General features: G+C 45.3%; 3 protein-coding genes across 7 annotated transcripts in view; 1 reads left to right on the forward strand and 2 right to left on the reverse strand.

Moving 5' to 3' along the window:
- Positions 1–57, forward strand: part of galnt17 (polypeptide N-acetylgalactosaminyltransferase 17) — a 63,928-nt gene extending 63,871 nt beyond the window's left edge. For both annotated transcript variants that reach the window (XM_007908466.2, XM_042338805.1), the window contains one exon: positions 1–57. This exon is cut by the window's left edge and continues 1,013 nt beyond it. The gene's annotated coding sequence lies outside the window, so the exon portion shown is untranslated.
- Positions 58–10,452: 10,395 nt separating this feature from the next.
- Positions 10,453–42,571, reverse strand: LOC103188452 (calcium-binding protein 8). The gene is made up of 5 exons (XM_042338547.1): positions 42,562–42,571; positions 38,192–38,335; positions 34,655–34,767; positions 13,568–13,721; positions 10,453–10,890 (listed from the first exon to the last, which is right to left on the reverse strand). Exons 1-5 carry the CDS (start codon positions 42,569–42,571, stop codon positions 10,763–10,765), a joined length of 549 nt encoding a protein of 182 aa, XP_042194481.1. The 3' UTR covers positions 10,453–10,762.
- Positions 42,572–48,681: 6,110 nt separating this feature from the next.
- tyw1 (tRNA-yW synthesizing protein 1 homolog (S. cerevisiae)) overlaps positions 48,682–72,089 on the reverse strand; it is a 45,815-nt gene continuing 22,407 nt past the window's right edge. For 2 of the 4 annotated variants that reach the window (XM_042338643.1, XM_042338642.1), the window contains exons 11-16: positions 68,054–68,163; positions 67,345–67,522; positions 65,950–66,085; positions 55,403–55,513; positions 52,391–52,558; positions 48,682–49,937 (exon numbers count right to left, since the gene is read on the reverse strand). In XM_042338643.1, coding sequence (XP_042194577.1) covers positions 49,719–49,937; positions 52,391–52,558; positions 55,403–55,513; positions 65,950–66,085; positions 67,345–67,522; positions 68,054–68,163 — 922 coding nt within the window. In that variant the 3' untranslated portion in view covers positions 48,682–49,718. The remainder of the gene's footprint in view (positions 49,938–52,390; positions 52,559–55,402; positions 55,514–65,949; positions 66,086–67,344; positions 67,523–68,053; positions 68,164–72,089) is intronic. The other 2 variants (XR_006085325.1, XR_006085324.1) reach the window with 2 other exon arrangements.

Below are 72,089 nucleotides of genomic sequence, written 5' to 3' on the forward strand. Positions count from 1 at the left end.
ACTGTATATTGTGAATGTAAAATAAAAACGTGGCAGACACATTACAATGCTACCAAACCGCTGGATAGTACTGACTGATTAACTCATTGACAGGCAAAAGCACTTTGATGCCAATGTTCTAGAAGTGTGTGCCTAATTGAGGACAGTTGAACCTGACGTGGTTGAACTCAGAAGATATTCCTTTTTTTGTCATTGAACCAACTGATGACCAGCATTCCAAACTCACTAATGAGGACAAAGTAGGCCAGTCTTTCGTTTGTTCAGTGAGTTCAACTGGTTTTATTCAAATAATTATTCACATTGCTGTGGAAAATTGGCTGCCTCGTTTGCCTACAAATAATTAGGCACTAAACTTTATATAGGAGCTTTGAGACATCCTTCCAATGTGAAAGGCGCTATTCCAAATGAAATGATTATTATTATTATGCGTAAACAGATATGACAGTAATTCATGGGTTTTTTTTTAGCACTGAGCACAAGCAAGACCAGGAAGGGAGAAAATTGAGAGTGGGAGTTGGGGGGTGACAACCATATGCAATATTTTCCACGAATTCTTTATATTTTAAAAAAACAGAACAGAGAAAAGAATCAATTTAAATCAAGTCGTTGAACTAGTAATTCCTACAATCAGGTGTATTGTGCAGCGATCACAAAACCATTTGTTGTGTTAACAGCAATTGCTGATTTGTTCTCGCTACGTTTACACTGCATAAGATTAATCAGTCTCCTGCCAACCATCAAATTCATAGTGCCTTATCATGTCATAGAGACATCTCAAACCACTTTACAGAATATACTGAAAGTGAATTGACTGTATATTTTGTGGGTGAAACGCGGAGACCAATTGCACACAGCAGCGTCCCGCAAACAGTCATGGATTGAGTGACCAAATTATTATTTTTTGAAGGGATTATTACCCCCGGAAAAGTAATCTGCCAATCGAATAACAAGTTCCTACTTACTGCTGGATAAACTGAGGTGGTGGAGTATGGAAACTTGCCCAATGTTTCACCCCACCCAGGAATTGAACCTAAGTCCTCTTGCTTGTGAGGCGAGTTCTCCAGATACCATGGATGCTTGATAGTTACTTCACTATTGGTGTACATGCAGGAGACCCTCTCTAGCTTTTCAGAATAATTGTTTTTTGTGGAGATGTTGAAATTAATTTTGAAACAATCAATGTTCCTGATGATGAACCTGGTTTTGATCTATCCTCTGGGATGATATTAACATTTCAGTGATTTATTTCATGACTCACAGAACGGGTAATCAACATGTTACATCTCAATTACAATGAAGCAGCCAGGCAGAAAGTGCCATCAGGATCATCTTGATCCTGATCCTTAATCATCAGTGGCAGCCTGTGACACACACACACAGGTGCAGCACATCTGCACCATGACCCGCTCTGCCTTCCCCCACCTCCGCAACATAGCCCGACTTCGCCACTGCCTCACACCTCAGGCCGTCGAAACCCTCTCCCACGCATTCTTCACATCTAGGCTTGACTACGCCAACTCTCTTGTCGGCCTTTCCAACTCTTCCTTCCATAAGCTGCAGATCATCCAGAACTCTGCAGCTTGTGTCCTCTCCCGCACCAGTCTCCGTGATCCTAACACCCCCACCCTCGCTCGGCTCCACTGGCTCCCCATCCCCCAGAGGATAGAGTTCAAAATCCTCATCCTCGTCTTCACGGCCCTCCACGGCCTCGCCCCTCCCTGCCTCTGCAACCTGTTGACCCCATATCAAACTGTCCGCATTCTCCGCTCGGCTGGGTCTGGTCTGCTCCACATCCCATGCCCAGCCCACCCCTACCATCAGCAACCAGGCTTTCAGGTTTTCTGCCCCACCCTATAGAAAACCATCCCACGTCCTTCACCTTGCTCCCTCACCTCTTTCAAAGCGTGTCTTAAAACACTCCTCTTCAACCATGCCTTTGTCCACCCTCATCCCATGACTTCATGTCTGCGGATGATGTCGCCAAGAGGGAACATGTACAGGTTGAAGACGAGAGGACCAAGGACAGAGCCCTGAGGAGCATCGCACACGAGGATGCGGGGGCTGGAGGAGAAGCTGCTTGTCGAGACAATGGAGACGGTGTAAGAGATAGGATCTGATCCATTGAAGGACAGAACCATGAAGGTTGAGGTGAGAGGAGAGGCGGTGGAGGAGGATAGAGTGGTCGACAGTATTAAAGGCAGCAGAGAGGTCAAGGAGGACGAGGAGACATCTGGTCACAGATGGACAGAATGTCATTTGTCACTTTGACAATGTGCAATGGACAGCACAGAAACTTGATTGGGGGGGGTTTGTATAGAGAGTGGTGGGAGAAGAAGGAGCGAAGATGGGAAGCAAAGACACATTCAAGGATCTTGGAATGGAAAGAGAGGTTGGAGACGCGGCGGTAATTTGAGAGCAGGGATGGATCCAGGGAAGGTTTTTTGAGGATAGGGTCATTTCAAACAGCTGTTTTTAAAGGTTGGGAACGGTGCTATTGGACAAGAAGAGGTTGATGAGATTTGTGAGTAGAGGGGTGAAGAGGTGGAGCTGGGAGTAAGAGGAGCGATAGGGATGCTCGAGAGAGAGCAGGTGGTAGGTTTCTTTTGCGTTATAATGATGGTGACAGAGGAGGGGGAAACAAGTTCAAAGGTGTGGAGGGAGGGATGTGCAGGGCCTGGAGTGTGACGGGCAGATGGGGAGGGGTAGTGGTTGGGAGGGCAGAGGCGGCTGAGCGGATCCCCTCGATTTTGGACTCAAGGAAGTCCAGTGTCTCCTCGTAGTTGGAGGAAAGGATGGGCAAGGTGTGATAGCCAGTTGATGGTGGAGAAGAGGAGCCTGGGGTTGTCCTTGGCCTCCAAGATTCTCTTGGAGTAGAAGGACGATTTAGCAGAGGCAAAGGCGTAAGTTTTGATGTGGTCAAGCCAGGTCTGCCAGTGGACCGTTAAATTAGATTTGAGCCAGTGGCATTTGTGTCTTGAGGGAGCTGAGGTGGCTGGTGTTCCAACAATAACAATAACAACAAAATTACATTTGTAAATCGGGAGGACATCCCAAGGCGCTGAACAGTCAGGGATCAGGACCCGAGCATGGGGACAGGGTTGGGATGAGGGAGGTCAAAGGGTTAAGAGGACGGCTGAAGGCAGCAGTCAAAAAGAAGGGTCTTGAGTCGTGCCTTGAAAGAGGCAAGAGAGGGAGCAAGGCAAAGGGATTGTGAGATGGAGTTCCAAAGGGTGGGGACAGAGAGGCTGAAAGCCTGGCCACTGATGGCAGAGCGGGTCTAGCGGGAGACCTGGAGCAGGCCACAGGCTGCTGAACAGAGGGATAGGTTGATAGGGGGTCAGTAAATCAGAGATGTAGGAGGGATCAAGGCCATGGAGGGCCTTGAAAGTGAGGATGAAGATTTTGAATTCTATCTTCTGAGGGATGGGGAGCCAGTGGTTCCAGGCGAGGGTGGGGTAATGGGATCATGGAGCCTGGTATGCGAGAGAACACGAGCTGCAGAGTTCTGGATGATCTGCAGCTTGTGGAGGGAAGAGTTGGGGAGGCCGACAAGGAGGGAGTTTCTGTAGTCGAGCCTTAAGGTGACAAATGCATGTATGAGGGGTTCAGCAGCCTGAGGGGTGAGGCAGTGGCGGAGGCGGGTAATGTTGCAGAGGTGGGGGAAGGCAGAGTAGGAAGTGGCATGGATATGGGGGAGAAAGAACAGTTGAGAGTTGACCAAGACGCCCAGATTCCTGACTGGCTTGGTGAGGTGGATGGCGATGCTGCCAGTGCCTGAGGTGCGGAGGCTCTGTTGCGAGCCAATAAGGACAGCCTCAGTCTTGCTGACATTCAGTTGTAGAAAGTTGGCTCTCATCCAGGATTTGATGTCTGACACAGTCTATCAGGACATCAGTTGTTCTGGAATTGAGGGCAGAGGCAGAGAAGTAGAGTTCGGTAGAAGAGGATAGAGTGTTTGACAGTGTCAAAGGCAGCAAAGAGCTTGAAGAGGACAAGGATAGAATGTCATTAGTGACTTTGACCAGGGCTGTTCCCTGCTGTGGGCAGCACGGAAACCCGATTAGAAGGGTTCAGAGAGAGAATGGAGGGAGAGGAACGAATGCAGCTGGGACTCGACGACTCATTTCAGGGCCTTGGAGAGGAATGGGAGGTTGGAGAAGGGTGACAGCTGGAAAGTAGTGATGGGTTCATGGAAGGTTTTTTGAGGATGAGGGTGATGACGTTGTTGGAAGTGCGTCATTCAGATGAAAGATTAAACTATGTCTGAGTTTCTCTCTCCCAGTGCCCTGGCCAACAATCCCTTGGATAAAATTGCTCATTCACTCCATGGGTGTTTGTGGGACTATCAAAGGCTCCATTAAATTTGAAACGAAAAGTGCTTTTTCCACTTCCTCTATCGGTGAAACTATCAAACCATGTCTGATATGATGTGCAACTGCCCACTTTGACTTTGTTCAAAGGTGAAAGAACATTTGGATTTGTTTGGAAGCTTCTGGATTGTACACTGCTGTGGGTTGCACTCCCTTTGAAAGTGAGAGACCTGAGCTCAATTCCAGGCAGAGGGCGAAACCTTGGGCAAGTTTCCTCACTCCATACACCTAATAATAATCCCTCCAAAACCAAAAACAATAATTAAATTGGTCATTTTCAATCTACGACTGTTTGTGGGACATTGCTGTGCGCAATTGGCTGCCGCATTCGCCCACAAATATACAGTCAATTCGATTTACAGTGTGTTCTGTGAAGCGCTTTGGGACGTCCTCCCGACGTGAAAAGCGCTATATCAAATGCAAGGATTATTATTATTATTATTATTATGACAGCTGTTTTTAGAGGGCTTCAGCTTCATTAGCAAAGTACACCCCTGAACAATTATCACCTGAACAATTGGATACTTTACTCATTAAACTTAGTGTAGTTATTGGGATATGGATTGCCCATCAAGCAAGGTGCTAAGCAGAGTCCATTTGCGATTTCAAGAGAGAAAGTAGATGGTTTATGAAAGTTAGAGGTTTGAAATGTGGATAGGCCAGAGCAGTGGGATTGAAAATACCGTTTGCTCTGAAAGCCAGTGCAGATTCAATGGGTTGAATGGCCTCCTTCTGCACTCTACCTTTCTGTGATTCTATTATATCATTTTGGGAACATTGCAGAGTTGGAGAGTTCAGAAAAGAGCAACAAGGATAGACGTAGACTGCAGGATGCTGCTGCTTGCTGATGCCCTGCTTGCTAGAGCATTCAGTCATTTGTTACTGAATTGGGAAGGAAATGGTATTTTGCTGGTTTTGTTTATTGACGATTGTCCATTCAGCAGAATGTCACAACCCCCGTCTGTCTCCTGCTCATGGCAGCCGTGCAAATAACTGAACTTGTCCCCTGTGTTTGGCTTTATTACTCACTCATATTCCTATCTGGTAAATTAGTTGTCACTAGGAATAAGCAATCCATTAACCCTGGAGCAAGATGCTGAAATTTAACCGAGAATATCTTTAACTCTTATCAAATAAATATGTACAGCCACTTAGTTATTATTTCAGGCACCATAAATTTGTGCCAGCAGTCTTGGAGGTGAGCGTGCAGTATTATTCCAAAGTGCTGCATTGTGTCCACCCCTAATTAAAGTTAGTATTGTGTAATGTTATTAGCATGGGAACATAGGTCTTAATCATATTGGCCACTGCAAGGGAAAGCGTTAAAAACTTGGTTTAGTGAAAGACTAGAATAGCTACAGGCTACTAGAATATCTATGACGTCTGTTGTGTAAGTTCTCTTCCTGCTGCCACTGTTATATGTACTTCTCCACCTGACCTTTCTCACCTCCTCTGCTGAACGCACTGACTCACGCCTCTGATACTTACCCAAGTGTAACGATCCTGGATGTGTTGGTCAAGAAAGATTGTTTAAAATGGGTGTGAGGTGTGAGATAAATCACAGCCAAGTCCAACCATGACCTCGCCAGATGTCCACACAATCTGATACATAGGAGAGACTGATTGAGTAAATGATAATTACATACCAGACCCGGCTGCTCAACCTAACAATACACTTCATTTGGACACCAGTTCTTCTTAAAAACTGCAGAAAACCGGTTTCCAATTTAACACTAAATGCAAGAATTTTCTACAACCTTAAATTTTAAGATAAAGGGTCTCACCATCTAAGACTAATATCATTTGGGGCTTCGGGTACCTAATCTGATGCTAGTATTTATTGGAAAAATAAAATAATGTTACACTTGGGTTGTAACTTCATGTAAACATTGTGTCTTCTACACGCACCGACTAAAATTCACAGCAGCGGCTACAGAGGGTGCTACAAGCCTTCAGCCATTTCTCTTGCTCCACAAAAGGATACTGAATTATTTTTTTATGAGATAAAATATACCTCAATCTAATCCTGTTATAGGTGAATCATTTAACTCAAAGCTACAATATTAACTGATTAATAATTCGGTCACTCATTCCACGACTGTTTGTGGGACGTCCCCTGTGCACAATTGACTGCGACGTTTCTCCCACAAAACGCACAGTCACTACACTTTACAGTATATTCTGTGAAGTGCTTTGAGACGTCTCGAAGTCGTGCTAAGGCACTATATCAAATGCTAGGATTATTATTATTATTATTATTATTATGTTACAGGGCTTTAGAGTTTAAACAAATTAGTGTTTCAAAATGTATTCTGTTCAAACAGGAAATACCGTTTCTGATTTTTTTAAAATTAAGAAACATTATTCACTGCAGGAAAAAAAACACCGAAACTGAGCAGGTTTGTGACGGACTTGTCCTGTGCCACTGCTGGTGTTGGTGGAGATTTCCTGTGGACATTGAAACTTCTGCCGACATCAACCGCAGACATTTAACTTCATTGTTTTGTGTTGTTTCAATGACCGGCTCTATCTCCCGTGTTTAATGCGTGTCATTTTATTGCCTAATTTACAAAGAATTCCAAATTAAGAATCAAAAATAAAGTTGTTATGTGTAATGAATTATCAAACAATATGCTTCATCGGACAATAACACCTGAGATTGAATGGAAAATTAACTCTATAACTAAATATTGCAATTTTCTGCAGATAACAACTGTAATCCTCACTCCCCCTCAACCCCTCTCTTCCTATTCTCAGGTCTCTGCTGAAGACCTTTCTCTTCGACCGCACCTTTGGTCACTTTCCTCCCCCCCTCTCCCCCCCCTCCCCCGCAGCTCCTCCCCCTCCCCTCCCGGCTCCTCCCTCTCCCCCTCCCCTCCCCCGCGCTCCTCCCCCCCCCTCCCGCTCCTCCCCTCCCCCTCCCCACCAGCTCCTCCCCCTCCCCCAGCTCCTCCCCATCCCCCCAGCTCCGCCCCCTCCCACCAGCTCCTCCCCCTACCCCAGCTCCTCCCCCTCCCCCCATTTCCTCCCCCTCACACCAGTTCCTCCCCATCCCCCCAGCTCCTCCCCCTCCACCAGCTCCTCCCTCTCCCCCCAGCTCCTCCCCCTCCCACCAGCTCCTCCCCCTCCTCCGGCTCCTCCCCCTCCCTCCCAGCTCCTCCCCATCCCCCCCCAGCTCCTCCCCCTCCCCCCAGCTCCTCCCCCTCTCCTGGCTCCTCCCCCTCCTCCCAGCTTCTCCTCCCCTTCCCCAGCTCCTCCCCCTCCCCGGCTCCTCCCCTCCCCCGGCTCGGCCCCGGGATCCGTTACTGTAAAGCGCTCTGAGACGCCGTCCGGCGTGGAGGGCGCTATATAAATCCAAGTTGTTGTTGTTGTAAGTGGATGAAATATGCTGCTCTGAAATGTGTATTGACATAACTGTTTACCTCGGTGCTCCCTGACCTGACTCCTGCTGAACGATCATCTTCCATAATTCTCAACAACATCTTCCATTCTCTTATTTCCTGCTTTGAGAGAACTATCACTCTGGTTGTTAAGTGCTTTGAGATATTTTATTTATTTTATAAATGCTGTAGTTGTTGAATATTAATAGTCACACTGAAAACGTGTCTGGTGTATGCTGCTAAGACAGCCACAGTCTGACATAAGTGAGGTCTAATTTTTAAAGATCACCGCTTTGCGATTGGAATAAAAGTACCAGCCGTCTGGGAGGATAAAGAATGTGGCTGCTAATTTGTGAGCACAAGTTCCTCAATACCGAGACTCTACTTGTTAGAGATATCAACTAACTGTACACAAGTTTGGCTTTATTTTATTCAGTTCAGGCAAACTTAAAATGGAAATTCTGAATTTCCAATTAAGCAATACAGAATGAACTATGAACTTATAGTGGATTTTATCAACACCTTTCTTTCAACAGAGGTGGTCACTGAAATCTACGTATTGCATCTCCTTTAGCCACTCGACCCCATCTCACAATATCTCCTATTGACTCTAATCCTTCCTTTTCCATGCAGTGACTCTCTCCTTTTTATGTACACACAAGATTATCCTTTAATTATTACCTGCCTCTGCTTATTACCAAGGAACGAGTTGCAAATTAGCAAGCATTGAATGAAAGGTACCTTTAAAGATTATCGTGTCTCCTAATCTCTTAACTCTGATACTAATCCTGGACAGAAAATGTCACACCACAAGCTTCCAAACCACAAAGAAAACAGCGGAACTATTTGTGTGTATGAAAAAAGGTTTAATAATTTCAAACAATCTTGATCTCAAATTAAGCTTCTGGACCTTTTATTATAACTGAAATGATTTGATAAAAACCCTGAGAAATATTAAAAATAATAAAAAGGTTTCAAACAAATGACAAACGCATAACCAAGCCGGCTTTACAGATGTGTACAATGTAAGTTTCTGTATTCACAGCAGCACACACACTCCAGACAAGACTTGGGACCATTATTTGCTCAGTAACATCGGTTTCTGGGAACAGTGACATAGAAAACAGTGTCTCCTGAAGACGAGCCAGTGAATGGGTAAATGCTCTAAATGGCCTTGGTTTGGCATTTGTTTTGTGCCTTCATCACCTGCTTTCAGGTTTTTAGTTTATTTTTGTTAAACAGGCTGGAGATCATGCTAGATTATTGTGTTTGTTATAAAGGACTCATCTGCCCCATTCACATGACAGTCCCTGATCAGGGTTAGAAATGGGATATGTATCTAATCAGCCACAACAGGAATCTGTACCTGTTGTGCGGTTGTGTGCTGAATGCTGGAGGGTGGTTGGGTGGGGGAGGGGTATGAATCCTCAATAATTCTGCAGTTGCAATACTCAGTATTTATTGTTGACCATTAATTGCAAGCTGAAGATCTTAGTTGCATTGTGAGCATCACTCCTAGCCTCGGGCAGCAGTCCCAGATGGGCTGAAAGGTCATTCTCACTGATAATTTGTTAGAGCGTTAACAGGGGTGGCCTGGTTGTGGCATTACAATTCCCTCTTCCATTATCTTACACCGGCCGTACATCACAGCTTGTCAAAACCCTCAGCAGTGCCAAGTTATGTTCCACGTGACACAGTGTCTGATGTTAGCATCCAAACCAACACTTTGGAGCAGATGATGATTGACAAAGTGGCCTTTTGACCATATGAGTTTGGGACAATTTGAATTATCAATTTGGAGTTGAGGTACAGATCAGCCATGATCCAGTAGAATAGTGGAACAGGCTCGAGGGGCTGAATGGTGTCCTCCTATTCCTATGGGAGAGTAAGGGCCATCAACAGTGAATGAAGTCAGCAACTTGTGTGATAATATGTGACTGTGGCCTGATTTAAAACTATAGAAAAATAATTTAATTCTACATTAGATTTGATCAGTGTATAAAGACTGTGGCTTACCATGGAGCGGGGGGGGGGGCAGAGAGGAATGGGAGGGGGTCAATTACTTTTGTTGTGGAGGAGCATTAATGCACACAACACAGCAACATGTGAATAGCAGAAAACTTTGGTAACTGAGAATGTGAATATATATTATATATAATCTATCTATACATATAAATCATATAAGTTAGAATGGATAAATATTTTCTCATTTTCATTTATTAAAGCATGCCCCAATGTTCTATATTTATTATTCACAGTATTTACATTAGTCTGTCTTGCGATTACCTTTTGTACTCACAGGACTTGGAGAGACACTGAAGCTCTGAATTACAGCCTGATGGAAATCACCTGTTCGGGGGTTTATGGTCCGCAGCGGGTCTGAGTGATGAAGGAATATTGATTTTGCTAAAGATTTTGTGTCACCACAAAGGTTTACAGCCCCTGGTCCCCTCCCCACATCTAACTACAGTTCTCTGTTGCTGATTTTCACCAGTCCAAGTCAGACAGATGCCTTTTCTATCCCAAATGAACCATAGCCTGAATTTGTATAGCACTCTTCACGCAGGATAGCGTCTTAGAGCGCTAGGAACCAGGGATTTACACATACACCTTCCCTATAAGGTGCAAGTGATTTACAGACAGCTGCAAGGAGGGGAAAGTGAGCAGGAAGTGCTTTTGGCACTGGCTCAGATATAAGCGTTGTTAACCTGGACCTCTTCACTGTAAAAATACTCATTTCCCTTTTTACATGTTGCTTCTTACAACCACCTTACGGCTGTAATTCAGAACTTCCACACATTATTGCATTATAAAAGCAGCTTTTTTTTAAAAGTCACAGCCCTTTACTGCAGAATACTTGTCTGCAGGATGTAGATGTAAAACCCAAACTACATCACCTCCATGCTGGGCTCCAGGTCCCGGTAGAAATTGCATCTGCACATATTTACACCCAGTGTTGCCGAGTCCAGGTGCACACCATGGCCGCCCAGTGAGGGAAGGGGAATGGGCTCTCTACTCCATGCCATTCCTGAGGATTTGATTGGCTGCAATCAACATGACGCTGATGATGAACGCCACCCCAAACGCACAGATCAAACTCTTCCTCACACACGTCTGTCGGTTCTGCTTCTGAGAGTGAACTGCAGAGAGGACAGGGGAGAGGACAGGGCAGAGGACGGGAGAGGACGGGAGAGGACAGGGGAGAGGACGGGAGAGGACGGGAGAGGACGGGAGAGGACAGGGGAGAGGACGGGAGAGGACGGGAGAGGACAGGGGAGAGGACGGGAGAGGACGGGAGAGGACAGGAGAGGACAGGGAAGAGGACAGGGGAGAGGATGGAAGAGGACAGGGCAGAGGACGGGAGAGGACAGGGAAGAGGATGAGAGAGGACGGGGAGAGGATGGGGAAGAGGACAGGGGAGAGGACGGGAGAGGACAGGGGAGAGGATGGGAGGGGACAGGGGAGAGGACGGGAGAGGACAGGGGAGAGGACGGGAGAGGACAGGGGAGAGGATGGGAGGGGACAGGGGAGAGGATGGGAGAGGACAGGGGAGAGGATGGGAGAGGACAGGGAAGAGGATGGGAGGGGACAGGGGAGAGGATGGGAGAGGACAGGGGAGAGGATGGGAGAGGACAGGGAAGAGGATGGGAGGGGACAGGGGAGAGGATGGGAGGGGACAGGGGAGAGGACGGGAGAGGACAGGGGAGAGGATGGGGAAGAGGACAGGGGAGAGGACGGGAGAGGACAGGGGAGAGGATGGGAGAGGACAGGGGAGAGGATGGGAGAGGACAGGGAAGAGGATGGGAGGGGACAGGGGAGAGGATGAGAGGGGACAGGGGAGAAGACAGGGGAGAGGATGAGAGGGGACAGGAGGACAGGGGAGAGGATGGGGAAGAGGACAAGGGAGAGGATGAGAGGGGACAGGGGAGAGAACAGGGGAGAGGATGGGGAAGAGGACAAGGGAGAGGATGGGAGAGGACAGGGGAGAGGATGAGAGGGGACAGGGGAGAGGACAGGCATCTGTAGGTCAGTTAGTGCGCTGCACGTGCTCAGCATGCAAACCCCCAGCTGAGCAGATCTACAGCGTGCAGCTAAAGCATCAATACTGCATCAACCCTTCACAGGTATTAAACTAAGAACTTTCATTTTTGCAGCAGCTTATGTCGAAACGTCTCAAAGTATTTCACACATGACTGTTGTCAGGTTTAGGCAAAAGTGGCAACCACAGTTAGGAGACGCAAATAGCCATAAAGTGAATGACTGGGGGATTGCTGGACAGAACATCAAGAGAAACTCCCTTCTTTTCTAACAATGTGGCAGAATCTTTAACATCCACTTGGTTAGACATTTTTTAAAAATCTCTCATCAATACTGTCAGAAACAGTGTCTGGATATCCTCTGGCGTTTAGAATCATAGAATCTTACAGCACAGCAGTGCCTGTGCCGGCTCTTTGAAAGAGCCACTGACTAGTCCCACTCCCCCGCTCTCACCCCATAGCCTAGTATTCCTGTAGCTAACATCTTCTAATAATTTTAATACAAACAAAGAGAAAAGAGAGTAGCATCTTCTCCTGAAAGTTTGTAATGCCGTGTTTTGCCCAGAACTGCTGATTGATGAGAGCAATGAAGGGAGAGTGGGGCGGCATCTGGCGAAGGCTGTACTCTCAGTGCCGGAGCGAGCAGGACAGTCTGATGTGGGAAAGGCTTGTGGCCAGAAAATGAAGTCAATTGTAACACCAGCTGCTCAACAACAGCAAGACAGCACAGAGCAGGCAGGGGCTGAACCGTGGATTTATTTAGTTTTGTTAAATCAAGACCAAACGAGAGCAGTGAAGGCTTTGATCTGAAATCAGAACCGATTCTTTTTGAGAAGAGTAACTGTGTCTCTACATCTGGTACTTTATCACAAAAAGATGGCTCCAGTGAATACAAATAACATTCTATTTCACTCCGACAGGAATTTCAATTCAGTCAGCCCATTAATATTAAAAAANGAATAGCCTTTCCCTCCCCTCTCCCCACCCCCCATTTTAAAATACAAACTTCAAAACTCAAAGAGACGGGTTTTATTTAGAGATTTGGAACATTTCCCACCTTTCGGGATGTATTAACAGCAGCGAGCAGTGGGGACGAGCTTCAGTTGGGTTCCCCCGTCTGGTGCAACAAATTTCTCATCATTAGTGTTCATTCATACTCACAGGAGCTGCATTATTCAAGCTCCTTTCACAGGGATGTTAAGCTTTAAACGCTTCCTGCGAAGATTTAGTTGAACAATGTTTCTTTTTGTGGGGAGGGAGGGGGGAGGTTAACATTGACTGGCGAGTGTCAGTCTGACCTGTGACTGCAATGAGCTGCAGTCTGTGTCGCTATGGAAACAGGTGATGGTTGAGCCCTGGTTAACCAGCTCCGTGAGGAGGTTATCTCAGTATTTCATGGACCTCGTTCCCCGCACAGACCTAACCCACAGCTGAGTCAGATTCAGCCTCTGCAGATGTGGTAATTGCAGAGAGACAAGGTTCACTACTGCCCTAATGCTACAGTTGGTTATTTATGTAAATTTATTATTGCACATACAATAAATCACTATCAGCCTATTCTGTGTACATCTGTAAGTAACGTGTTCATATAACTTGCTGAATGTTGACGCTTGTACAGACTATGGAACAACATAGAGTCAGGCTCTCACTGACTGTGTCCAGGGAACAAGACTTTATACAAAGTTCATTGAACTCTTCAGAATCAGATTGTTTGACATTGGTTTCTTACCAGACTGGCTTTTCGGGAGAAACAAACAGATCGACTGCTCAGCGCTCTCACCTTCAAACTCTGTCTGACAGCTGTTTGAGTTTTCATTCAGACTCTCCTCCTCATTTATAATAATATTCTCAATATCTTTCATCGTCAAGTGGTCCCGAAATGCGTGAAATAAGATGTGCTTCAGTTCCTCCAGTGTAATCCTCTGCATGTCAAACTGAGGAGAGATGAGAGGAAACCCATGACTGGAGCATAAAACCTTCTGTTATTTAATGGAGGATAAAGAGCAACCTTCCATCATCACACGTCCAAATTCTAGGGTCTAATTTGCAGTATTTGTTAACAGATTTCTTAACAACAAACGTGTAATTATCGAACTCCTAAATCTTCTGAATGTTTCTAAAAAAAACTGAATGTGCTGAAGAAAGTATTTAGTAAAGTGTTAGATGATAATAATCCTTGCATTTGATATAGCGCCTTATCACGTCTTCAAGATGTCTCAAAACACTTCACAGAATATACTGTAAAGTGAATTAACTGTATATCTTGTGTGTGAAACAAAATATACATAGAAATAATTATTTATCTAAGTACATTATCTATTAATTATCTCTCTCTCTCTTAAACATGTCAAATGATTCTACATCCATGGCCTGTTGGGGCAGTCATCTCCTCGCTGCCCTTTGTGTGAAAAAATGTTTGCCAGTCTCACTTCTAACATTTCAAATGATTTTAAGAATGATATTCCCCTGAGTTCAGGATGTGTGATTACTTTTGTAAATCTGGCTTCCTATTTTCTCACTCCCAGATCACATTGTTTAGTTCATTCAATGACAGGCTTTGCTTCACACCTACATCGTTCAGCTATATTACTTTCTCAAAAAAGCAATTGATATTTACAGTTACAATCCCCAGGTACTTTCAAACTTCACAAACCACACAGGGCAGAACTTGGAGGCTGCAATGTGTTAGGGTGTATATCAGTGGAAAAGTGAAATTAAAACCAGTTACAAGCACCGGCTGAAAGGACAAGCGTTCCCAGCAAAGTGAAGAACATGGTGGGAAAGAAAATACCATAAAAGGAGGCAGTAAACCTCATGTCATTGAATGTGCCCTGCAAGTCATTAGCATTTGGCTTGTCTTTCTGCGATGAAAACCAAGCTTGTTATAAAGAAATAACTTATAAAGAAAGATTATAATGGATCTATATTTATAGAGGATGTCTGCCCCCCTCCCCCTCAGCCCCACCATCAGCCACTTCTCCCCAAACCTCTGGAACTCTGTCTCAATCCTCTGCCTTGCCCCTCCTTGCCATCTTTAGATTGCAGCCGAAGACTTTCCTCTGCAACCATGTAATCTCTCCCCAGCTCAGCGTCAATCTAGAAATTCTACACCTTGCTCAGAGCGCCGAGGTTCTTCACCCGGCTATACAAATATAAGTTAGATGCTGTTCTCATGAGGGCAATCAACCCTAACGGCAGCTCACAAACAAACACACGTATTGAAATACTCTGAGAACTTAAGTTGATTGATAATGTGTGACACAACCTTCAGAAAGACCTTTACAAGATCCCACACTGGCAAATGTGAAAGCTTATGGTATCCAGAAATACAAATTGGATAGAAATTTGGTGGGAGTGCAGGAAATAGCAATACTTTCTAATTAGTAGCTTTGACAAGCTAGAGGGCAGTCCTACAGCCTTGCTGCTCACATCACTTGTTAATGACCTTGATGAAATTACAAGTAAAATCTAACTTTAGTGTTTATACCGAGTTGTGTAGAATGTCCCATAGCGAGCAAATACCAGTCAACAACACTCAAATTCTTATGTTATTATCTGGGGATACAGTATATAGCTCGGGACACGACATGTCAAGCGACTGCCAGGATGGTGTAACGTGAACTGGCCAGACCTTGGTCCTCTTTCTCCAAGCAAATGGTTATGTTCTCCAATGCTGCAGCTTATACAACTTTGGTCAATCGGTTACAATGCATCAGAATCACTGCTCTGATACACACCTGAAACATCATTACCAAAAAAAAAGCAGAGACAAGCTACTTCTACACACAGTTAGATCAAGAGCCAGGTAGGTTCTGGTAAAATGGTCTGAACAACCTCTAATTGCTGTAAAATTCCACGTGTGTGAAGTGTAAACATTGATAGCTTAGCTCCACCACATTCCTTTGTGCCCACATAAGAGGCAGCGGCTTGTGGAGAGAGGACAGAAAACAGGCATGTGGTGCGTTCCTGTCATCCTCATTCTGCAAACGTTGGCACCAACATAATAGGTATACAGCATTATACAAAGGGCATGTGTGGACAGTAACCTATATTCGGTGCGAGCCTGGCTCTGATCACTCGTGTAAACGTGTCGAACAGCAGGTTGCAGAATAAGTTCTCAGTAAGTAGGTCAGTAACAAGGGAGCATTTATCTTGGGCAAGTTTTCTTACTCCACACAGAGCCTAATAATAGTCCCTCCAAAAAGCAAAACAATAATAAATTGGTCATTTTCAATCTACGACTGTTTGTGGGACATTGCTGTGCGCAATTGGCTGCCGCGTTCGCCCACAAATATACAGTCAATTCACTTTATAGTATATTCTGTGACGCGCTTTGAGACATCTAGAAGACGTGAAAAGCGCTATATCAAATGCAAGGATTATTATTATTATTATTATCTTCCAGTTTTCTTCCTAGTCCTGAGGTTCTATCCCTGGCTGCATTAGAATAAAATAACAATCCTTGCGTTTGATACAGTGCCTTTTCCCGTTGGTGAGACCTTCCCAAAGCACTTCACAGGACACACTGTGGAGTGTAGTGACTAGGCATTTTGTGGGTGAAAGCAGCCAGCAATTTGCACACAATGACATCCCACGAACAGTCATGGAGTGAGCATCCAATTTTACTTGGGGAATTGATAGCCAGGACACCAGGAGAAACTCCCTTCTCTAAGTATGCAAAGAGGAGTGCTTAACACTAGAAATGTAGCAGAAAACTGGAGCCTGGAGCTTTTTTTTACTAGTTACAGTTCCAATAACTCACAGAGCTGAGTGTAAAGTGGTGTGGCTGCTCGTCTGCTCTCCTCTAATGTCTAATCCAAACTCCACTTCAAGGAGATGCAGGAAGTTGGCGAAACCCCTCTGGACGGAGATCAAAGGCACAAAGTAATGAGACGTATTAAAGCGCTCTGTTTATACTGTAATTTCTAAAAATATACACAAAATAACAAGCAACATTTTCTACCAGAACTGACATTAAGCTGATGGCTTTCCTCAGCGTTTTTTTTCCCTTTTGTTCAGATTTCTGGCAATCGTTTTGCAGGAAGCTTAGCAAATAGTGCTTTAGCTAGTTAACAGTGTTAGCTAGATAACGGCAGCAGTTACCCCCAAACGCACACTCTGGGGTCCCTGAGCCTTCTAGCCTGAACTGCTGAGATCAGTAACTGAGCTGGGAGAGGGGTGGACAGTGGTGTGTTGAGGTGATGTGTCTGCCACATTAATGTCTGAGCTAATGCACATTATTACCAAAAGCAAATTATTTGTGAAAAAAATCTTTCACAAATAATTGACGGTGTTATACAGGACATTTCCACTCTAGTGGTTAGTGAATTATGAGGCATTAAAATGAGCCTTTCAGCTGAAGAGAAGCATGATGACATTTGCCAATATGAAAATGGGGTCATTACCTGCTTCAAAACTATAAAAAGTACCTAAAATGGCCGAACTATTAAATACAACAGGAACCCGAGAAACATTGGGGTGAGACTCTTTTAGAACATTGATCCCTTTATCGGGTGTTTCTCAAACAGTCTCAGTAAAGCCCGCAAAGCAGAATTTGAGGGCAAGAAAGTAAAAGGCTTTGGAAAAAGAGCAGGGAATTGGGATTACAGTAACTCCAGTGGGAGATTAGTTATTGAGACTTTCACCGAGTTTGTTCTCCCTTTATCATGAAACTCACTCGCTGCTGCATCCGGTTACAACGTAACTTCACTTAATTATTATTAATATCATCCTGTTCCGCACTTTGAGATGTTTCTTTTATGCAAAAAGCAATGCAGATTCTTGCCTTTGCCGGTTACCCAGTTTCACCTCTCAAATGTGTGACAGGATAACGGGCTGATCAATAACCACAATCATTGCGTCTATTAATTTGCTCTGGTAAATTATTCCAAACATTCTTCCAATAAAAAAGTTCCCCCCCACATTGCTGGTCTATACCATAAATCTACTTTCCACTTTCATCTCACCCCATGCATTGCTCACACTCGTCTCACTGTCTTTTTTGAACCCGTTTTTGCTTCAAGGGCTTTTCTGGCTAATTAATTCTCCAAATATGTTAATTTTGTAAAGTAACAATTTGCTCTTTGACCGAATGTGTTTGGAGTATTTTTGATGGTGATGCGACTGTATTACTCAGAGGTCAATTGTTTTACAGTTATCTCCTTTAATACTCACGTTGATTTGAGCAGCTACTTCATCACTTTTAAGAGCGTTTAATCCTTTTATAATCACGGCATTCTCTGGCTCTTGCCTTTTTTGCTTTTCCTGGAACTTTGAGTTTAGACCATAAGAAATGTTGGCACAGAAAAACAACATTAACCTAACTATCCCTCCATCCCTCAGTCTATCTTTCAGCTCCCCACTTCCTCATTTTCAAAACAAACAAACAAACATTTTTTTAAATTACTCAGAGCCTTTCACTTTGGAAAGCAAGGTGCCAAGGCGTTGGACAGTAAATGCTTTGCTCCTGAGCTGGGGGTTGGAATATGAGGGGTGGGGATAGGGAGTAGCCAAAGGCACGGTCAAAGAGGAAGGTCTTGAGAGGAGCATTGAAGGAGGCAAGGGCGAGGCAGAGGGGCTCTGGGTTGGAATTCCAGAGGGTGGGGGCTGAAGGCCCAACCGCCAATGATAGGGTGGGCAGGGCGGGGGTCATGGAGCAGGCCCACCAAGCAGAGGGAATCCATATGGTGTTAAGAGGTCGCAGAGGTAGGAAGGAGCACAGCCGTGAAGGGCTTTAAATGTGAGGGATGGGGAGTCAGTGGAGTTGGGCAAGGATGGGGGTGATCGGTTCACAGAGAGAGAGAACATTGGCATATTCCTAAAAAATCACAAGCTTATAATAAAGAGTGTCTGTCATCTGCTTCCAAACATTCGACTCGGAACTGTCTAAACAAATAGGTCTGTGGCTCACTCGTCTGGTACATGTACTTCTCAATACAGGAAACCAGCAAAGTGAGTATGAGGTTTACATAAACTCCAGAATCTCAGAATAAAGTCATGTAAAACTTACTGTTTGATTTAAAATCATGTCATTCGTAAATCTCAGCCAATTATTTTATATGCAACAGTAACAGATTTCTCCAAGGTATGATCTGGAGTTATGTGGAGATGAAAATACAGATGCAATTATGCTTCCTCTGACCTTTCCAACACCGGAATGCAAATACCTGAGATTCCCGTTGGATACAGAGCTTCAGCAATCAGAATACAGAGCAGAGTGTGAGTTCGGGGGTAATGGCAGTGAGAGCGGTCTTTCTCACGCACACATACACAGACAGACTCTCCCCTCCCAGCCCCCCACACAGAAATCACAGCATCTTCAGAGGCAAAAATATTTCTCAGTGAGCAACTCTGAATTACGCTGTGATGTTTTCATAGAATCATAAAATTATACAGCACAGAAGGAGGCCATTCGGCCCATCATATCTGTGCCGGAACTTTGAAAAGAACTATCCAAATCAATCCCACTCCCCCGCTCTCTCCCCATAGCCCTGCAAACTTGTCCTCCCCAAATAATTACCTACTACTTTTGCCTGCACGGGTTTGATCAATTGCTCAGGGCCTCTTCTCCACTGCAACAATCTGTTTTATTTAATGTGCCACACAGTACATGCTGGCAAATGAAGCATGTAAGTTCAGAGAATCATGATTAATAACATGTTCGTGTTTATTCTCAAAGAGCCAATGGACCAAAAACTAAACTGCAAAATAAAGGCCCATTTTATTCTCCTTTTTTTTAAGATCTCAAACGTTGCAGAAGGCAAGACAGCGGGAGAAATTCCCTTCAGTTTTTCAAATAATAATAATAATAATAATCCTTGCATTTGATATAGCGCTTTTCACGTCGGGAGGACGTCCCAAAGCGCTTCACAGAACAGAAATAGCGCCATGGGATCTTTAACGTTCGCAAAAAAAGCACACAGTCACTACAATTTACAGTAAATCATGTGAAACATTTTGAGAGGTCCTCCCAACATGCAAGAGGTTGTACTTAACGTAAGAATTATTATTACACTCTGAACAGGCAGATGGGATTTTGGTTTAATGTCCAATCCTAATGAATGGCACTCTGACAATGCGGGTCTGGAGGTCCTGATAAACTCTCAATCTGATCAAGTCCAGCGCAATTATCTCCCCAATGAGACAGCTCCCTGATTATTGTTGTTGTTGTTATACATCAACAAGGATGTTATTGGTGCCCAACAGCAGTGAACTCCCAGCCACAGCTCATTCCAAGTTCCTGCTTCACAATCAACGTGGAGTCCTGTAGCTCAGTGGTTAGAGCATTTTCCTCGTAAGGTTCGATTCCCGGCAGGGCGAAATTTGGGCAAGTTTCCTACTCCACAAGCCTGACAATAATCCCTCAAGAAAAATAAATAAATAAATTGGTCACTTCAATCCACGGTTGTTTGTGGGACGCTGTTGTGCACAATTGGCTGCCGCATTTCGCCCACAAATATACAGTCAATTCACTTTACAGTCTATTCTGTGAAGCGCTTGAGACGTCGAGAAGACGTGAAAAGCTCTATATCAAATGCAAAGATTATTATTATATCATTTGTACTGTTAACGGAAAGAGTCACAGATTATTTCAACACACTGACATTTATTAAATTCTGTGCATCAAACGAAGCATTTAGAAATTCACGAGTGTCCAGCCCTGAAACAGGCCATTCGGTCAACTCGTCCGATTTGAACAATTACACAAAGTGAAAGACTACAAGGTAAACACGATGGGTTTGACAATATAACGGTAACTGATGGGAAACAGGCAATTAATGCAGAATGTTGTGTTACAATATTTGGAAACGCCTGGAAACCGATCGGTTTATTTAAAAACGCCTGTTAAATTAAATCCATTCAATTCTGCATTAATTGACAACTGTCCTACAATTAGCAGCTAAATAACACCAAGCTGATTGCAACAGCTCAGATTTCCTCATTGATTGTATATCCTGCTCATCCTGCCCCACAATGAAACGGTTCCACATCTCATACTTTGCTCTCTCGCTCTCTCTCTCTCACTCTCTCTCTCTCTCTCTCAGCTTGGTCCTTATTGCCTATAACACTCGCTCCATTGACCCTTGCGGAAACCTAGAGTTTCCTTTCTTGTTCCAGCCTGAAATCCCCATCTCTGCTGCACACCTGCTCTCGGGTGATGTAGCACAACAACAACAACAAATTATATTTATAAAGAGTCACACACTGCTGATCCCACAGAAGATTTGGGGCTTACAGAATAAAGGAGCAATTTCTAAAGGCACCAAAATACATCACAGCCTCAAAGGTGCAGCTGCCATTTGGAGCTGTTGCACAATCATCCTTCCTATCGAAGCAGTCATTTTAAGAATACTGTTGGTGCATTGTAATGGCCTGAACCGGTTCCTGTGGTTCAACACAACATGTTACAACCCCCAAAATAATCTGCTTCAACCATGCTCTGGTCTCCCTCATCCTGTCTAAATACTGAGCAGTCTGAGTGCACATTTGGCCCTGACTGTGACACTCTGAGGCTGATAGATTGCTGTGAGTATTACCTATCAGTGCTGTAAAGTGTAAGTTTCTTGGCCTGGATCTTACCAAACTGTGGAGCTTTGGGGACAGTGACTCTCAGCCCTGCTCCCTCTCCGTATCCTCCCTGAAGAGGGAAACCATGAGAGCATCCAAATGTTTCAAATAGCACCAACGAGTCCTTTAACCTCCACCTGAACAGACATTTGGGACCTTGGTTTAATCTCGTAGCCAGACACGTTTCTGTTTTATACCCCAACAAGATCTACTTCATAAACTAAGATGACATAAGAACATAAGAAATGCTGGACGAGAAAAGACCAAGGTCCATCTGGTCCATCTTCCACCTCCCTGGCGGTCGTATGCACATATGTCCCAAAACTACCTATTACTATATCCCATAATGTTATTTCCTGGAAGAAAAGTATCTAATCTATGTTTGAAAGAATCAACACTTCCTGCTTCAACCGTCTCCCTCGGGAGCCTGTTCCACAGGTTCACTATTCGCTCACTGAAATAGGTGTTTGCATAGATTCATTCTGAATTTCCCCCTTCAATTGCAGGCCATGTCCTATGGTTTTACTATTCTGGACAAGTTGAAGCAGTCTGACATGATCGATATTGTTTAGAATCTTTAGAATCTTAAAGACAACAATTATGTTGTCAATCTTCTCTTTTCCAGCATGAACATGCCCAATTTACTGAGTCGCTCCTCACAGCCCAGTCCCTCCATTCCCTCAATCATTTTGGTTGCCCTCCTCTGTATCTTCTCAATTTCTCCAATATCCTTTTTGTACTGTGGCGACAAGAACTGTACACAGTCTCTATGTATGGTCTCGGATTACCCCACTATTTTGGCTGCTGTTGATATTTTGATACATCCCAACATCTGGTTTGCTTTACTCACTGCCAAAGAGCATTGCCGGGAGAACTTAAATTTATTTTCAATCAGGACCCCTGAGTCCTTTTCATTTTCCATACATATTATTTTCCTTCCATTCAAATAATAGTCCCTTCCAGGATTTTTTGTTCCCATGTGAAGTACTTTACATTTCTCCACATTTAATTTCATCTGCCACCAATCTGCCCAATTCCCAAGTATGTTCAAATCCTCCTGTAACCCATCTTGTTCAGCTTCGCAATCTACCACCTTCATCAGCTTGGTGTCATCTGCAAACTTAGCCACTGTGCTTGCACCTCCTAGTTCCAGATCATTTATAAAAATATTAAACAAAAGAGGTCCCAAAACAGACCCTTGTGGACTTCCACTGGTAACATTTTCCCAGTCTGATGACATTCCCTGTACCACCATCCTCTGGGTTCTTATGGTCAATCAATTGTGTATCCATTGTAAATATACCTCCACTGATTCCCACTTACTTTATTTTCAGGACCAGCCTCTCAAGAGGAACTGTATCAAAGGCTTTACTGGAATCCAGATATACAACATCCACAGCCTTACCCTTATCAAGTTCCCTTGTCACACTGTCAAAGAAAACCAGTAATTTAGGTTGGCAAGACCTTCCCTTCATAAACTCATATTGCCTATCATTGATGATTTTATTTCTGTCCAGCTGCTCCATGATTTTATCACTAATAAGAGTCTCCAATAATTTTACCCACAATCAACATCAAACTTACTGGTCTGTAGTTTCCTGGGTCACTTTTGTTACCTTTCTTAAAAATAGGAGCAAGATCTGCCTTTCTCCAGTCCCCCGGTACCTCTCCAGTATTCAGTGATTTTTGAAAGATTTGTGTCAGCGTTTCTGTGACTTCCTCCCTTAGTTCCTTATGGATCCTCAGATGCAAATTATCCGGCCCCTGAGGTTTATTTACCTTAAGTTTATACAGCTGTTTGACAACCGTGCTAGAAGTGATATGAATAGTCTCGCAACTTTTCTCTGCGATATCCTTGAGTTCTCGTTCCAGATCAGATAGGTTACCCGTCTCCTCCTTGGTAAAGACTGATGCAAAAAACATATTTAGCACTATTGCAGCTGTGCAGCATTATCTGTAATGTTTTCTCCCAAACCCACCTTCAGTGGCCCTATTCCATTGCTTGCTTTCCTTCTACTCTTAATGTAACTAAAAAACTTTTGGTTATTATCCTTCACATTTCTTGCCATGTTCAATTCAAAGTTTTTCTTTGCTATTCTGATGCCTTTTTTGCAGTCCTGACATGCCTTCTGGTATTGAATCTGATTTATTTGCGTGCCATTTTCTTTCATTGCCTTAATTTCTTTTTTTTCTCCTCTTTATGATTTGCTTTGTAGCCCCATCCAACCAGGCTGGAGTGCCTTTAAACTTTGGTACCTTTGCTTTGCCATGGGTACACATTGTTCCATTGCTATATTTAAGCCTGACAGGCCCACTCCGACTAGACTTCTCAAGCGCACAAAGTCAGTTTGTGAAATTTGGCAGTTTTTGGTTTTTTTTTAAGACCTCACCAACTCTTGCGATGTCAAATGTGACTGCATTGTGATCGCTGTTGCTTAATGCTTCTCCTACATTTATGTTGGAGATTTGATCGTCCCTGTTGCTCATTAACAATTCCAAGAAGTTATCTCCTCTTGTTGGCTCTTTTACAAACTGAGTCATAAAACAGACTTCCTTAACTCTAGAACCCCCTTCCCTATCTCATCAGTAGACACATTATTATCTCAATCAATTTCAGCTCAGTTAAAATCTCCAACTACTATGGTTGGTCCCTTACTAGTGATATGAATGGCCTTCCTTACCTCTTCCACAAGTTCTAGATTAAGGCTTTCAACCTGGCTTGGGGGTCTGTAGCAGACCCCCAGTAATAGCTTACCTCTGTTACCATCTTTTAATTCTACCCAAAGTGATTTTGTGTCTTCCCTTTCCTTTTTTATATCCTCTCTCACTTGTGCCTCAATAATGGAGCTTATATATAGTGTCACACCACTTCCTCTTCTCCGGATACATTCCCTTCTAAACCTTCCAGATGCATATGCCATTAATTGGATTCATTCCACAATGTCTCTGTTATGCTAATGATGTTCAATCTATCAACCCCTACAAGACCTTCCAGATCACGTATCTTGTTTAGCAGACTTCTTGCATTAATGCAAGTTCAGCTCCATTGTTTTTGCCTTTCCTGTTTACTTTATAAGCATTTTTAGTTTCTTTTTCACCAACCTTTGGAGTTAGACCCGTTTCACTGGTGCTCCTTAAGGTTTTCCCTAATCGGTTCTGGTGCTCTCTTACACCTACCGCAACCACCCCTGTGCCTAGTTTAAACACTCCCTAACTAAACTATCTATCCTTCCTACCAACACCTCCACCCCCCTTTTGTTTAGGTGGAGTCCATCCGCTCTATATAGATGCCCCTATTCCAAAAGATGCCCCATTGTTTGAGGAACCGAAAGCCTGACTCCCTACACCAATGCTCAGCCATGCATTGATCTGCCTAATTACCCTCTTTCTTTCCTCACTAGGATGTGGTATGCGTAGTATTCTTCCTTCCTAATGCTCTAAATTTAGCATGAAGGACCTCTTTGGTCCTCTTCTATCTATGTTTGCTGAAGACTATTCTTTTCAACCGCGCCTTTGGTCACCTTCCTCCCCCTCCTCCCTGGCTTGGCCCCAGGATCCGTTACTGTGAAGCGCTCTGAGACGCCGTCCGGGGCGCTAAATAAATCCAAGTAGTTGTTGTTGTTGTATGTATGTTTTTTCCCCACAAGAACAACTACAATTGGTTCCTCACCTGCTCCCTGTGGCATTTGGTCAACCCGAGACATCAGATCTTCAACCCGTTTACTCGGGTGGCAACTTACCATTCTATTTTCTGGGTCTGGTTTGCACAGAATGTGATCTGTGAACCAAATAATTGAATCCTCTAATATCACAACTTGTCTGCTACTTTTTCTCTTCTTCCCTCCTTCCCTGGCAGGCTTCTGGATTGCCTCGGTGCAGGGCATTCCCTTGCCTGACTCAGCCATCACTTGGGTTTCCATATCATCTCTCTTTAGAGGAGAGAAACTGTTGGAGAGCATCAGAGATGCCCGCTCCTGCTCCATTAGCCGACTACAACTTCAGGCCCCTTTTCTAACAGACCCAATCCCCTCCTCAAGGTACCGGGGACTCCTCTCCTACTGTGTCCCCCAAGCAAGATCTCCTCTAATATGTCATTTATAAACCTCTCTCCCTCCCTAATACTTTGGTGCGTGGCCAGTCGCTCGCTAAGGCTGATTACTTCAGCCTTGAGTGAATCTACCAGCTTGGGGTGGACACGACACGTCCTGCTGGAGTTTGGAGAGGATAGAGGACAGGGCCCAGGGGGAGTCGGAACAGAGTGGCCCCTGGTGGGAGAGTGTGGGTTTGGGTGCCCATGGGGAGGGCTGGATACGGAACTGTTCTCGCCCTGTGCTCTGAAAGCGAGTGTATCACTGACTGTCAGACTGTGAGCTACAGGACTGTCAGGAAACCCAGGTACATCACTCCCCCTGGCACAGAGCAGAGAAACAAGATGGTGAACAAGCCAAGTTTACATTTCTCAAGAAGTTGAAGGTTTTAAATTTACAATTCCTTGAGTTTAAAATTTAACAAATCTGCTGCATTGGATGTGGTTGCCAGGTAACGGACGTCACTTCCTGCTGATTAGACAACTGAAGATTCATGTTGAGAAAGTTACACTTTGTTTAGACACAGGAATCAGCTCAACAGTCACCTGGACATGGACGGGTCATTTAAGCTGCTCTGCAACGTGTAACGTGAACTGACACACATGCACCCATTTACACATACATGTGTGACAGGCATATGCGCATGCATTCATGTGTTTACACGCACAAACACATCAGAACCTGCCTGTCAGCGTGTGCAGACACAAGTTAGTTTCAGTAGATCTGACCCAGCAGCGAGGAGGTGCTCGACCTCCTGAATAATGTATTTTCTCAAACGTCTCCCGAGCTTTCTGCTCTGAGATTCGAGGCCGGGTTCCCACACTCCAGCAGCAATTTATACAAGTTACTGTATCATCTATACATTTATACAGGACCTCCAGAACTTCACAATAGATTTGTTCTTATTTGTGCTTCAGAAGCTTTAAATCCTAAAGGAATTCAGGCCCAAAAGAGGCTCCACATCCACAGTCGTAGACCAGCAATAGCGTTCCTACAGCGTTCCTATGATATAAGATCAGCCATGATCTTATAGAATGGCGGAACAGCTTGAGGGGCTCAAGGGTCTAGTCCTCTTCCTAATTTCCCCAAAAGTCTCCCGTTATTGTGCCTTATTGACTGCATCCTGTAACCGCAAACTGGACTTTACTGATGTACAAAGTCAGTGCCTGTGGGTTCTGGTTCCATTACCCATAGTGTTGTGCTCCTGAGCAGCCTGACCAGAGAGTGGGAAGCTGGGATCAGAACTCAGAGTCAATGATGCAGTGCAGTGTCTCTCCCGGTCTCACAGCGACTATAATAATAATAATCCTTGCATTTGATACAGTGACATATCACATCTTCGAGATGTCTCAAAGTGCTTCACAGGATATACTGTAAAGTGGAGTGACTGTGTGTTTTGTGGAAAAAACACGGCAGCCAATTGCATACAGCAGTCCCACAAACAGTCGTTTGTGTGAGCAATTAAAAAATATATATATTTGGGGGGATTTTTGGCCAGGACACCGGAGGAACTCCCTTCAAATAGCGCCAAGAGATCTTTAACATCCACCTGAACAGGCAGACGGGACCTCAGTTTAACGTCTCATCCAATGACAGTTCCTCCCACAATCCCACCTGCACCCCCACCCCCCCATCCTCAGTGCCTCATTAGAGCATCATCATACACGATGTGACTCCAAGTCCCGATGTGGGGGCTCAAACCCACAACCTTCTGACTCAGAGACGAGAGAGAGAGAGAGAGAGTACTACCACTGAGCCAGGGCTATCCTGGGAGGTGCTACTGGCTCAGACAAAGGCAGCGCACAGCCTGCTGACATCTCCTTCAGAAAATGATGTTCAGAACATATGTCATCTGGGCTTTGCTTAGATGAAGCAAACGAACCGACTGTCACAATAAGGCATGCGATGGACCCGGGAGATGTTTGGATCTGAAATTAAAATCTATTTATAAAATGATTCTGGGCAGATCGCGAGGACAGCTTGGCGTGCATGTTGTGACATTCAATTATTTATAAAATAAACTTTCAAAAAAAATTAATATTTCCTGCCTCGAGTAAATTATTATGACATCCTGGTATGTTGGTGTTGAGGCACCTTCACTGAGACACTCCAAAGGCTCAAGCGCTCTTTCACCGTCTTAAGTCGGCAAAGTCCTTGAGGATGCGTTATTCTGGGCTCCAATGTGTGATATTCATAAAGCAGCTAATTAGGACTTCTAAAAAAGATTAGATTCCAAACACATTGGTCCCATTCTTCCTTCTTTCTTTTCCGATTCCTCTCTCTCTCCTCTCTGTCTGCTTGTCTCTCTCTCTCTCCCTCTCTGTCTCTCTCTCTCTGACCTGTTTTCACATGTCCGTGGCTTTTGGGAGATTGTGATTACAGGAGTTATTTTGTGAGCATCACTAATGGGATGGCAGTGAGCTGACTGCTTGGTGCACAATGTGTGTGCATTAATTTACTGTCAACGGGAACCCAACAAGTTTCCAGAGTCTAACAGCAGCCGCCTGAAGTGAATGTAAGGGATGCTGATTGTGTCCACTCCAGTCACACAGATCACCAGTAAACTCAGCTGCATTAACACAAAAGTACTCAACAACATCTAAGTGTTGCTTTTAACAGCTAATTGTGGCTACAAGTGGCTTTGTGTAAGTGCATGAGATGAGAGGTCAGTACACATGGTCTCCTGACTGACAGCCGTGCAGCTCAGGACACATCACTCACATCATCAACCAGTACCTGTCTCCCCTCCTCCGACTATTCCCAATCCTAATCCCAAAGCAGCTTCCCCAGGCACTGGTTTCACTTCAAACAGCCATGGAGGAGTGATTGACCAGTATTGGGGGATTGTTGGCCAGGGAGAGAGAGAGAGAGAGAGAGAGAGAGGAACTCCTTTCTCTTTTCGAAAAAATGTCATGGGATCTTTAACATCCACCTGAACAGGCAGCCCGGATCTCTGATTTCCTCTGTCATGGTTTTATGAATGAGGGGGCGGGGTGGGGGAGTGAGGTGTGTGTGGGGGGGTGTCGAGAGAGAGTCTTACACAAGGTAAAATGCACATCAGGCTTTGGAGATGTAAACTATATCGTTTGTGTCGGGGTGTCTGCTGCACTGCGCCAGTGCAGTCATTTAGAAACAGAAATTGGATTGAATTAGATTTTGATTGTGAGGAACTGAGACACTCGCTCTCCCCGACTTTAGGCTGTTCCGGTTCCATCAAGTGGTACAAAGTTACATCTACAGCAGAGAACCCGACAGCTGCACTATCTTGGGGAGGACAAGGTTGCAGGGCTATGGGGAGAGAGCGGGGGAGTGGGGTAGATTTGTATAGCTCTTTTAAAAGAGCCGGCACAGACACGATGGAATGAATGGCCTCCTTCTGTGCTGTATAATTCTATGATTCCATGAACTGGACCCAGTTCCAATTGTGGATTGAAAACAATGTGGATATCAGGTCTCTTTGTGTGCTTGTGATTGTACGTTTATAATAATTATAATAATTATAATCGTTGATCTAGCGCTTTTCACATCTTCTCGACGTCTCAAAGCGCTTCACAGAATATGCTGTAAAGTGAATTGATTGTATATTTTGGGCGAAATGCAGCAGCCAATTGTGCACAGAAGTGTCCCACAAACAGCCATGGATTGAAAATGACCAATTTATTATTGTTTTTGGTTTTGGAGGGATTATTATTAGGCTCTGTGTGGAGTAAGGAAACTTGCCCAAGGTTTCGCCCTCTGCCTGGAACTGAACCCAGGTGTCTTGTTTGCAAGGCGAGTGCTCTAACCACTAAGCTACAGTTTCTCTCAGTCCACTTTGCCTCCTCCTCCTCTCCAAGTTGCAGATCTTTTGATGAGATGTTAGCCCGAGATCCTGTGTGACTGGAGTGGACACAATCAGCATTGATCCGATACACAGACAACAACAACAACAAAATGACATTTATAGAATGCCTTTCACGTCGGGAGGATGTCCCAAAGTGCTGGACAGTCAGATGTCAGGGCCCGAGCATGGGGGAGGGGTGGGGTAGGGGTGAGGGAAGGCAGAGAGGTGGGAGGGCGACTGAAGGCACGGTCGAAGAGAAGGGTTTTGAGACCGACTTTGAAGGAGGCGAGGGAGGAAGCGAGGCAAAGGGACCGTGCGATGGAGTTCCAGAGTGTGGGGCCAGAGAGGCTGAAAGCCCGGCCACCGGGTCAAGCGGGAGACATGGAGCAGGCCAGAGCCTGATGAACGGAGGGAGTGGGCAGATTGGTAGGGAGTCAGTTAGCAGGTCAGAGAGGTAGGAGAGGGCAAAGCCATGGATGGCCTTGAAGGTGAGGATGAGGATCTTGAACTCGATCCTGTGGGGGATGGGGAGCCAGTGGAGTCGGGCGAGGGTGGGAATGATGGGGTCACGGAGCCTGGTGCGCGAGAGTACACTGCAGAGTTTCGGATGATCTGCAGCTTGTCAAGGGAAGAGTTGGGAAGGCCGATGAGGAGGGAGTTTCCATAATTGAGCCTTGATGTGACGAATGCGTGAGTGAGGGTTTCGGCAGCCTGAGGGGTGAGGCAGTGGCGGAGTCTGGCAATGTTGCGGAGGTGGTGGTAGGCAGAGCCGGTCATGGCTCTGATGTGGGGGAGAAAGGACAGTTCAGGGTCAAACAGGATCCCAGGTTCCTGACTGGCTTAGTGAGGTTGAGTGTGCAGCTGTGGAGGCTGATGCTGCCAGCGCTCGAGGTGCGGAGGCGCTGGCGTGAGCCAATCAGGAGGGCTCGGTCTTGCTGGTGTTGAGTTGGAGAAAGTCGTCCCTCGTCCAGGACTTGATGTCGGACAGGCAGTCGGTCAGGACGCCAGTAGTCCTGGAGTTGAGGGTGGAGGCAGAGAGATAGAGTTGGGTGTCATGTGGAAATTTACCCCATGTCTGCGGATCATGTCACCAAGGGGGAGCATGTTGAGGGTGAAGAGGAGGGGACCGAGGACAGAGCCCAGAGGAACACCGCACGAGACCGTGCGGGGGCTGGAGGAGAAGCCGTTTGCCGCGACGAAGTGGAAGCGGCGTGAAAGGTAGGACCTGAACCAGTCAAGAACAGAATCCTGAAGGTTGAGGTAGGAGGAGAGATGGTGGAGGAGGATTGAATGGTCCATGGTATCAAAGGCGACGGAGAGGTCGAGGAGGATGAGGAGCCTTGGTCACACATGTTCAGGATGTTATTTGTAACATTGACCAGAGCAGTTTCCGTGCTATGGGCAGCATGGAAACCCGATTGGAGGGATTCATGGAGGGAGTGAGAGGAGATGAAAGAGCGAAGCTGGGAGGCAATGGCTCTCTCCAAGACTTTGGATAGGAAAGGGAGATTTGAGATGGGCCGGTAGCTGGATAGCTGTGATGGGTCGAGGGAAGGTTTCTTCAAAGTGGGGGTGATAGTGGCTGTTTTGAGGGGGGGAAGGAACAGTGCCAGATGACAGGGAGAGGTTAATGATGTCGGTGAGTAGTGGGGCAAGGAGGTGGAGCTGGGATTTAAGGAGAGGGGTGGGGATGGGGTCCAGGGAGCAGGTGGTGGGCTTCAAAAGTGTGGAAGGAGGGATGGGTAATTGTCGGATGGGTAGTTTTGAGGGGTAGGGGTTAGGGAGGGGGTGGAAGTTGGGAGGGCAGTGGCACCTGAGTGGATTCCCTCAATTTTGGACTTGAGTAAGTCCAGTATTTTTCTCGCAGTGAGAGTCAGAGGAATGAGTGAGGCCCCCTCACAGCTCCTGAGGCAGAGAGTGAGCTCACTGTAGCTGCACATGTTCCACACACCAGAGCCATCGTGACATCAGCTCAGTTACCATTGTCCATTGCCACAGAGATACAGCAGCCACGAGAGACAGTGAAGGACAGAGATCATAGCGAGACAGACGGAGATCCAGCCCCAGCCTCGGCCCAAAGCAAAGCAGGGAAACGTGCAGTTGCTCAGTGTGGCCTCAGGGCTCAGGGCAGCAGGTAATTAATGATCATCTGCGCGGGCAGGAGCAGGGGGAGAAATCAATAAGCTAATTTGTTTTTTTTAGCACATAAATGAGCCTTAATGAAACTGTTATAGGCTGTTGATTCTCTTTAACTTCAGGAATATAACCCTTTACAGCAGAGAGAAAAAAACAATTACATTTAACTCCAATCCTCCCGCTCCCATTGCCCTGGAGGTGGCAGCTTGCAATGCTGCTCGTTCAACAGTTAGACGCCAAAATGGACACTCAGCCGTGATCAGCCGTGTGCAGTTCCACAGTCACAAACCTCCAGAAGCAATAAATAAAAGCAATGTAGCTAATAGGACCTAGAAATCGTGGAGTCCTGTAGCTCAGTGGTTAGAGCACTCGCTTTGCAAGTGAGAGACCTGAGTTCAATTCCAGGCAGAGGGCGAAACCTCGGGCAAGTTTCCTCACTCCATACACCTAATAATAATCCCTCCAAAAAACAAAAACAATAATAAATTGGTCATTTTCAATCTACGACTGTTTGTGGGACATTGCTGTGCGCAATTGGCTGCCGCGTTCGCCCACAAATATACAGTCAATTCACTTTACAGTGTATTCTGTGAAGCGCTTTGGGACGTCCTCCCGACGTGAAAAGTGCTATATCAAATGCAAGGATTATTATTATTATTAAATAACAAGATTGGTTGGGTTCAACCCGTCCGATCTCATCCCTCCAGAACTCCCACCCTCCCCAGCACAGCCTTTAACAGCTTCCCTGGCAAACCCTGTTCCTGTTGTTAATTGCTCACTGTTGTTAAAACTTCCTGGTGTCTGTCCTGAAATTGCCCTTTACACGTCTAACCCTGTGTCCTCTTGTTCTACTGTCTCGGTGTGTCCAAAAGTGTTGATCTGGGTTTTACTTTTTCAATCCTCAATGTCATACACGTCACTGAGGTCAGCTCCAGCACCTTTTCTCTCAGTGCTGAAGAGCCTGAGCTGAGACTGAGTGCAACAGGCCGGGGTTGAAGTGTGCACCTACAGCCGTTGTCCTTAACCTTTGTGTGCAGCTCATTACAACAATTACCCCGTCACCAAACCTCCCGACAGTGGACAGAACAAATGCTCTGCATTACCCGAGCACAGACATAGCGGTGAGGAGACTCCAGCTATTCTCAGCTCAGGAACTTGTGAGGAAAACCCGTAGCCATTTATACCTGGAGTGAATGCGAGTTCATTCAAAGAGCTTCCTGCGGGCCTGATGTTATTGAAGCTTTGTTGTGCGGAGGTGTTCCTCTGAATTATTTATGGCTCCGGCTTTAATGCAGCGCGTTGTTAAAATACAACGTCTGGTTTGAGGGCAGATGCCTTTGCTTTACACAGTTCTGTGGGTGGATCTCACCGGGGCCATCTCTGTGTGCAGCAAATGACAAGCTGCTAGGTTGACGGGGAATCAGACACCTCAGCTCGGGATGAAGACAGACAATCAAGTGGCCATGGAGCCAGTGAATGTACACAGACCCTCGTGTAAATATTTACACACAGACGCTGCCGGCCATTGCTAAACACACGGGATAGTGAATGGCTCCAGCTCACAGCTAAACACAAACTCACACTTTGTCAAACTCCCTGCAAGGAACCACCCTACCAGCCCCTTGTAGGGTCCCAGCCACTCCCCCCACCCCCCCGGGATCCCTTGGGAGCAGATTCCGTAATGAAAGCAATACAGAATCTCAGCCATCATCCCCACCACCACCCAAGCCCCACCCCACCCCGCACAGACACACACACACACAGGCACACACACACAGACACACACACACACACGTACAGACACACATACACACACACGTAGACACACATACACAGACACTCACACAAAGTCCCATCAGGGAAAAAGTGACACATTCTCAGCCGGAAATGCAGAATCTTGTCACTTAGTGAAGGACGCTGCCCTACCGCGGAAATGGGGTAAATGGGGTCAGTGTGTGAGACTCGATTACTGGCGATGCCCTGTGTGAGAGGCGCTATATAAATGCAAGTTGTTGTTGATGGTCAGTGTCCATCACTCAATCTGGACTTCTCTCCCCATCACCTCACAGGGAAGTCAATCACGTGCCATCTGGTGGGCAGAAGCAATCACTGCAGCTCCACCTGTCACAACGCCAGACGCTATGAAACCCACTGCCCCTGAGGCCACACACCTGTCCCTCCGCTCCCTGAGGCCACACACCTGTTCCTCCGCTCCCTGAGGCCACACACCTGTCCCTCCGCTCCCTGAGGCCACACACCTGAACCTCCGCTCCCTGAGGCCACACACCTATCCCTCCGCTCCCTGAGGCCACACACCTGAACCTCCACTCCCTGAGGCCACACACCTGTCCCTCCGCTCCCTGAGGCCACACAGCTGTCCCTCCCCTCCTTGAGGCCACACACCTGTCCCTCCCCTCCCTGAGGCCACACACCTGTCCCTCCGCTCCCTGAGGCCACACACCTGTCCCTCCCCTCCCTGAGACCACACACCTGTCCCTCCGCTCTCATCATTGCCGCTGAAACACAGCTCTGATTCAAATGTCCTCCTGAAGCAGTGATGATCACACAAGAAGCAACTAATTCCCAAAACAATATCACCTCAAAGCAAGTGCGATTCACCCAATTACACGCGGCTCTCAGACACGGACCGGCTCCAGCCACGCAGGGCCAAGCCGCTGTGTGATGGCGACAAATATTAATGATAACAGTATTTTATTAATTACAGTCACAAAGGGGCAGCTGGCACATCCAGCCAAAGCGTGTGAGATATTTATACAGTGCCCTTCACGCAGGGCAGAGGCTCAAAGCTTACGACAGAGATGAATTGTCTTGGGCTGCAGAGGCTCGATCTCAAACACAGCCAACAGGTCAAAACCATCACAGCATCCACCATTCTCTCCCCCCGCCCACAAACGTTTAAACTCCAAAATATTCCTCTGATCGTTCAGCCACAGAATCAGGGAAACTTACAGCATGGATTTCAGCTCGTCAAGTCTCCCCCGGCCCTGAGCACCCAGTGCCTCCATGGTGATCAGCCACGTTACACAAAGCTGTCCCCGTGCACCGTGAAGAGCTCGGGGAGACCGATTACTGAACTTACTGCACTCAAAGCAACCTCCAACCCAGCCCCGCCCGCGTCAAAACACACAGTCACTACACTTTACTCTATATCCTGTGAAGCGCTTTGAGACATCTCAACGACGCGATAAGGCGTGGTATCAAATGGATTATTATTATTAAATAACAAGCTTACCTGCCAAAAGATGGAGTCTATGGCGCTGCCGTGGAATCCCTCTCGCACCTCAGACGTCAGCAGTTTGGGGCCAAGAATTGTCATAAATTCCTCAAAATCCACCTGCCCGTCACCTGTAACACACACACACAAACTAACCTGTCAGCTGCAACACACACAGTCACCTGTAACACACATGGACGGTCCAGCTACACACACACAAGCGCGTGCACACAGAGTAACGCTCCTCCTGTCTGCACCCCGCTGGCTCCGGAGAGACAGGCCGCCTGCCCAGGTGGCGAGAGGGGAATCACAGTAAACGCCACATGGCGCATTTTGCCTCTCGGACAATGTGGGGAGTGCATGGGAGGGGGGCGTGGGGGAGTGTGAGGTGGCTGGGGAGCACACAGAGTGTGGGGAGAATGACCTGGGCTTGGGTATAGGGAGGACAATTTCCAAGTTGCAGACGATACTAAGCGAGGAAAAGGAGTAACCAGTGAGGAGGATAGGAGCAGACAGCAAGGGGACATAGACAGACTGGTCAAATGGGCAGACACGTGGCAGATGGAGTTTAATGTGGAGAAATGTGAAGTGATGATTTTGGGAGGAAGAATGAGGAGAGGCAATATAAGCTGATGGTACAATCTTAAAGGGGGTGAAGGGACAGAGAGACCTGAGGGTTCATACAAGTAAATCTTTGAAGGAGGCCGGACAGGAAGATAAAGCTGTTAAAAAAGCGTCCGGGATACGAGGCTTTATAAATAGGGGCATAGAATACACAAGTCAGGAAGTTATGATGAACCTTTATATAAAACACTGGTTAGGCCTCAGCGAGAGACTGGATGGTACCAGGAATGAGGGACTTCAGTGATCAGGAGAGGTAGAGAAGCTCGGATTATTCTCCTTGGAGCAGAGAAGGTTAAGAGGAGACTTAATAGAAGTTTTAAAACTATGAAGGGATTGGATAGGGTGAACAGGAGAAATTATTTCCACTGCCGGGTGGGTTGGTAACCCAAGGACTCCGATTTAAAATAGTTGTTAAATGAAACAGAGGGGAGGGGAGGAGAAATTTTGTGAGTTGTTAGGATCTGGAGTGCATGGCCGGAAAGGCCGGTGGAAGCCGATTCGATAATAACTTTTAAGAGAGAAGTTGATAATTATTTGGGGAGGACAAGTTTGCAGGGCTATGGGGAGAGAGCGGGGGAGTGGGGTTGATCAGGGCTATGGGGAGAGAGTGGGGGAGTGGGGTTGATCAGGGCTATGGGGAGAGAGAGGGGGAGTGGGGTTGATCAGGGCTATGGGAAGAGTGCGGGGGTTGTGGGGTTGATCAGGGCTATGGGGAGAGAGAGGGGGAGTGGGGTTGATCAGGGTTATAGGGAGTGGAGGAGTGGGGTTGATCAGGGCTATGGGGAGAGAGCGGGGGAGTGGGTTTGATTTGGAAAAGCTCTTTTCATAGAGCCGGCACAGACACGATGGGCCGAATGGCCTCCTTCTGTGCTGTAATTATACCTCCTATGTTTCTATGAATGGGGAGCGGATCACGATTTAAGGTTTGGAATAAGTTGGAAAAAAAACTTTGTATCAATCACCAATTTCTTCCCGCCATCCCCCCCCCACTTGCATTTACACAGCGCCCCTCACACAGGGAGCATCCCAGAGAGTAAGGATGATCAGGGGCTGAGATGTAAGTGATGATATCATGATAAATAAACACAATTCTCTCTCGCTCTCTCTCGCTCTCTCTCTGTAATTGAATTATCTTCCCATCACCCTGAATGTACAGCTTCTGGCGACAGCATTATCATCAGCTCCCAGGTAATTTTGAATATCAAGCAGGCTGTGAGCACACACTCAGCCTCACTAAACGCTGTCTGATTGTCACCTCTCGCACTGAGTAACAAATGACTTTAATATAAAACACAATGAATATTTCACATCTCAATATCCATTCCTCGCCCATTTCTAAAAGGCCGATGTTACAGTCGAGGCAAAATAGAAGTAAGTCTCTGAGCTGAGCCGAGTGTAAGTGGGTATGTGTCTACATACACATGTGTGTATTTGGGAGCGTGTATATGCATGTTGCATGTGCATGTACCCACACTGTTCCCCACTCTGGGTTACACACACTCCTCAATGCTCCACTGTTTATTTCAGTCTCCCCTTTGAACAGTTCAATCTCGATAGTCACTTGTGTAATCAATCACACGCACCCACATTCACTCATACACTCATACTCACACTCAGACACACTTACTCCTACACACACTCACAGACATACTTACACAGTCACACATTCTCACACGGACTCATACACACACTTACTCGTATACACACCCACACACACGCAATTGGCCTCTGAGTTGAAGACTTTTAAATTGTATCCTTTTAGCTATAATTTACATAAATCAATTTTAAAACAAATCATTTCTTGGCAAAGCCCCTGTGTGTGTATGTGTGTGTACTGTGTGTGGTATGTGTGTGTCATATGTGTGTATGTGTGGTGTGTGTGTGGTATGTGTGTATACTATGTGTGGTATGTGTGTGTGGTATGTGTGTTCAGTGTCTGTGTATGGTGTGTGTGTGGTATGTGTGTGTGTGAGGTGCGTGTGTGGTATGTGTGTATGTATGTGTGTATGTATGTGTATGTGTGTGGTGTGTGTGGTATGTATGTGTGTGTGGTGTGTGTGTGGCTGATCTGATAAACACACATTATACAGTGACCAGTTACAGACTCTCTCCCTCAGTGTTTCTCTGTGTGATGATCTGCACACTGTGTTCACAGTGAGCCGAGCTGCTGGCAGGTGTGCGGTTGTGAATCAGATTTACGAGCCGACGACGGGTTTGGCATCAGTGATCAGGACATGTTGAAGCTCTGAAACCCAATTATCCTCCAAGTGATGCCAACGCACCTGAACTAAACGCTCAGCCATTTCCCGTTCAGAATCAACCTAAATTACCAGCAGAGCAGCAGCTCTCCTCTCACTGAGAGCAGCCGAGGGCAAGAGAGTTCAGCCTTGGGACCTCCTTCCAACATGAAAGGTGCGACACAAATGTATTTTGTTGTTGTTGTTGTTACACCATGTCCACCCCCCACCCACACCACTCCCCCCGCACCACTCCCCCCCACCCCCGCCAGTCGTCAGGATCTGGTGGTCAGGTGGTTGCTCAGGTCACTGCTGTTTGTGAGACTTTTACTTAGTGGAAAATGACCCTCGTTTACAGTCTGTGTATAAACACAGTCACTACACTGGGCAGGAATTGCTTCAAGATATTTCACAGTGATTTTTTGTTTCCTCAACAGTCAACACTTTTCAGCAGTCGTGTTGCAGCAAACGGCTGAGCTGGACGGTCTGAGGATGAGGGCACGAAAGTGAGCAAGGGAGCGTGTTCTCAACAACAACTTGCATTTAACCAGTGCCCCTCATGCAGGGGAGGGTCCAGGAGCGCTTGACAGTAGTGGAGGGGGGGGTTTGAGGGAGGTGGGGGAGGGGGAGAGGGGGAAGGAGTAGAGGCGAGAGGGGAGGGACAGTAAATACAGTGGAAGAGGAATCATCTCACCATCCATGTCTAGCCGCTGCATGATGATGGCGAGCTCCACCTCGCTCGGCATGTACCCCAGTGAGCGCATGGCCATGCCCAGCTCCTGCTTGGAGATAAAGCCATTGCCGTCGCGGTCCAGCACCCGGAAAGCTTCTCTGATTTCTATGTGAGGGAAGAACAGGCACCGTTAGTCGTCATTCAAGCCCCCACCGCCTCACCACCAAGCCACAGCTTTGGTTTGCAGCCGACGCTGTCACGGTGGGAAAGATACATCAGATCCACATAAACCTCCTGCGACTTTTAATCGAACGAAACCTTTTATGTTTATCACCACGTTCCACTCACCGAGTCAAACCTCAGCAGTGAGAGCGGCCCCTTGGGAGCTCACTGGCTGTGACACAGGCTGACTGTCCAAACCGACACTGAGGCCAAAGTCAGACACTGGCTGTCACTTGTCGGTGAATAAAAAATATCTACTTGGTCGAGAGCTTCGAGACGTCCTCCCGACCAGACATTTCAACAAGTTTTAACACCGACCTCTTTACCTCTTTGACTGCAGTTTTGGTCATCTATCTTCAGACCCGAGCTGGGGGTCAGGATCGCAGAGGGTGGAGGGCAGGGGGGGAAGCAGGATGATCGAAAGCACGGTCGAAGAGGAGGGTCTTGAAGGTGGCGAGGGAGGGGGTGAGGTGGAGGGACTGCGGGATGGAGTTCCAGAGGGTGGGGGCAGAGTGGCAGAAGGCCCGCCCGCCAATGGTGGGGTGAGCGAGGCGGGGCACGTGGAGCAGGCAGGATGGTAGGGGGTTTGGAGGTCGGAGAGGTCGGGGGGAGCAAGACCATGGAGGGCTTTAAAGGTGAGGACCAGGATCTTGAACTGTATCCTCTGTGTGATGGGAAGCCAGTGGAGTCGGGCGAGGATGGGGGTGATAGGGTCACGGAGCCTGATGCGCGAGAGGCTGTGGGCTGCAGAGTTCTGGTTGATCAGCAGCCTGTGGAGAGATGAGTTGGAGGGCCGACAAGCAGAGAGTTTGCATAGTCAACCCTCGATGTAATGAAAGCGTGTATGAGGGGTTCGGGGACCTGCGGTGTGAGACAGTGGTGGAGCCGGGCGATGTTGCAGAGGTGGGGGAAGGCAGAGCGGGTATAAACATACAAACCTTATAAATATGTTGGGACATAGATTTCAAATAATTGGCAAAAGAACCAGAGCGGAAAGGAGGTGCCATTTTTTTACACAGATAGTTGTTACGGTCTGGAATGCACTCCCTGAAAGGGTGGAAACAGATTCAATAACAACTTTCAAAAGGAATGGGATAGGTACTCAAAAAAGAAAAAAATTGTAAAGATATGGGGAAAGAGCGGGGGAGTGGGATTGAGTGGGCAGTAATAGTAACACTAAAATAGTTGTTAAAAAAAGACGGGAGGTGAGGAGAAATTTTTCACGCAGTGAGTTGTTGGGATCTGGAATGCATTGCCTGAAAGGCCGGTGGAAGCTGATTCGACAACAACTTTTAAGAGAGAAGTAGATAATTATTTGGAGAGGACAAGTTATGGGGAGAGAGTGGGGGGAATGGGGTTGATCAGGGCTATGGGGAGAGAGAGGGGGAGTGGGGTTGATCAGGGCTATGGGGAGAGAGAGGGGGAGTGGGGTTGATCAGGGTTATAGGGAGGGAGTGGAGGAGTGGGGTTGATCAGGGCTATGGGGAGAGAGCGGGGGAGTGGGGTTGATTTGGAAAAGCTCTTTTCAAAGAGCCGGCATAGACACGATGGGCCGAATGGCCTCCTCCTGTGCTGTATAATTCTAGGATTCTATTTCAGTGTCGGTGAGTGTGAACATGATGGTGAGTGTGAACATGATGGTGAGTGTGAACATGTCAGCCCACTCCCACCCCGACCCTGGTTTTACTCTGGTCTCTCTCTGAAGGAACCTGGCTGTTGTGTAATGAGCAGATGGATATCGTGTCCTGCCCTGAGCTACAGCAGCATCAAGGACATGTCTGACCTTCTCCCGATGGGAATACAGCACACACTGTACACACACACAAACACCCTGTACACACACACACTGTACACACACAGACTGTACACACACAAACACCCTGTACACACACACTGTACACACACAAACACCCTGTACACACACAGACTGTACACACACAAACACCCAGTATACACACACACTGCACACACACAAACACTGTACACACCCAAACACCCTGTACACACACAAACACCCTGTACACACACACAAACACCCTGTACACACACACACTGTACACACACACACACACACTGTACACACACACACACTGTACACACACAAACACCCTGTACACACACACTATACACACACACAAACACCCTGTACACACACACACTGCACACACACAAACACTGTACACACCCAAACACCCTGTACACACACACAAACACCCGGTACACACACAAACATCCTGTACACACACACACACACACACACACACAGACACTCTGTACACACACAAACACCCTGTACACACACACACACACACACAAACAATGGGCCGTGTTTCCAGGCTGCAGGATTCAGTGTCTCTCAGAGAGCTGCACAGGTAGGGCCACCAGAGGTGTGGACCCGCTGGAAGGTATCTGAGCTGTGACAGGGGCAGGGGAGGGGATGTTAGCGGTAATGTCACCATCCAAGCCTTCGGGTGGGGGGCTGGCATGTCGGTGGGAACAAGAACCTGGTTTTATTCTGGTACACCAACACCAACGCACAAACACCATGTGCACACACACACAAACACACTGTACACACACAAACACTGTACACACACAAGACACTTTTCACACACAAAGACACTTTACACACACTCTATACACAAACACACCATACACACACAAACAACCTGTGCACACACACACACACCCTGTAATATAATAATAATCCTTGCATTTGATATAGCACTTTTCACGTCGAGAGGACGTCCCAAAGCGCTTCACAGAACACACTGTAAAGTGAATTGACTGTATATTTGTGGGCGAACGCGGCAGCCAATTGCGCACAGCAATGTCCCACAAACAGTCGTAGATTGAAAATGACCAATTTATTATTGTTTTTGGTTTTGGAGGATTATTATTAGGCTCTGTGTGGAGTAAGGAAACTTGCCCAAGGTTTCGCCCTCTGCCTGGGATTGAACTCCGGTCTCTCACTTGCAAAGCGAGTGCTCTAACCACTGAGCTACAGGACTCCACATACATACACACAAACACACTTTACACACACAAACATCCTGTACATACATAAAAATGTAATAATAATCCTGGTATTTGATATAGCATCTTATCACGTCGTTGAGACGTCTCAAAGCGTTTTACAGAATATAATGTAAAGTGAATTGACGATCTGTTTTGTGGGTGAATCGCAGCAGCCAATTGCACACAGCAATGTCCTGCAAACAGTCATGGACTGAATGACCAAATTACTATTATTATTTTTACAGCAAACACCATACACCGACATGTAAGGTGATATATAAATGTAAATTTTTATTGTATTGTAACGTGACGTCAATACAAAAGCAAATCAAAACTTCTACACTCTCACTGTCCAGATGACCCCCAGACTACTGACTCGGACAGAGTGGGGATAAAATCTGTAATCTGGTAAATACAACAGCTGGAGACAAATCCTAGGTCTCGAAGCGTGGGTTGAAAGTCCCATTTTTTAAGCAATTAAAACAAATGGTCTTTAATGGGTCTCCATTTCCCATGTAAAGAATTAGAGGCAGAGTGAATTTTGAAACATAAATCAGACATGTATTATTCACAAGTTTCTATCTGTTATCAGTTCTGGGATTTCCTCAAGCTAAATCTGATGAGCTGCAACTGAAACATTTTAATTAAAAATGACCTTATTGCATCTGAATCTGGGTAGATGTTAAACGTCTGCGGGGAACCAGCTCGGATGGAGTTAACCCTGTAGATAATCTTTGCAAAATTAAATTTTTTATTGAATTTGTGGTAGATGTGGAGTCCAGTACCTTAGTGGCAAGTGAGAGTCCCCAGGTTTGATTCCCGGGCGGGTCGAAACCTAAGGCAAGTTTCCTTACTCCACTCGCTTCTGTTTACCTAGCACTAAATAAGAACCCGGTTGTTAATCGATTGGTGGATTGCTTTCCGGGGGTAATCACCGCTTCCAACTATAATTGGGTCACTCAATCCATGATTGTTTGTGCGACACTGTTGTGCGTAATTGGCTGCCAAGTTTTGCACACAAAATGCACAGTCACTTCACTTAATAGTATATCCTGTGAAAGGCTTTGAGATGTCTCAATGACATGACAAGACGCTATATCAAATTATTGTCTGGATTACAGAGGCAGTGTGAGGTTGTACTGAATACTGACGTTCATTCATTTAGGGAAAAATCTTCGCCCAAAAGACAGCTGTTGGAATAACCTGCTCCCGGGAGCACAGCAGGTATACACTCCAGGGATATTTTGATTCCGTTTCAGAGTGATTCCCCGAGAGAAGAAAATGCAACAACAACTTGCATTTATATAATGCCCTTCACGCAAAGTAGCGACTCCGAGAACAAAATAATCTAATAATAATCCTTGTGTTTCATATATCGCCTTATCACATGGGTGTGACGTCTCAAAGCACTTCACAGAATAACAGAATATATTGTAAAGTGAATTGACCGTGTGTTTATGGGCAAAATGAAATAATAGTAAATTGTTACTGACGCGATGGCTGAGCTAAACAGGCTCCATTTCAGAGATTTTACAGGAACACGTTTAGAGTTTTTACGTTTCTGATTATTACTTTTGTTCAATTCCCGGATTGGATCCGGGATTTAATCTGACTTGATTGTGGATCATAATTTTTTTTTACAATTTTTGGGGCAAATGATGATGCAAAAATCTGCTTTTGTATGTTTGATTATAACATTTATAGATTTATTAAAATAATCTGAAAAATTCTGACCCTTTGTGGTCTCTGTCACGGCATTGAATATAACTCCACTTTGTGGAGTCCTGTAGCTCAGTGGTTAGAGCAGTCGCTTTGCAAGTGAGAGACCTGAGTTCAATTCCAGGCAGAGGGCGAAACCTTGGGCAAGTTTCCTTACTCCACACAGAGCCTAATAATAATCCCTCCAAAACCAAAAACAATAATAAATTGGTCATTTTCAATCTACGACTGTTTGTGGGACATTGCTGTGCGCAATTGGCTGCCGCGTTCGCCCACAAATATACAGTCAATTCACTTTACAGTATATTCTGTGAAGAGTCACATTACCAAAAAGTCTCAGCTCAAGTTCAAAGAGACTCCTGTCTGCTTCTGTGAATAGTAAGCTGTTAATTTACAGTAAGTAGCCACAGTAACTCATCATGGCTGCTGTGTGTTCATGAAAATATCTTTCACATACATTTCACATTTCAACCTCTCAGTGTCAGCAACAAACGTCCCAATGTCAGTCAGGCAACACCCTGCAGGCAGAGCCAGTGCACGCAAATGCCTTTGACTGAAGCGAACGTGTGCAAGAGAAGGCCAGGCTGGGGAAGAAATAAAGGTGATAAAACCAAATACCTGTAAGTCACCAAAAAGACCTTTAGAGGAAGCTCACTCAGACTCTACAGCTCGACAATACTCTCTCTCTCTCTCAGAGTGTGTAGCTATAGCTCTACATCAATAATAATAATCCTTGCATTTGATACAGCGAGCACCTTATCAGGTCTTCGAAACGTCTCAACTGTCCTTTCTGTCCCACACCCGTACCAAGACACGCTCTGCCTTCGCTCACCTCCGCAACATCCACCACTGCTTCACCCCTCAGCCCGCCGAAACCCTCGTCCACGCATTCATCACATCTAAGCTCGACTACGCCAACTCCCTGATTGTCGGCCTTCCCAACTCTTCCCTCCACAAGCTGCAGATCATCCAGAACTCTGCAGCTCGTGTCCTCTCCCACAACAGGCTCCGTCACCCTATCACCCCCATCCTCGCTCGGCTCCCTTGTCTTCAAGGCAACATCTATTCAACATCTATTACTGCTCGGTAAACAATAGTCTCTCTCAGGGTGGGTGGTTACCGAGAGAAGCACAATACACATCAAGTCAGTACTACAATAGTCCATTAATGAGGAAGCCTCATGTTTGTTGTGTTACATCAGAGGATGTGGGTTAGACCAGTGGAGGGACTGGCAGATTATCAGGAACATGACACAGATATTGGGAGAGGTGACTGCTCAGTGAGGTCCCAGCAGGAGCCTGTTACTGCCAGACTGACCCACTCTGACAAGAAGATAGATCAAAACACTAAAATTTACAGGGAAGGACAGAATAATACAAAGAAAATTGTAACGTAATTCTAACTTGATTACTGATGGAAAATCTCTTTTACGAATAAGATTTTATTACTCCTCACATCAGACCATTTCATACACCCATCACCCAACCCTAGCACCCCCACCCCAAAAGAAAAAGCTCTCCCCTCTCTATATAGTTTCCCCCAATGTTATAATTTACACCATTCCGCCGTAAGTGTTGATGAAGTTAACGTGTAAGGCAGGTGATCATCATGTCAGAAAGATATTAAATAATGAAGAGGATTGCAGGAGAGATTTTACAGACAAATATCTGCAACGCACATTACGAGACCTCTAAGGGTTTAGTTACTTCCTGAAATAATAAATATTTCAAAATCCCTATATTAAGAAAAAAAGAACTTGCTGTGCACAGGATTTTGAAATTGCAGATGCTATTTAATAGCTGACTGATGCCAACAGGAAGAACACAAACATGGACACAAGTAAACAGAAATCAGGAAAGTCACACGTAAAACACAGCAACGTATTTCAATACGCTGCTGTGCACCCACTAGGCAACTCCTGGTCAAGTGATGCAATTGTTTTGTAGGCAATTCAGCAAGGCCCATAAACAACCATGGGGTGAACAATTGATTGATTTATCTGGAAGTTTTTAGGATGGAAGAGGATGGGGAGAGAGAGAGCTGGACAGATTGAGAGATGGGAAGAGAGATGGAATTCCTGGAAACGGAGAAGAGAACAGGAAGATGATGATGATTAAACCAGACTCTCCTGTTCTAAATTTCCAGTTTCCTTCAACGGAGAAACACTCAGCGACCAAAGAGCGATCACTTCTCAGAGGCACTTGCTCAGTGTGAACAGCGAGAACATAATACAATGGGTGATTTATAATATCTTCATTCCAGTAGAGAGGAAAAAAATATTTGTGCCCCTGATCGCTGGCATTAATATTTCATTGTGAATTCCTTTCAAGGGAACATGCCCAAATCAATCAGAGTTTGCATCGAGCAAGTTCTGACGTGAGTAGTAGACCTGACTCGATTATTAAACATTAAAATAAAACCACAGTGCTTACTGCATCCACAGAGGAAATGTAGAAAGTGCATTTGACAGTAACTTTTCACTGTGCATCGCTGTTTGCTTCCCCCCCCACACACCACCGGGCATGGAGGTGAAAGAGAATAAGTACAAATTGCACCACTAATGATCTGTTCAAAAAAAGTGATTCTAAACGGCTACACGTCGAGAATGTTTAAGGTCAACTGAGTGTATCACACGCCTTGCCCTGACCCCAGCACAATGTGAGCCTGGGGCAAATCGCCCGCTGATTAAGACGATATTGCTATGTTTTGTAAAGCCACCACCCTCCATCTCAGTGAGCTGGGCTACGCTGTGCCAGCAGTAAATTTCTGTGAAGCGTTTCGCGATGTGCTCCTGACATAAAAAACACAATATCAAAAAATATTGCTTCAATTACAGATGGTATTGCTGGCGTGTAGAGGTCCGTTGAACTGCACTCATGTCAAGGACTGGATGCCGCCATATGGTTTATAAACAACAAGTTCAACCCATTTCTTGACTCGTTGTTTGGGGAGCGGGTCTGCTTGCCATACGGCTGGCTGCACAGTCACATTACCAAAAAGTCTCAGCTCAAGTTCAAAGAGACTCCTGTCTGCTTCTGTGAATAGTAAGCTGTTAATTTACAGTAAGTAGCCACAGTAACTCATCATGGCTGCTGTGTGTTCATGAAAATATCTTTCACATACATTTCACATTTCAACCTCTCTTGTGGAGTCCTATAGTGTAGAGCACTCGCCTCGCAATCGAGGACCTGGGTTCGATTCCCAGGTAGGGCGAAACATTAGGCAAGTTTCCTTACTCCACACCCCGGTTTAACTAGCATTAAGTAGGAACCTGGTTGTTGGTCAATTAGTGGATCGCTTTTCCGGAGCAATAATCCCTTCCATTTTTTTTATAAAATAATAATTTGGTCACTCAATCCATGACTGTTTGTGGGAACACTGCGGTGCGCAGTTGGTTGCTACGTTCCGGCCACAAAGTAGTCAATTCACTTTACAGTATACTCTGTGAAGAGCTTTGAGACATCTCAAAGAAGTGATAAGGCACTATATCGAATGCAAGTATTATTATTATTATTATTATCTCGGTTGAGACCAGTTCAGGTTAGTGTTTGTAAATCATGGTGGGGCGACAAGAGAAGAGAAACAGAGAAAAATAAAAATATAAACAGGCATTTAGGCTGATTATGGAACATTCTTTCACCAACGCCCGATCAGACATTCTCCTCAATCATCAGACTTGAACTTGAGACAACATTCCTGTAATGTTCTCTCTGGTGAATAGCAATAATTCATGTAAAAGGGATCATATTTCCACTGCCTTAATTACCCCAAGAATGTGAAACCGCTTGTTTGATACTATTATTTCAAGAGGACGGTTTTGTCAGGCTCCCGGATTCCTAATCTGCTCAGTGAGCCTTTGAAGAACTGATTAATGACTTGCGGATGTTCAAGGGCAAAAAACAGATCAGGTGCTCGCGATAAGTTGTTGAAAAGAAAAAGGCAATGACAAACGATTTTCTTTAAACATTTCAATCACACCTATTGGAAAGTCGAGATCCTCGCTCAGTTCGTTTCTCCCATCCTCTTCTCTCCACACTCCATTTTCCCAGCCAACACGGCAGGACCCGACCTGGTATCCAGTCAATCCATTGCATTGCCAATTGGTCAGAGGAAGAGAGCAGTTCTCTGTGAGCATCACCATTCATCTGCCAGGTCAGAAAGTGTCTTTCTCTCTCTCTCTCAAAGCTTCTCTTGCCCTCTCCAGAGTGGGTGTGGAGTGTGCACTGAACACACAAGCCATGTTATTGCACACTGTGGCACCACATGGCCTGTGCTGGAGGATCAGCCACCATCGGACTTTTATGCTATAGTGGTGGAGCGGAAGCATTGACAATACTTTTTCTCCAATGGTAGGGGGGTGGAGTGGAGACAGAAACATTCACTTCAGAATTATTTATTCCAGCGATTCATCCTAAACCACTGGCAATAAAACCCAGCCAGGCCGCGAAGCTTCTCCTGAACAATAGCAGATGTGTCAACGGCAAATTTACAGCTTCTGCCCATAGAACAAAACTGATCAGCTTTCCAAAGTGGATCTCATTCTGCAGCTGTCATACTTTCTGTCATCCAACACCAGCAAAAAAAATACCTTGTCAATTTCTAAACTCTGAATATTCAGTGGACAACACTCACAAGAGAGGCAGCAGCTCTCTGCCTGAATGTGGTTCTGATGTTAATGCAGAATTGCTGATGTGTATTTAAGTGAACAGTCAGCGTCACTGTTAAATAATGCAGAGAGAGAGACAGTCATGATAAACTTAAGTGATTTGGGTTTACCGAGGTTCCTTTGGCCACAGATTAGCAAAGTGCTTTGGGACGATCTCCCGACGTGAAAGGTGCTACACAAATGTAACTTGTTGGTTTTAGGAGGAGTTGCTCTGGGAGATATTGAGGAAGAACAAATAATAGATCTAGCGAACAAGAATGGGTAAAGGAGCAGCTCTCAGACAAGATCTCAACACAGTGTCCTCAGAGCTAAGCCTCCTAGCACTCCCAGGCAGGCACGACTGGTGTTAATTACAGCACTGAAACTGTGGTGCACACAGTCAGGCACCCAGGACTCACCGACACACACAAACAAATGTTCAACCTGATGATGAGTCCCTGTCCTGGTTGAGAAAACTGCTCTCCTAGGGGCCAGTCAATGGCAAAGACAGGAGAACGGCAAAAAGTAAACTGATGGATTGTATGTGTAATGGCCGACAGCTGCCGGGGGTTTTGATGGTAATAAAACGATCAGTGAGAAATTCTAAATGAAGCACATTAAGCTGCTCATTGGAAGCCCTGATGCTTGGCATCCTCATTTCACGTACAGCTCTATAATTACCAGTAAGTGGGGATCTGAAATGTATTCCTATATCAAGAGTAATTATACTCACAATGATTAAACATGATAGACAGGCTGTAATCACTTTGGAAGTAAGTTTGGTAACTGTAAATTGTTCGGTTTGTGAATTTGAAATGTCTTCACTTCCGCTCTGGTTTCTCCCAAAGGCCAGAGATGTGACACAGGCGAGCAGGCAATTCCCATCAAGGGCAGTGTGAGAAGTACAGAGAGTCACAGACTATATTTATTCTGGACACACGGTATTACAGTCAGAATGCTGAGCACACGTTTAAAAGTTAACCTCGTTTATAAAAACGGTTGAGTGAAGACGAACCAGAAAATAAAAACATTATTTACTGTCGCTGCCTCATGGCAACTTCAGGTGTGAAGGAGACACCTGCTTGCGGGGAAGAGCCTGAGATTTCCATTGGAATCAGAGCGGGATTGGGATTCAATCTCATCTTGGCTCTGTGGCTCCCACTGAACTGTGCACAGCTGGAAGAGGAGAGAGAAAAAAAAAATCACATGAACGGGAAGAAATGAAGAGATTGACTATCGTACAGACAGTCCCAGGAACAGTCAGACTCGGATATGTCTTGCGTCAATGATGAGAAGCATCACCCACGTGTCATTGACTAAATTCAGGGGGCCATACATACAAACACACACACACACACAGACAGACACATACATACAGACACACACAAAGACACATACACACACACAGACAGACAGATGCAGACAGACATAAACACACTCAGAGACAGACACACACACTGACAGACAGACACAACACACTCACAGACACACAGACAGACACTGAAACACACACTCACTCACAGACAGACACACTGATCTGACAAGGCTCGAACAGGTGACAGGGTGGAGGTGGTGAGGGCTGAACCTGTTGAGTCAGGGAGAGATCGAACAACAAACAGGGAAAAAGTGAGACAAACCCGAAGAGAAGTTAAACCTGTGAGACGTTGAGATCTTGGATTTACATTGCCATTTATCTTCATCCCTGAATAATCATGTGACGGGATGTGGCTCGCTGTGGGGTGCAGTACATCCTGCCCATGGATAGCCTAACTTTCACTAGTCACTAGTTAACTTTCACTTGAGCTGAAACCAATGGCAGCTCATGGTCTCCCAATACTCCAGAGATCTCCGCATCTGCTCCCCAACACTTCACAGATAAAGATGGGAGTGAGAGCTGACGTATGATCTGTGGTGAAAGCCAACCCCGCTCCACGCGTAGGTCCATCAGCACCCGGAGATGTCCTTCTGTTTCCTCCGTAAGAAACGCACATCAGTGGGGTCGAAGCCCCTCTCCTTGGCCCCAAACAGAGCCCAGAGCGGGGTCTTCGCCATGTAATCCTCTGACGAGAAGGTCCTGGCACCTGCGCTCTCCTCGTAACCCGCGATTAAATCCTGAAATCGCTCGTAGTCTATCCACGTCCACCATTCTCCATTCACTTTGAACTGGAAAAAAGACAAGAGAGAACCAGGCGATCAGTGATTCAGATCACAGCAAGAACATCCCGCTAGCCAGAATCCTCATAGGGACAGCTCAACAGAATTAGGAAGCCCATGGAATTCAGCAGCCGTTCACAGCAGATCTTTTACTCCCATGTGCTTTCCCCCATCCCCCAGCCAACCCCTGCCCCATCTGCCCAATCACTTCCCAAGTATCTATGATAATAACACTCTGAATGAAAAAAATCCTTCTATCCCTGCCTCCTGCCTCCCACCAAATTGTTCTGCCAACAATCCCTGGGTAAGAATGGGTTCTGTGGGTGGTGTACTGGCAGGGTATGTATCAGCTCGTTATCTGCTTTCACTCATGATGAGAAGCATTTGCAAGAAACTCCCAGCACCCCCCACCCCCGCCAAATCTGATTATCCATAACATAAATCAGATAAGACACTCTTGTCATCATTTATTGATCCAACTCCTCGATGACGTGATAGTCGCTTTATCAAATGAAAGGATTATTATAATTGGGGAAGTTTTATAGTCCTTAATGAAAAGTTCCGATGAGTGAAGCGGTTTAGTGACCTGCTCGTGCCTGTTAAACACATCCATTAGATTGTATTCTTTTATTATTTTAATGTACGAGTGACGGCCTCGGTGACTGGCGGGGGGTGGGCTCTAGTTGCCCAGTCAGGAGGCTGCTGTAAGCAGCGGCTCAGATGGCCATCCATTAACCCCTCGGCTACCAAAGGTTCTGGAAAGAGTCCTGTCTTAATCAGCCAAGAGACTCAGTGCATCTCAACTGATATACATGTCAGAGACACCAATATACGGTATAAAGCCACAGTCCCAACTCACTACAATAAATAGAACGTTAATGTATAGAAAAATGAAAGATTATTCATAGCCGCTGTCTTTTCCCTACTTTTGTCTTATTAATTTTAAAATTTGCAGTTTTGCTCTTTTCCTAATTGAAGCCATCCCAACAAACCGTAACCTCTCCCAGTGATGGTGTGCAGGAAGCCTGGCTGACTCTCACCTCCCTAACCCTGAGGCCATTAGTAGCCCCAAATTAGACTAAGTGACTGAGTGATGATAATCTACAAGCTTCTTGCTCGTACAGCTTCCTGCTCCAGTCTGTTGTTTTATTGCTAAATTCCACAGCAAAGTCTCATCTCTGTCACAGTCAAGACACGGAATGTGTTTCGAATTACTGCACATCTACATTTTTTCAAAGAAATCAATGACAACTGTTGGAAACAATGTTCTAATTGGTAAGAATCATTAAGGTATATAAAACGACCCTAACAGTGAAGAATCTGCAATTATATCTGAAGTTCACTCACACCTCAACCTGAGGATCAGCGATGGTCTGTGAAGTGGGATATTTCTGTCAGGAGATCATTGATGTGATTTGTAGGGATTGTCCACTCTCTAGTCACACTGTCAATAATGTTCTCTACAACTATGGAGTCTGCAATCCAATTACCCTGACTCACAGGGCACCACTTCACCCTGAGAAAGCACTCCCAATTCCTTAATAAATTTCCAATTCATTCTCATCATATTTCATTGCAATAGTGTTGTCAGGTGGAACCCAAGATTGATTCCCTACATTGCAGCCCACTCTTATAATAGACCACAAATCTTACACAGCACTGAAAGCTGTCCTAATAAATATAATAATTTATGCACATTATGAAATACAACACTAAACCTGATTAGTGAGCGTGTGTTATGACACAATGGGAAAATGTTGGGAGACTTGATTTCTGTAGACTGGGTGTAATAGCCTTAGATACACATCAATTGATGAATCGTCAAAGTCTAAAGCAGAATATAGGAAATCACGGTGTCTCAAATTACTGCACAACCACATTTTTTTCAAAGAAATCAACAACAAACTGTGGGAAACAATGTTCTAATTGATAAGAATCATTAAGGTTAAAAAAAACACCCTAAATAGTGAAGACGTCTGCAAAGCTGACTGGGGTTCAGTTAATTATCATCTGTCTGGAACGTGAGCAGTGAAATTATAGAATGATGCGGGGGGGTGGCAGGGACAGGGACAGAAACCTGCAGACTATAGGATATCGAGTGAGGGCAATAAATCTAAACATCTGGTGAAAGGCAGATAGTGCTGAATAAATGACAGCTATTGTTTGAGAGAGTTACTATTGTTATTAAAGAGTTACTGAATGGAGATCGAGGGAGTAGATATTTCATTATGTCCGAGAGCATTCGATAATGTCTCTCAGGCTCAAGTGATGGTGATGGTTAAACGTCAGGAAACACTTTAGCAACTCAGTCCATCAAACCTTAAGCCATGAGCAGCCGTGACTCCATAAACATTAACAACAATCCTTGCACTTGATACAGAACCTTGCAGATCGGGAGGACATCTCAAAGGCTTCACAGGATTTACTGTGAAGCGTAGTGACTGTGTATTTTGTAGGCTCACCTTTCTGTGTGCAATGAGGAGGCAGTTTGAGTGCTCGTGTTCACAGGCAATTTCATAGTCAGTCAGGAGGTCAGCCAGTTGCTGGACAAAGTGTACCACCTCCTGGTGCCAGGGAACATTAGCCATGGTCAGGCTGCTCGCTGAGCTGTCTCCACAGTATGTCACCCCCTGGAGAGTAACAGATTCCGTTAGTAACACACAATGACCCAGCAACTTATAATAATAATCCTTGCTTTTAATACAGCGCCTTATCACGGTCTTCGAGACGTCTCAAAGCACTTCACAAAGTATTCCATAAAGTGAATTGACTGTATATTTTGTGGATGAAACGCGGCAGTCAATTGCACACAGCAGCGTCCCACAAACAATCGTAGATTGAAGTGACCAAATTTATTATTTTTTTTAAAGGAATTATTACACCTGGAAAAGCGATCCGCCAATCGTCTAACAACTGGGTTCCTACTTACTGCTAGGTGCAGAGTAAGGAAACTTGGCAAACATTTCGCCCTGCCGGGAATTGAACCCATCTAAAACTCACAACACAAACCCCCCCCCACCCCCCACACTGCACTGGAATGCCAGCCTAGTCTGTGAGCTCAAGTCCCAAAGTGGTTCTTGAACACACAATCTTCCAGCCAAGAGATCAATGAAACTTTAACATTGACTTTATTTATGCTGGGTGATTGGTGGTGATGAGCCTGTAAATTACCCTGTACAGAAAGAAAACATTTAAAATGATCTTCAGAGACACAGCAAATTCAGGGCTGAGAAAAAAGCAATTCTCCAGGATCAGGGACATGCAGATTAACTTGATCAATAGAACACAGATTAAAACTACTTCCTCGTAGCCAGTCATTCCACGAGCACTCTGTTCTCAGGTGCTGGTAGAGCTGGTAACATCTAAATGAATTACCACAAATCTCATCGCTTTAGTTTCAAAGCAGAGACAATTAAACACCTGTGTTTAAAAATCAATGAGAATAAAATTAGGTGAAAATCCTGTGGCAGTAAATCCCACAATAGATTTACACAAACATCAAGTCACCAGTAAAGCACAACTCCAACACTGTTTAACAAAGAGTGAGAATGTTAAAGACCACATAAATCCCAGATGGTGGTGGTAGGCAAGTAATCACAGAAAACACTGCACTGAACAGCCATAACCCTCAACAGTGGTCATTGCTCACTGGAGTGCGTCAGTAAAACCACATTCCTGAGCTGCACCCTTGCACTCACAGCTCTTCTCTTCAATTCATGGCAAAAGGACCCCAGCCCTGAGCTGCCATTGTGAAGGACCCTGATCCTCATTATGAACAATCTTGCTGTGAACCATGCAAAAATCACATGAATATGCCTACATTACAGGGTGCCAATAAATCTCCCTCACTGACTCTCCGGTCCGTGTCTGCTCATCGTCATCCACCGAATCCGCTGCCCACTCACCTCTTTGAGCACAGACTGAATTCAATCGTCAAAGACTTCATACACTTGCGGATTTGTGACAGAGAATTGCACATCCCAGCTGCTCTTGGTGGGAAGCCATTCTTTCCTACCTGCCCTTTGTTCCTTTATTCTGTGATTATCTGTAATATGTGCCTCCAGCTGCTGACTCGTGACCCGTGGAAATAATCAATCACCCTGTTATATCATCTCAGTCTTAACAAATTCTATCATGTCTGTCATTAACCTGCTTAGTTCCAATAAAAAAAATGCAGGTATAATAATGGGTTCAGATTGTACAGTTCCCCAATTAATTCCTTCCCACCTCAGAAAGTATGAAGTTTCTCAGGAAATGAAGAAATAACCCATAAATTCAAAAGAGTATAAAGAGGCGGATTTGTTTAAAACCACATTTTAAATAAGTGAAACCACATGAACATTACAGAGTTTATTTTTGTGAACACAGAGTAAAAAACAAAAAAGCACCACTTAAAACAATCTTGATACCCAATTTTTATTTTTAAATTAGTTTCTGCTGAGGTGCTTTGAATGTTGAAGTTTACCTGCTGTTTTATCCACTGGAATTAATGAGAGCATTAGCCTGACAGTGAAAAATGACAGGTTTCCGAACCGTGTTATTTCAATGCTTTTTGTAATCATGGTCACAAATGATATTTTACGCAGGAGATTTTTGATTATGCAGCATAAAGGGGATTTTTAAATGATTCCCTCCCCATGTTACCTCAAACTGGGCTCAGGCTTCAAAGTACCTCAAGATAAACCTGAATGCTGACGCACACAGCCCTCAGAAACCGGCAGAGGGAAAAGATTCAGGTTTATACCAGAGCCAGGGCTGACGCAAAGGAAGTCAAGACCTGCGCTGGAGGAGAGGAACTTTCCTCTTACAACAGAGATCATTATAATGAAATAAAAACAGAAGTGGCTGGAAACACTCAGCAGGTCAGGCTGCATCTATGGAGGAAAGTGAGTGAACGGTTCAGGTTGATGGCCTTTCGCCAGCGACTTGTTTTTAGTTCAGATTTCCAGTATTTTGCCTTCTGTTACTCGTTATAATGAAACCTATTCACTAGCTGCCGGGTGACTGAGCAACCTCTGGCCGGACGTTTGACGGGAGCTCAGAACAGAACGCTCATTTGCACGAAGCAGCAAGCGAGTGACTGCAGGACTCTTCATTACAGCCACCAGAGCAGGCTTCCTCTCAGCTCCCTCACCAGCCACAGCACTGCCCAAGCTTCAACAACAACAACAACAACAAGATTCCATTTATAAAGCGCCTTTCACGTCAGGAGGACGTCCCAAGGCGCTTCAGGACCCAGAGTCCGGCGGTGAATGGCGTCCATGCTCACATTCCCTTCATTCCTGACTTTTCTCACGTTGTGAAGTGCTTTGAGATCTCCCTCATGAGGCAGCTTCTGTGTAACTGGCAGTTTGGTGGACATGCTGCTCAGATGTCACCATTACTGACCATTCTGTCTGCGCTTTTGGTCATCGTTCCCTTCTGTACACGGCATACAGTGAGATTTCCTGATTGGAATACAACGCGATGCTCACCTTAACTTCAATAAAGTCTGGCTTTCCGACATCAATCAAATCAGAGTAAGCTTTCAGCTCATCCACGTTCCAAGCCTTGACCAGCGTCAGCCTGTACACCGTGCGCTGCTTCTGCAGGAGAAGGGAAACCGGATTATAACACAAGGCAATCACTGCTGCTCTCCCTCCTGTTGCGCATTGCATTTCCCAACAACAACAACTTGCATTTGTATAGCGTCCTTCACACAAAGTACTGTCCCGGAGCCCCACCAGCCCATGTGCAGAACTCAGCTGCACTCAGGAGCTAACTGCTCACTGTGTTATCACTGTGTGTAGGTTCAGAGTAAGTCATGAGCTGCTTGAGCTCCTGCCCCAATGTCAGCTGTTTATAAGCGATCAGTTGACCCCTGGCAGCCAACAATACACAACACTGGCCTCACACACATAACTGCCGATTATTAGCAGTTCAATTCATCAACTTAATTAGTTAAAAATAAGCATCGTTGTGGACAGGCTGTAAAGCAGTGGTGGCCAACCTGTCTTTAGAAGTGCCTTCCCCCGAACATTCGCAATTGTTGAGGTAAGTCTGTGTTCAATGGTCTTGTGTTTTCAGTTTTTTCTTGATTGAACATTTCTTGATTTATGGCATAAATATGGCATAAATCCTGAAATATTGGATGAAGAAAATTTATTTTGTAAAGGTTGGCTACTACTAGTGTAAAGTGAACCCATATGTTACAGGCTGTATTACAGAGGTTATGTATTAAGGTCATAAATTGCTGAACAGGCAGGCATTCCATTAAATCACTAATGGCAGCCAATGTAAAATGAAGATACGGTTGTTTAACCCCTTTCCCAGTGTAACTTAACGTACCATCTTCATCTATATTGGCTAACGTGATTGGTTTAATGGAACTCCAGTAGCTCAGAGCTCCCTTGTTCTTGAATGCAGAAACTCACCAACTCACTCACCAGTCCTCTCCATCTGCATACAATGTGCCACCACCCCTCAGCCCAGTGACTTCCCGATGCAACAATACCTTTCAATCACCGTCAGACACGCTGTACCTCTCACAAACACACACACTCTCTCCTTTAACACAGCCGTCCACCTCAATCAATATTGGCTACCCAGAGTCCCACTGCATTTCACTGAACACCACATTAATCAACTGTCCCCGAACCAGAGCAGACTCCTGCATGTGACTACGCTGATCTTGGGGTCCTTAACATGCAGATGCATTAAAATGCAAGCAACAAGCAGCAACTACAAATTAAATTTGTTGTTCGGCTCTGGAATGCATTGCCTGAAAGAGTGGTGGAAGTAGATTCAATAACAACTTTCAAGAGAGAAGTGGATAGATATTTGGGGAGGATAAATTTGCTATGGGGAGAGCGTGGGGGAGAGGGAATAATTTGATTAATTTTACTGAAAACCGCATTAATCAGCTGTTCCCCGAGTCGGAGCACATAGAGCATGTGCTTACACTGGGCCCACTCACTGCTCCCTCACCATCACACATCAGCCTTTGGTACAGATGAAGCCACTCACATAAGTCAATGACTAGTGATTAACCACTGAGAAGTTGACACAACTGGCAGAATAAACCACACTCTTACACATGGTTTACACAACTGGAAAGAAAGCTGCCATTGTTTACATCTGGTGTGTATGATTGCACTTTCCATTTAATAATCATCTGAGAATCAATTCCCAACATTCCCAGCTCAGTCATTGGGACATCAGAACATCTCACAGCACAGAGTGTGTCACGCCATCGTGCCCCCACCCCCTGTAACACAGCACTCAATCTAGCCAGTCCTTGCTCGCTATACCACAGGAGAGTTTATTGCATATTCACCAACTCACCCGGTGAAACTGCAAGTCTAATGTGCCGCTCTAATGCACTGCATTAGCCAGCAACGTCAGCGATGTAGATGTAGCGAGACAAGTGCTGAAGTGTGGAGTGGCTCAGCTCCAGTTACACAGGACAGGAGCTCTCAGCTGCCCTCCCCTCACTCCAGTCAACATCCCTGGCCAGAGCCAGAGAGGGAGACTTGCAGTTTCACTGGGTGAGCTGGTGAATATGTAATAAACTCCTGTGGTATCAAGCAAGGACTGAAGAAAATTCAATTGATGAACAGTGAGCTGCCCACTCCAGTTTCCGTTTGTTTGTTTCTTTCTCCTCAGTTTCCTAACCCTGGGTCTGAGCAGCTTTGCCAGTCTGTCTCCAGATAACAGCAAGCCTGTGGCCACCCTGTCAAACATGCTAAACATTGCTTCCTGCATTCCTACAGCCAAGTGCCGGGTCAAATATAGTACTCCAACACAGGGTTTCAATGAAGATTCACAAATAAAATCTCTACAGTGCTGACATTACAACTAAAGGCAAATACACATTTGGCCATTCACCTGACACAGAGGGAGAGGAAAAGAGGGGTAGAGGCTGGGGTATGGATTAGTTGGGTCAAATGACCTGTTTCCAGTGTTGTAGATTCTATGTAATTCTCTGTATTTTTACCTATTATAGGAGTTGTGCAAACCATGTGTAAACAGTGAGTCTATTAAGCCAGTTGTGAAAACTCGTTGTTGGTTAATTACATATTTATCACCTACAATTCCCTTTGTGCTCACAACCCAGGTCTCACCAGCAAGCCGTGTGTCATGTGTTTCACTGTGAGAGCGCGTTAATGCTCAGCTTGCGACAGACGCAGCTATGGATGTATTGCTGGTTGCTCTATACAATGCAGTTCAACAGGTCACTCCAGAAATCACTTAATGGCAGCTGAAAACTAGCCCAGTTTCCCCAGGGAGCACTCCAATTGATGGTTTGCTTTTGCATTAAAAACACATTACATTTCCCTGAGCAAGTACAAAACTAGTCAAGCAGAGACATGCCATCACCTTCTCCACCAACATTAGAAACACACATTAAAAATGCTAATTTCTGTTCTGTAAACGGCCTAATTGTAAATAATGTATAATTATACACACACACACAATACTGTTGAACTATTTATCCTATTAAATACTGGCACAGAATCCCTAATGTTTATCATTTTAATGTTCACTACATTAACAAAGGCTTTTTAAAATAATAATAATCCTTGCATTTGATAAAAGCCTTATCACGTTGTTGTGACGTCTCAAAACGTTTCACAGGATATACTATAAAGTGAAGTGACTGTATTTTGTGGGTGAAATGCAGCAGCCAGTTCCATGGGTTTCCTCTATGTCCCCCACCCTGCCACTCTCTGGAACTCTATCCCAGAGCCCCTCTGCCTCGCCCCCTTCCTTGCCTCTTGAAAGGCCCACCTCAAGACCTTTCTCTTTGACCATGCCTTCATTCCCATCATCAGTCCAGTTTACAAATCATACGCAATAGAATCTCCCGAAATCAGTTCATTGCTTCAACCCTATCCATGATCCACTCGTTCACATCAAATTGCATTTAATTTTGTGTTCGCCACAATATGACCAACGCCAGCCCAGTAATAAACATTTGCCACTGCTCCACGCCGATGTGAAAACATATTAAAGGTAATAAATAACATACTCCAGCACAGACCAGGATTAATATTCCTCACCCTACACGGTTAGCGGGAAGTTAAACCAATTAAACCAATGAATCTACAATTTATTTAGTATGACAGTATCTAACTTGCTTGCAAATGATTTCAACTTGACTATTAAATGCCTCCCTCAGAGGTCATGTTTTATCAAGAGCTTTGATGTCGCTACGAAACAGTATATGTTTCAAAGCAATATCAGAGGAGAAGCTTCCGAGTGTGTGATTTCCTTGGACAGCTCCAGCTGGCAAGTAGGGGGTCAGTTAAGGAGCCCCAGCAGTTATGAGCCCCTTGTTTCTTGTGCAGCACATCTGGTCAGGGGCAAATTACAGATGTGTACAGAGACTGGAGCTGGTTTGGAGCCACGAGCACACATCAACGCAGGATGCCAAACACATCTGTAATTCACCTTGTGCCGTCTGTGCTGTATTCCTCCCCTGCAGGCTCGTTCACCTGCAGAAGTGTGAAATGTAACAAGCAGAGTTGCTGTCAAAGCTGATCAGCCGACAGACAGATAATAATAATAATCCTTGCATTTGATATAGTGCCTTATCACGTATTCGAGACGTCTAAAGCACTTCACAGAATATACAATAAAGTGAATTGACTGTATATTTTGTGGGTGAAACGCGGCAGCCAATTGCACACAGCAGCGTCCCCACAAACAGTCGGGGATTGAGTGACCACATTATTATTATTATTTTTTTGGAAGGGATTATTAACCCCCGGAAAAGCGATCTGCCAATCGACTAACAACCGGTTCCTATTTACTGCTGGTAAACAGATGCAGTGGAGTAAGAAAATTTGCCCAACGTTTTGCCCTGGCCAGGAACTGAACTCAGGTCCTCTTGTTTGCAAGGCGAGTACTCTAATCACTGAGATAAAGGACTCCACAAATAGCAAGACAAACTCAGTACCGGGAGATGGTACCCAGGAAATGTCCTTATCCAAACCGTATCTCCATTCATACATTGAAGACAAATTCTGTCACAAATTCACAAGTGATGCCCACAGTTCTCTATTGGTTTAATCCCATCCCCCCCACCCCCCCCCCCCCGTTGCCTGGAACACAACAACAACTTGCAGAGGTGACCGTAAGCACGGTCTAAGAGGAAGGTCTTCAGGCACAACCTGAAGATGGGAAAGAAAGGGGCAAAGCGAAGAGACAGAGGAAGAGTGTTCCAGAGTTTCGGGGTGTAGTGGCTGAAAGTGCGGCCACCAATGGTGGAATGGAGGGCACAAGGGACATGCAGAAGTCCGGAGCCAGTCGAGCAGAGGGAGTAGGTAGTGGGTTGGGGGGTAAGCAGGTCGGAGAGGGAGGTGCCTGGGCATGAAGGGCTTTGAAAACAAGTGAGGATCTTGAGATCGATCCGTTCAGTGATGGGGAGCCAGTGGAGCTTGGCTAGAACTAGTGGGATGGGGGTATGGAGTTTAGTACAGGTGAGTATGCGGGCGGCGGAGTTTTGGATCCTGTGCATGGTGAAGCTGGGGAGACCGGCAAAGAGGGCATTTGAATAATCAAGGTGGGAGGTGATAAACATAAGGAGGAGTGTTTTGGCTGCGTCTAGGGTAAGGTACGGTCGGAGGCAGGCAACGTGGCAAAGCTGGAGAAGGCGGTCCTGGTCATAGCCACAATCCCAAATAATGGGGACCATACTGGAGCGTTCTGCACCCCTCGCTCTGCACACAAGCCCAGCAGCTCCACCGTACTGCCATCAGAGTGAGGAACTGATACGCTCAAAGAGGCGATAAGGTGACCAATTGGTGCTGGTGAAAGGGAGATGACACGCAGCCGATCATTTTAACCATTCCTAATGGCTCTGATCCTGTCAAACACGCACAAACAAAACAAATGATCACCTGGTTCCTCATTCTGTGACTAAACGGCCTCGCCGGGCCAGGTTATAAATCAGAGCTGCCCGCTCCATGCAGCTACTGTACCGCAGCCCATTGCAGGTTAATAGATCCACAAGTCATTTTACAGAAAATACCTTACACACTCGCTGGGGGACGAATGGATGATTTCTCATCTCTCCTTAACCCCAGTGTCAAGTCTCTAATATTCTACAGCAATGACAGTCTATTACTGGGTGAAACCTCCAAGAGAACGGCCATCATTGTGCAGATTCACAGTGAAGCTCCTCCCCCACCCCCTCAGCAGGCAATAATACACTCACTTAATCAAGTTTCATTATTCTCAAGAACGAAATTTACTTTCTCAGGAGAAGCTGGGAGAAAGATGTGCATCAGAAGACAAGTGAAGTATCTGATCAGCAAACGTTAATCCTTTGGGACAGACAGTGTTGTGTGGTTAGCATCTCTGAAGCACTCCATTTCCATTGAGATGTTAATCTCTCGGGACTGTGGGGGGACAAGGTGGGAAAGCTGAGACTGAGACAGGTTTGAGGACGCTCAACACCCTCCGGCTATTAAACTAAATAATTACAGCAACCAAAATACCTGGAGAACCCAGCACTGACAAGTCTGAGTCCTTCCGCAAAGTTTATCAGATGCTATATGGGAACAGCTATGAATGGATTCTGTTGATTAATAAAAATAATCCTTGCATTTGATACAGCGACTTATTACATCTTCGAGACAACTCAAAGCGCTTCACAGGATATACTGTAAAGTGAATTAACTGTATTTTTGTGGGCGATTAAACTGATCTTACACACACACCGACACACACACGAGTTAGATCAACATGAAAACACTCATGTCCCACCTTTCCAGAACTTAAAAACGTCTACTATAAAACACTTTAATCAACACAGAAATAATAATCCTTACAATATTATTATTATTATACAGTATAGAAAGCCCTGGAGATGGACGTGGGCTAAAGGGCTTCCAGTTCAGTGAGAGATCCCCATTGGATTGGAATTGACAGGTCACAATTGCACGCTGCTGAGATCTTTGAAGAAATCTAACTAATGGCAGGTGAAGAAAACGAAGTCAAATAATAATCTCACTCCTTGATTTAAATCTCAAATGCAATTGCATTAGCAGGTGTATTTTTAAAAACACACAGCGCCATAAATTGATTAAACACATCCACTAGTAACAAAAATGCGCATTTGAAAATGTTGGCAGCGAAACATAAATACAATGAATCTCAGGAAAAAATTGCTTTCCATTTTAATGTGCCCACATTAGGTTTATGAATCTGCTGACGGAGTAAGCCTCTGCAACATATTGCTTTGCTTAATTGTTTGACAAAAGACAATTTGTTTTTGCAAGAGAAATGCTAGAAATCAATGAAATCCAATCTTGTTTACCAGGTAAGCCATTCAATATTCACTTGCAAAAAGTTCCTGTATTTAAGGACTTGAAGGGCCCCGAGAATAAAGTCCTTACTCAGTGTAAATAGCGCCTCGCTCGCCACAATAAAAACACAAAAGCAACGTGCGTTCCAATTCATTATGCAACATTTCGCATTGCAACTGAGAGCAAAACCGATACTGGCAAAAGAACAGCACAAAATCCATCACTGTCATAAACACGCACTGCATTCAATCTCAGCAAGCACAGTTGGAGATCAATCATATCTCTACGCTATGATTAACACCTCTGGATATACAGACCAGACAGACACACAGACCCCAACACACCTCCCAAACAGCAACTTGTGAAAAAAAATCAATCAAAGCTCCCAGTAACAATTAAAACCCGAGACTGGAGATGAGATGGGCTGCAGGGATGATTAAATAAGTCATTTAAAACTCACACAATCCACTTTGGGCATTCACTGCAATCTCCTATTCCCTGTGAGTCACAGTTAGTTAAGATACAATTATTTGAATTGAGTGAGATACAATGGCAAGTATTCACGATGGGTGGGGGTGGGTGAGTGGGTGGGGGTTGGCGGTGTGGGGGGGGTGAGTGGGTGGGGGGGGCAGTGGGGGAGGGAGGAGGCAAAACCAAATTCATTTCAGCAAAATTAAAATGCAAGTTTCTCAGGCAATAACTTGCGCTGACCCAGCGCCGCAGTGGGGTGGCGTTGGACCCCAGGGAGGGAGAATGGCACAGTGACCGTCAGTGCTGTTGAAGAGGTAGGTACTGGGGTGTGACTGGGGTAAGACTGGGGGTTGTGGGGGGGGGGGGAGTGTGACTCGGGTAAGGCTGGTGGGGGGGGTGAGCGGGTGGAGTGCTTGGACCCTGGGCTCAGTAATTAATCAATCCCTGTCCGCCACAGCATGGGGGAACTTGAGATTTTTACCCCAAATAAATTGCTTAGAAACAAAAGGAATAAAAAGTAATAAAAGTAATTCTAGTAAATTGAATGGTGTCTGGCTGTGGGGGAGGGGAGGACTCGGCAGCTCACTGAGTCAGCAGCTGAAGGGGGACTGAATGGAGCTTACTGACGCTGCCGGTAACTCTGCTGTGAGTTGTTAAGAAGATCAAATAGTTTCTGAAAGCCCAGAGCGGGCTGGAGTGCCTGTAACATAGTTATACACTCTGTGGCCATAAAAACTGGTGATGGGGATGGCTTCACTTCTACACCAGGTTTGCCTGGTCACTCTCTCTCTGCTCAAACAATCTCCCTTTGACCATTCCTTTGTCGTCAACGTTAAACTCCCTTTGCCTCGCTCGCTGACCACCATTGCATTCACTGAACACTTTTAGGTGTCCCTTTACTCGAGAGGTTCTGTCTAAAGGCAACACAAATATATATCCCATGCATTCGACCCAGATCCTTTCGCCAGCTATCAGGAGGCCATCTTAAAGCAGTTCACAGAATTTACTGTAAAGTGTAGTGACTGCGTTTCGTAAGCAAAGGCATAAGGGATTCCAGAGATGAACGGTCAGTCTGTGAAGGGTGAAATATAGGCAAATATACAAAGTTGCTCTGGTTAGCACAGCGCTGAGACAAAACCCATACAATTAGAGAAGAACGAATGGATTTCAGGTGTCAGACATAAAACCTATAATGTTCTCATTGATTTTCCAAAGACATTTAAATCAATCTGCAGTTTAACACTCTGTAGAATAAAGTACTAATGTGATAAAGTCCTAGAAAGGAATCCAAAACATCATCTTATTTCAATCAACCAGCATCGAGGTGATGATTAGATTCAAATAAAATCGCGTGTGTCATGTATGTTAATAAATATTAAATAAACACATGGTCTGGGAGTTACCTCGAGTCACGTGGCCATACCAAAATCATATAATAAAAGAATCCACTTTTAAAGAAAAGGAGTNAAAAAAAGTATCCAAGTTATTGACTTGAAAAGAATTGATCATTGATACAAAAAACCCTCTGTATTAAACAATTGTTTCACCCACAAAATATACAGTCAATTCACGTTACTTTCTGTGAAGCGCTTTGAGACATCTCGGCAACGTGATAAGATCCTATATCAAATGCAAGGATTATTATTATTGCAAGAATTGTGGAGCAAAGATTTTTTGTATAAAATTTCATCCAATCACTGTAATCCCTTCATGCATTTGACACCTCCCAACCTCTCTGACCTGCTTACTCCCCAACTCACAACCCGTTGCCTCCACCGGACTGGCTCCAGCCTCCTGCGTGTCACTGGTGCCCTCCCTTCCACCATTGGTGGCTGCGCTTTCAGCCACTACACCCTGAAACTCTGGAACTCTCTTCCTCTATCCCTACGCCTTGCCCCCTCCCTCCTCATCTTCAGGTCTACTGACACCTCCCCCTGGCTTGCGCCGAGCTCCATCACTGTTTGTGGGACATTGCTGTGCGCAATTGGCTGCCGCGTTCGCCCACAAATATACAGTCAATTCACTTTACAGTATATTCTGTGAAGTGCTTTGAGACGTCTAGAAGATGTGAAAAGCGCTGTATCAAATGCAAGGATTATTATTATTATAAGCGCTCTGGGACGCTACCCTGCGTGAGGGGCGCTGTATAAATGCAAGTTGTTGTAAATCCTTCCAAGGCACCCAAGTCTCGCATTCCCCCAGCCCATGCTGTACGCAAAGCTTTCATGCGTATTTAAACCTTTGTTCTTTCATAGGAACCAAAATACAGCAGAAACCGCAAGGCAGAGACATGGCACAGAGCCAAGGCTACCAGGTCAGGGAGAAAAGGGGATACTGTAATCGGGAGTGTGTGAATGATGGGGATAATGAAATATGTTCAAAGAATGAAGGCCATACTACCTCAGTCACTCATCGACATGCCACTGAACTGTATTAAAGTGGGATAATAAGAGGTGGAGAACTTTATATCTTAATGATGAGGGCAGCTAGAGAAACAGAAGCCATTTGTCTTGTTGAGCTGTCAGGTTTCGATAGTAATTACTGGAAAGCAGGCTGATTGCTCCATGCATCTGAGAGAGAGAGACCCATTGTGCCTGGACATGAAATGGCCACACAATCAGCATATAGTCTTGATCAACTAAATGCATCACAAGGGAATCTGTCATTTAACCATTTGCTTAACTCTCCAGAGACAAATGAAAGCCTTCTGCTGATTTTGTCTCAGGACCTGGCCCGCCAGCTGTAAATGATGCTCTGGCCGTCTCATGTGGTGTCTGTGCAGAGGTAAGAGCCATTAGGCGATTGATTACACAGTAAAGAACGTCAGGTAATCTGGGCATCTTGTGAGTCAGCTGTGAGTTTATAGATGGTCAGTAAACACTGGGCAATGGGAGATGCCAACAGCAAAGCATTCATTAATCAGAAACAAGGTATTAATGAAATGGAAATGAACCCTCGGCTGTCAGGCTTCTCTCACACTGGTCTCTCCTCTCTGGGCTTCTCGCCAGTTACAACAGCTTCCAGTTCTCCTCGTAAACTCCACGGCAATGGACCTTGAACCACTGAGGATTGTTAACCTGAACTTCCCTTTGGTGTAAATTGTAATCATTCGAACAACAAGAATCCCTTACTTATTACCTCAATGACCCAGTAATGGAGTGAACTCTTCACATTGAGAGTGATTGACGTTGTAACATTACCACTCTCAAAAGCACCTCCACCCCCTCACCCCCACACTCTGGGGTCTCCACACGTACCTTGTCTGCCAAGCCCTGGAGACACGCGAGGAATCTCGGCCAGAAATCCTTAAACAGAGGGCGGTCAATTTTCTTGAGGCTGTCCTGAGTACTCGCATCCACGCTGACGTAAAGCTGAGTGACCGGTACCAGGTTTCTGGACGGAAAGAATGTGAAAACGTAAACAAACTACTCCAGGTGGCAAGCAAGCTCTTTCCTTTACTACTCTGCTCAGCCCGGTGTCTGGCAACCCGGGCTTAAGAGTCTCCGAAACAGTTCCTTATACGTCTACCATCTGCTCGTGGAAATGTCCCCGTGGCTGGAATGGAGTGTATACTCTCTCCCTAGAGAGACCAACCTGGTGAGTATTAGGCACAGATTGGCGATGGGCTGACACACCCAGAGTGTGTGTGGAGCTAACCAGCTAACACTGCACGGTTGTCATTAAGAGCACTGAATAACAAACTGCTTGTCCAGCTTGAATAACCCTTCCCTACCCGCCAGAGCTTTGGTCTGCAGAGTTAACGGGACGTGAGTGGGAAGAATCCCTGATCCCAGTGACCGTTCCACCCCCTGGGAGTCCTGCCGAGGAGCCAGGCCAGAACTGCAATAACTAGCTGAACAAAAACTCTGTGCTGTCAGACACCTCCAGCAACAACATGTGGATACGTCAAACACGCAAGGTAGGAAGCGATATCCAGGCAGCTCTTAGATAAGGCATGGAGCGAGTGCAACTCTAAGAGATTTTGTTTAATCCATATCTTATTATCTATTGCCACAGATATGGCTTTTAAATGGGGATCGATATTGTATCTGTGCCTCTGTAAATGAACACCCTTTCTCCTTTCCACAAGGGTGCGTTTGCTAAAGAAGATTTTAGTGATTTCATTAACTGAGTAAAGCATCTGTTGAGTAAATAAATGTTGGTGCTGAAAGATTTTTTTTTCCTGTTCACTGGATCCTGTTTCACAAGATCAGAACGGTTCCCTCAGATTTCCTTGTGTGAATTCTCGATAATTAAAAGCAAATTCTTCCTTCAGCCAGAAACTGTTGATGTGACGGAGAAACCATTTCCACCACTCGGTGCCTGCTGGCAACACCACAAACACAGAGGACAGCAGGATTCTGTACCAAATCCAGTGGTGGAAACAGAATCCATAATAGGTTTCTAGGAACATAGGAACAGGAGTAGGCCATTCCGCCATTCAACAACAACAAAAAAAACTCCTCACATTTCTAGAGTGTCCATCACCAGGATAGTGCGTTACTGCACTTAAAATTCTAAAGAGAATTAGACAAATGTTTGAAAAGGGAACACACAGAAGGGAAAGGGGAAAGAGCAGGAGGGGAACAGAACAGAGACTGGCGTCTCTCCTCCTGTGCTGCATATTTCTCGAGCCCGATGTCCATCCTCACCTGATCTCCTCTGGAAACTGGGCATTTGTCACCAGGAAGCTGGAGATTCGCTGCTGGTGTAGCAGCTTGAGGAAGTGGTTGATCTGTGGGTACATGATGGGCTCCCCCACCAGGGACAGGGCACAGTGTTTCACAGCCAGTCCCTCCTCAAAGCGCTCAGCCTTCACACCTGGTACACCTGAGGGACAGCAGCAAGGGGAGATTAATAAAAATAATAATCCTTGCATTCGATACAGAGCTTGATCATGTCATTGAGACGTCTCAAAGCACTTCACAGGATATACTGTAAAGAGGATTGAGTGTGTTTTTGTGGGAGAAACGCGGCAGCCAATTGAGCCCAGCAGTATCTCACAAGCAGTCGTGGATTGAGTGACCACATTTAAAAACAAACACATCCCACCCCCAGAGCATGTTCAAGCGAGCAGCCCGATCAAGAATTTGGTCTCTGACATGAGAGAAAATAAAGGAAAAAAAGATAAGATTAGGTTCATTTTGAAACATTGGCCAGCATCAAACTTAATCATTCTTGCATTTGATACAGGCTTATATATTTTACTGCTCAGGCATTTATCCAGTTGCCTTTTGAATGATTCCCTTGATCCAGTCTCAACATCATTAGTTATTATAGTGTCTTGTGGTTACTGTAAACACCACTTAACCTCCACGGCTGTGGGGACAGACCCGGATTGGCCTGGCCCAGTGTCATCACCTTTGAACTGCTTGATCATGTTCTGGTGGTTCTCAATGGCTTCCTTTAAGATTTGCTCAGCTTCATCCATCTTCCACCTCCATTCTGTTCCAACAGGGTTCGTGTGGTGTCTGCACAAAACAAACAGCAACAGTGTCAGTGAGTTACATATTCTCTATACCTCGCCTCCACTCTCCATAAGCCCAGTGACTTACATTTTGTTTGAACAGCCGGGTGTTTGACACATAAGGCCATCACCATGCTTAAGAGTCTCCAAACCAAACTGAGTTACGTACTCTATACCTTGCCTCCTCTCTCTATATCAGTCTCAGTGAGTTACATGTCTGCTCCTCACCAGGGGAGTGCCCCCCACCCTCAATGGGTCAGTGACAGTTTGCACAGAGCAGACAGAATCTGCAGTAACACACACTTTCTCCAGTGGGTGATATGACAGTACCTGAGGCCGATGTGTCAGATTTTCGGCACAAATAAACCTCCCTCAGAGCGGAGTGGAGCAGTGAGACCAACAGCTGCTGCTGCTGACGGCACTAGGGAAAGAGATTCATTTATACAGGGAAAAGTCAGATGTTTCTCTCTGAATTCAGACCATTTTACTACAGGGCCGGCTGTTAATTCTGCATATTCCCACAAAGGGGGGTATAAATTTAGAACACGGAGTCACTCGTGGATACTGCGTTTAGACAAGAGACCACAAAAAGCTGCTGCAAATCGTTTGACATTTAGATGAATTCAGATTGGATTTTGATCCTAACCCACATCGAGGCATCTGCATTCTCCAGATTTTTTACAAAAACATTAGAAAAGCGAAATATAACCTTAGAATATCAATGAAGTCTCTCGATGTGATGTGGAGCGTAGATTTTTGCATGACTGAGATGATTTGTGCACTTAATATTTTATAAGAAGCATCATAGATGCCAGTTATAATCCATTGCGCTAATGTAGAGAGAGAGAGTGTTGTGATACACAGAGGCTGGGTATGATGTAGAGTTTGCTTTGATACAGAGACTAGGTATTGTGTATCATACCTTCAAAGGGTGCACAATTGCACAATCCTAGTGCAGCACAGCCTGACTGCATGAAGCAGGTGTGTTCTGCCCACTGTATTTGCAGCCCATGGTTTGCGTTCACGGGTAAGGTTTACAATTACTACAGTAAAATGAGTATCATTGCCAAACTGATCTGCTACCTCAAGTGTTGCACAGCATCATAATGAACTGTCCAGCTTTCTTACACAGGCAAAACAACAACAGCATCACAACACCCAGAGCACCTTTCACACAGGATGACCCACATTCTATTGTATTGGTGCCAGGCAGGGTACTCTGAGAGACAGTGCACACACACACACACACACACACAGGGGGAGCATGTACTTGTGTGTTCCCCAGGTCTCCTCAATTAATGAGCACTAGGAGGTTATAGGAACATAGAAACAGGAGGAGGCCATTCAGCCCCTCAAGCCTATTCTGCCATTCTATTATATCATGGATGATTTGTACCTCAACTCCAATTACCCACCCTTGCCCCATATCCCTTGACACTCAGACCTAACCCACCTCAGTGTTGAAAATGTGAATGGATCCAGCCATAATCCATAGCCCTTTCGGGAGAGAGTTCCAGATTTCCACTAGCCTTTGCATGAAAAATTGCCTCCCAATTTCACTCCTAAATGGCCTAGCTCTAATTTTAAGGTTAAAGTACTTTAAAGTGCAGTAGGAGATTGATAAGTCTTGTACAGGCCAGGCTCCCTTATAGGTGCTTGTTTCCTGTGCCTCTCACACAAGCCCAACACTGGCTGTGACTAATGATGTGAAGGCAATCCCCCCCCACCATTGTTTTCACTCACTGCTAATTGCTCCTCAAGATTTCACATCACATTGTAAACCTCCAGCGTGGGCAGAAATCCTCATTCTGAATCACATTCGCACTATCCAGACAGAGCCATTTAAAATAAGAAACTAATATTAATATTAAAAAGCTTAGAAACAAATTATTCGGGCAGTGCAAACAGAATTAGACTCTAGACTTCAGTTTCTTAATTACTGAGGGATAGTTGTTTCCGAACGAGCATTTTTAAATTCAAACAGTGGAGTTTGTCAAAGAACGGATTAAAAGCTATAGTCCACACCCTAGGAGAACTACGTGTTCTAACCAAACTAAAAAAAATTGGTCATTTTCAATCCACGACTGTTTGTGGGATGCTGCTGTGCACAACTAGTTGCTGCGTTTCGCCCACAAATATACAGTCAATTCACTTTACAGTGTATTCTGTGAAGCGCTTTGAGATGTCTAGAAGACGTGAAAAGTGCTCTATCAAATGCCAGGATTATTATTTATTATTTTATTATTAAATCTGTATTAAAAAACATAGCAACACTCCAGCCAGTCATGTCCCTATCGACGTCATGGCTTACAGTCAGCACTGAGCAGCCTGCGCCAGCGAGCAAAACTATCAAAGCCCTCAACTCAAAAAGCCTTCAGGTCTCAAAACTACACAAGCCATTCAGAGTCCATTATAAACGTACACGAAAATGCTGCTTTTCAAAGTTTTTGTTGAAGTTATTAAAGTTGCAGGATAAAGTTCAAAGATTAGGTTCGGGTCAGACTGCTAAAAACCACAGAAATGAAAGGAAGCTTTTTTGACAATCTCGCTCATACATTTATCATAAAGATATAGCATCAGCAGTATAATGGGAATCTGAGTGCTGCACACATCTCCCTAGGCTGCTTCACAACAGACGTAAAGCACTAGATGCAAGCTTGTTGTAATATTTATATGGCATCTGTATCTGAAGCACATGTACTGTACATTGATCTGATATCCGTCTGTACAGGTGCACTCTCCCCTGAAAAAATATTTATATCCTTGAATTTAATTTCAATACCCTCGTCCCCTCTTCATATTTACACTTGTTAACGTATTATAACCAATGCCACACCAGCAATAATCGAAGGAAGATACCATTAGCTGCCCCCAGGCTCGGAAGGTTGGCCCCACATCGCGACTCAAGCTCACACTTCACTGCAGCTTTGTCAGACATTTCACGTTCTTCACATGAAATGTTAAACTGAGATCCCATCTGCCTGTTTGTTTGGACATTCAAGATCCCATCACACGATTGCAAAAGTGGAGAGTTTTCCCAGTGTTTTGGCCAACAATCCTCCAGATAAAATAATAATCATCTCATGGCTATCTGTGGGACCTTCTGTGTACTAATTGAGTGCCACATTTCTCGACAATAAGGTCACTACACTTCCTAGCCATTAAATGAGACACTCCCGTAACAAAGTGGTGTAAAAATGCAGGTTAGATGTAAGTTAGAAAGTCTGGTGACTGACACTGTGAGATACCTCTCAGGGCTTGTCCCATCCAGATAGAATATGTACAAATGTACAAAAGCTTAACAATTAATATAGGAAGAGGCTTAACACCATAAAGTGTTTGAATGGAACTGTTTGCTAACAAATCATTACAATTATTAACAATGAATTTCAAGATGCTGCTTCTGTCTCCAGGAGAGAGGTTGTGAAGATCAGTGACATTTCAGCTCTCTCGTAATATAATGAAGCCATGACTCTTAAGCCAGGATGGTCCAACCTTTTGGCTGCTGAGGGCCAGATGCCTTATTTGAGAAACGTCTGCAGGCCACATAAGCAATATTTTTGTGTTTGGCTTCCAGAAACATAACATTTACGGGTCATGGAGGAAGCGGGTGGGCTAGATGGGGTGGGGGAGGGGAGCCAGATGCGGCCCGCGAGCCGTCAGTTGGACTATTCTGCTCTAATCCAAGATGAATCAAGTACTCGGTTTATTGTAACAGCGAAGATACAAAGTCAACCTCAACCTGAACAAGCTACATGACTTTGTAACACACAGTTCATTCCTCCCTTTCCAACCCGCTGGTATGGCCACCTTTCAGGGCTCTGCAGCTGACAGTCAGGAGAGTCACATCCCAAAGAAAGCTGCGCATTCAGCTGTACGTCACTAGTTTGAAGGTGAAGCGTTTACACAATGTCAGCACGGCACTTCCAC

The sequence above is a fragment of the Callorhinchus milii genome, unplaced genomic scaffold (genome assembly GCF_018977255.1).
Source record: "Callorhinchus milii isolate IMCB2004 unplaced genomic scaffold, IMCB_Cmil_1.0 Scaffold10, whole genome shotgun sequence".
NCBI classification, from domain to species: domain Eukaryota; kingdom Metazoa; phylum Chordata; class Chondrichthyes; order Chimaeriformes; family Callorhinchidae; genus Callorhinchus; species Callorhinchus milii.

Excerpts from the sequence above, each read along its gene's own strand:
- LOC103188452 (XM_042338547.1), bottom strand. Across the intron at positions 34,768-38,191 it reads GCAGCGGCTAGACATGGATG|GTGACGGGCAGGTGGATTTT; the intron begins GTGAGATGATTC and ends TGTGTGTTACAG. Across the intron at positions 13,722-34,654 it reads TAGACTCCATCTTTTGGCAG|TTTGACATGCAGAGGATTAC; the intron begins GTAAGCTTGTTA and ends ATCTCTCCTCAG.